We start from the raw sequence: 71,757 nt of genomic DNA, 5'->3' as shown, positions 1-71,757 counted from the left end.
TTGAAAGAAGGTCCAACACAAACATAGGGTATGTCTTTTCCACGGTTCCACACTGGAGAGAATATGCTGTTTGAGTCGTTCCTCTGCACATTAATCCCATAACTATAAGATTAACATACAAAAAAAAAAAAAAAAAAACTCTTCTGTGTCTTTTGTTATTCTTTATTGTGTGACAGTTCTCACAACTTTTAGGGACAGAAGGAGTAATACTAATTTCCAGTATCACTAGCTTTTCAGATCAATGAATATGGATTATATCCAAAGAATGTACCTTGTAAACCATATGTAACCCTGTGTTGTCGGCAACCCACAAAGACTTAAACTCGTTGTCAACAAATGCAAGCTTCTTGCCACATTCTGAAATTGATGGAAAAACACTTGACACCCTGAATATTCCTATTTCTGGATCTGGAGATTGTAGCTTGTAGAAATCTTTCTCAACAACGTTATACTGTCAAGTTTCAATCAACATATAAAAAAAAAAATAATAATAATAATATAAATGTGCAATGACAAACATGAAAACTTGAACAATGCAATTAAAAAAGAAAAGAGAAAGTATATAGAAGGGAGTAGTTGGTACCAACCGCGTTAAGTTTGTCACTATGGCATCGATGATAACCAATACGCTTTACTCCGTTGACGGCATCACCAACAACGAAGGGATTGAAGTGATCGGCCATAGGCCTAGTTCTCCTGGTGATTTCTATGAATGAATCTTTTGGTTGGTTTATATCATAGACCTCGATGTGCCGGTATTGATCTTCTTCCCGTTCATCCTGGTCGTCGAATGTGAAACTTCGACGCACAGAGGCAACAACCACTTTGTTGTCGTCAATAGCTGCCGGAGTCATCGCATTAATATCCTCCAGGGTCACACGAGTTACGGATGTGGGACCTACACGAAGATCGACTCGAAACACCCCCCAACGTTTTTGTATTTTAACCTTCTCAATGTTACGGTGGAAATAGAGGACATTGTCACTACCCCAAGTTGGCCAACCTCCATCGACGACAACCAACTCACGTTTAAAGGGCCGATCTACGTTCATAACAAAAATGCTAGTCTTTAGATCCTCAATCTCGCCATCCCAACCAGCCTTTCTTTGGAAAGAGGCCACTGCTATCCTCTTTCCATCGGGTGACACCGAGGGACTTAAATCAGCTTGCCCTATACAAATAAATTAGAGTTTTAAGTTCACTCATGTATGCACAACTTTGAAAATCAATATTTTACTGCATACGAAGTTACATATAATTCATATCATATCAATATACACGGTCAAACTTAAAATATATTTCAATGAACTAGTTCGATCTTCAATATTTATAATTATATATTAGCAAAAAATATTGAAAAATCTGATATGATAAAATTTTATACAAAGTCAATTGTCATAGGATGTAAGCATTATATAAAATGTTGCAATTATTTAGAAACAGAGTTAATACCTTTGAGAGTGAGGCGTTCAGTCTTTCCATCCTTGAGATTCGTTTTGTATACCGCGGTCCAAGGTTGATGAGGCTCAACGGCGGGTTCCTTAGTAGAGACATAAATTAGATAGTTTCCAGCAATGCAACCACTATCCTCCATGCGGACACCCTTGAATGTGTCATAAACTTCAGCAAAATTATACACTTGTACTTTGGATGGTTTGCTTTTAAAAAGGAGAGCTATATGAAGAGTCTCAAGGTTATGGGTTCGTTCAGACACAAAAATCATTGCCGATAAACGGCCCGAATCTACATCATCCTCAGTGCCTTGGCCGCGCAATAGTGGAGTGACGTTGAAGGATAAGTTTGAGAGCCGATGGTGGAATAACTTGACCGTTGTAATTATAAGAATGTCCATCCGTCATAAGCTCCTCGTCTCGGTTCGACATGGGTGGATATTTGGCTGAGTATATATCCAATGGCACGGGTGGTCGATAGGTTGCGAAGAATGCTATGCTACCTCTCTTCTGTTGCATATTTTCTTCGATCTTCGTTTCTTTCTTCTCTTGCTCATTTTCTCAAGTCTTCTCTTCTTCTTTCTCCTGTTCCACCTTACAATTTACACAATATTCAATGAATAAGTTTGCTAATTAATTGAGGGGTTATTTTCATAAAATTTTATAAGTTGATCTTTTTGAAAAATGATTTATGGATTTAAGGATTTGATTGATTTTTTATAAAGGATTTATGTTTATCTACTGACAAATTTTCCTTAATATGTACCTTTTGGACGTATAGTCCAATAGACTGTACGTAGTTGTTGTGTAGCGTTCCAAACAATCCTACAACACGGCAATTTGATGGCACTTCTTCTGACCGAAATTCAGATAGATATGCCGTGGCTGGTCCGCCTCCATAAGGTCCATAACCATCCTTACACAAATTAGTGTGTATCTTTAACTTCGTTATATCACGATTTTTGTCCCATTCTCCAATCGATCCACTTATTTGTGTTATATACTCACCATCTTTAAATGTAAGCTGTATATTACACGTACACCAATTAAATTAAAAAAAAAAGGAGACATTTTACTTAAACTATGAAAAGTATGGAGTATGTTCAAACTGAAAATAAAAAGTTGAGACCTTGTGTACACAATTTCCGCCTTCACCGCCAAACTTTCGATGAGTCTTTGTTGTGATAAATGTGATTGAATCGACAATGGCGCCAATATTGATGATCATCTCCCTCAAATTTTCACTTGGTTCAAACATTATAGACCATGGTTGCCCTGTCTCATAGCCATAAGGCCCGTACTTCACAACACTTTGGCTCTGTTTCAAATTAGAAAATATACCAAATCACTTATCAATGTTACATAATATGCTAATTGTTGTGTCTAAATTTTCACTACAGGTTCAGATGTCCGCAGGTTGCTAGATTGCAAGTTACATATTGCTACGTGATCACTGATCAGCTACCTAGTTCCAGGTATTGAATGAAGTTAAACAAATATACTTCCAAGAAATATTTTAAGAGAATCCAAGTTTGAACAAAGTCAAAGTTGTTATAAGTTTTCCTACGATTAAGGAAGAGATATATCCCACCAGGAATAAGTCAATTGAAAATGTTAATTATATCTTCACCACAAATCAATCCACATTCGTTGAAGGCCCAATGATGGAAATCTATATACTTTGAGTAGTTGCATACGAATGTCTGTCACTATTAGCCTTTACTTACCACCATCACCATTCACTTCATAAAACACTCTCTCTCTCTCTCTCTCTTTCTCTCTCTCCATGCATATATATATATATCCACATTCGTTGAAGACCAAATCAAAGAGCCAAACTACTTCTCCTATTTTCACGGAGGACACTCCCACTACTCTCCAACTAACCATGGGCAAAGATCAAGTCAAAGGATAATGGATAAGAGCATGAAGAATGTGGCACGAATCTCGAAGGTGAACCTGATAGCTAACTCCTACTTTCAAGGGATCATCAAAGAATCTGTTACAAGACTTAAAAAGGCTCTGCTATTATAAATAGGATGGAAAACCATTGTAAAAACACAAGATACGAGCCCTAGGCATTATATTCCATAGCCATTAGCAATTAGCACCTAATTATAGATTCATTCTTGATCAAAAAACAACATGCATTGTACGTGTACTTAATTCTTAAACTAGTAGATTGTTGGAATCAACGCCACCCGCAATTTTTTCCCTTATTCCTGCGGTTTTCTGCTTGTGTCTCTTCTTCCCTCTCCCCTTTATTCCTTTTTCCTAGGTTATTCATCCTTATTCATTGAACCTACACTATCATTTGCATACTTATTAATCTAGCTGTTGTCCTATAGAACCTGGTCGAATCTAGCAGTCAGATTTTGGCCTAAACACTAATAACGAAAATGAGTAAACTCAATAAAAACGGGAGTCTCTAACTAGTGTTCATGAGCACATCAGGCTAATTAAGCTACGAAAAATCCCACATTAAAGACATTGATACATCATCTCTTGGGTATGTCTATAATTTTGTAGTTTTGTTTAAACTATTTTCTATAGTGTATGCATTTTTTTTAGTATAAATAAGCAACCACACAAATATTGACAAAAAATATATGATTAGCATTCGTATGTGTGCTTAATTTAAATTAAACATAACAATAATCAGAGTAATTTGATTAACAAAGAGAAATCAATGTAATACAGCTAGAATAGCAAGCTCACCATTATTATTCAGAGTGATATGAAGTTCGCTCACGCCAGATAGTTTAGCTCTACAAGATAAGTAAGAAGAAGCCTAAAGGAATTAAAGGGTGTTGACTTTTTGAGTAATTACATTGTCTTTCATGATGTAGCTAGTTGTTTACATGATGAGTTTTTATATAATGGTAATGGACTTTTTGTGAAAAAATACCTTATATACATCAAATTTTGTTAAAAATTACCTAAATAAAAAATGTTGTAAGAAATTACCTTATAAAAACTAAATGTTATAAGTTGCTACCATGTCCTTAATTTAACAATGAAAGAGAAGGGGAATAATGGGTTATAAGGGGGCTATAGAGAAATTGGGTGGAAAAAGAGAAAAATGATTGAAAATGGGTCATTAAACGTCTCTTATTCAATGCAATACTTTTTACAACATTAATTGTTATAAAAGGTAGTTTATTACAACATATATTGTTTAAAAGGTAGAATCTTACAACTTAATAAGGTAATTTTTAACAAAAAGTCCTAATGATAATGAATGAAATTATTTTACAAAGGGAATATTTATATCTACAATTGGGTATATTGTTCATATATCAATTGATCAAATTCGCCTTTTTTTTTGGGGGGGGGGGGTGTCTAATTAATTTTTATACAATTCAATAATTCATATATTTCGTTCTACATAAGGGAATCCCTTTACTCCCAAGTAATAGTAGTTGGTGGGGCTCGAACTTGAAGTTGTGACTTCAAAGTCAAAAGGTGAGTTCTCCACCAAATTTGCTTCATTCCATATACTACGTATTTGTTCATTGATATAACATAGTTTTCCAATGGTATGAGTTCATTGATATAATTGTAAGGAGGACTCTAACCAGACCTCAGCCCTCGTGCATATGTGTCAATTGACGTAATTTTGGACACAGTGACTCTAATATTTTAACATAGTGATATTTTATTATTCATATTGACTAGTTTTTAAAATTTTATTAAAAAAAATTATTCTCTTATGACCATTATAATACTCCCACAATGACCTTTATTTAACAAAATTCTCTTTATTTTAACACGGGAATTTTTTTATTAATAAACAATTATAGCGTCTCTTATATTAGTGGTCAATAATAAATTAATTGTAAATAAGTCTATTTGACTTAGACCGCTTAGTCCTATTATCTTCATTGATTTACAGAGTAAACTTGTAAAGTAATACTTCCGCCGTTTTCTTTTACTTGCAACACACCTTTTAAGCACGCAGTTTTAGGAGATGATTAGTGAGGGTAAACGAGCGATTTTATCAATATAATTTTTACACGAAAATTAGAATAGAGTTAAGTATCATTTGTAAAAATTATAATGAAAAATTTGTCCATTTACATTACATAAACCAGAGCTCAAAACACGTGCCACAAGGCTGTGTTGCAAGTAAAAGAAAACGGAGGAAGTATGACTCACTGTATTAATTCTACAATCCAGAGATTAATTGAAATTATCAACTACTACATACAATAATTTAAATTTTGCTTCTCAAAGCTGATTTTGATATTTTTTCGTTCACTATTTGTCTATTTACACAGTCGGAGTATATGTTATTTTGCATTTTGTTAAATTTACATGAAATCACAAATCAAAGCTGAAATTTCCCAAAAACTTAACTGACTACAAAAATTAATAACACGATTTTGTTGGAGTGCCGCCAAGAAATATTGCCTTAAATTGTACCTTAGATTTTGGAAATGGATAGATACAGTTAAGGTAACTACCTAAGTCCTAAGATGATAGGAACATAGATCATACATGTACGTATCTTGAATAGTGAGAGTGATTGATAGCTCAAGTTGTTAGAGCTCCCCTCATATATTCACGTGATCCTGTTATTTCCGAACAATAAGTTTAGCCCAACCGGTTCCCTTGTTAATGCGAAATTGCTCCACTAATCCGAGATTAGCCATTAACAACCAAACCAATGTGATCAACTCTCCACCCTCCCGTAGTTGTGCAACATGGGCAGTAGGTTTACTCCGGCTAGCAGCGTAACACAACAGCTCTACCCATACCTCAAAAATGACTTTCCATTGTGTCTCCTGGTTTTTCTTGTCGCCGATATCATTCAACTTCTTGGCCAACCTGCACGCGTCAAACAGGACTGATTTACTCCTGTCACCCTTCACCTTAACTGGCTTCTTTTCTGTGTTCACGGCAAGTATCTTATAACAAAGCAGCGAGACCCTATCGCCTTCTACTTTAGACTCTGTCTTCCCTTGTACATTTGGAGTATTCTTAATGCAGCCATAACAACGTTGATAGCAACAGTAGATTAGATCCCATATTCTACAAAATGGCCAACCAAGCAATTTAATAAGACATTTGAGAACTCCCTTAAATTTGGCCAGCTTCGATTTTTCTTTTGTAGGTAATTTCCTACGTATAAATTTCTTGGCTTCATCACATGTGTCCTGAAATCGAACTTGTGCAATTCCTGTTACCGAAGAAGTCATAGAAGGCTTCATGATTAGGAGGTACATCATATAATCTCCTAACATCTTGCTGTACCCCCGGAACTTGCAGCAAGAGCACTCTGATGGGACTGGTTTTGTTCCACACTCGCAGGGGCGATCTCTAATACACAAGTTTGTCGCAATGTGCCATAGGAGAAGGCTCTCATCCTAGTCAACTTTTAAGGTCCATTCATGTAAGATTTTGGCAGATTGCTTAAATTCGGAGAAAAGTAGACCTCCTCTAGCCTCACAAGCTGCCTTGGCACCCTTTGGCGTCTTAGCACAAGTAGCTTTTCTCATCAGCTCCTCGAATATTACATCTCCAAATTCAACTTCAAAATTATTTCTGGAGACGTATAGGAAGTCTTCAGCTACATCCTTGACGCGCTTCAATAGAAGAATTTTGAGTAGTGTGGAATGTTCATTTAGGCAATAGTACAGCAAGTCATACTGCGCGATTTTCTGAGACCACCTACGGGGACTGTGGTCTAACCAGAACTTAAGTAAGGTAGCCGAAAAGGGGGCCTTGCAGCATCGCTTGGCACGTTCCACCACAGAAACTACAGCCCAGTCAGAGAAAGAAATCATAATAATGGCTATCACTTCCATGATAATAGCACCTCCTAACAGTACATAGGTGATGTACAAATCTTCTTTCTCGTAATCATTTGCCTTATTGATGTAGAATAAGACGGCAGAGACAATGACAGAACCAAAGGAAAATAAACGAGTAATTCCATTTGCTTTCATCTGTAATGTATTAAACTTAGTGAAGAACATATCATACATGAAATTGAGCTCTACTTGAATGACCTTAAAGGCTTGCTCCCCGCTTCTTTCAAGGAGGAACTGAAGGCTTTCATCACGATCATTGAAGGTATACATATTATCTGCAATTAGGCCTCTAAATTTCAGATAAAATTCATGTGATTTCTTGACCAACATCAACTCGTCCAAATTTACCTTTGTCTTGTTGTTGTTCAGACTATTATGATAACTATTTTTTGTCCAGTAATCAATACCCAAAAGCAGCATTGGCTTCAGAAGTTTCATCATCATCAGAGCCTTCTTCTAAATTAGAGTTGATTTCAACCGGGATATTAGCAGCTTTCCTAGAAGAGTATTCTTCCATTAAGGCCGCGTAGTTTGGCCCAGCATTAGGCTTGCTAATAAGAGATTCTCGGTAGGTGTCCATACTAGCCATATAAAGAGAAGTCGTTCTCTCAAGATATTTGACACATCCATTGACATACATGATGATTGAAGGTATCAACAACTCATTTCCAGACTTAGTCCGGAATAATGCTCTGTAGAATAAGTATATGGTGCCTGCTGATTGAGTGCCGAGTTGGAGGAGATGTCGGAGCCAAAGCTCATTATCCTCGAGAGCTAGAGCAGTGATTGTATCGGGTCCTCCAAGGTGGACTAATAAGAAAGGTGACCAGAAGACAAGGATATCATTAGTGGTTGTAGAGAACGAGCTACTGGAGATCAAACCAATGGTGTAGAGTGCAATCGCGTCAGCTACCAAGTAGAATATCCCGATGATAAAACTCAATCTTCTTTTACGTTTCCTCCAAGGTGCAAGAAATGTTAAGCAAACCTGGATAAATAAGCTTAATAGGATACAAACTCGGATATTCAAAATTTCCCATAGTTTCTCTGCCTCCTCCACAATGGCCGGTGCCATTAGATCCTCGCTTCACTCTCAAGGACCTAAGGGGACATACACATAAGTACTCAGACTATCCTTATTTTTCATCTTATTCAAGAACTTGTCTCTCATCTCATATAATTTTAGCTGAACTTAATGTTATTTGTTATTAATTAATAACTAAAACTGAATTCTAGCCATAATATTGAAACTAATTATACAGATTAAAATTTATATTAAACTTGTCACTTATCTCATCAATTTTCAGTTATACCTAGCGTGGGCCTAATTCATCCCATGGCATGACATGAGCTCATTTTTGCTAGCAGCTGAAGTGTTTGTGGATCTACTAATTTTTCAAATAATCTAAGGACTTGATTCGACACTACAATTTGCTAAAAGTAAATATTTCTCCTTTATGTACAACAATAATGTAGTAACTGTTGAAGCTAACACTAAGAAAGAGAAAACAATAATATGAAGCAACACATACTCACACACTGTTATTAATATCACACACTGTTATTAATATCACGTACATATGGTTGAATATATAGCTAGAAAGGATAACAATAAGACCTTAAAAATAGGACCCATTAAACCCATGATCTATCATGATCAATAAATCAAGGGCCACTAATACAATCCCACTAACAAACTCTACTAACTGAAATCACGTACTTTGACCCACAAATAATTCTAATAAGAAGATAAATATTAAAATCAACTAATCCTAAAACTTAGCCACTAAGTGTGCCATACATTGACTAACAAACTAACGTTTGAATCAATATCCCAACACCGCATTGCCATATAAAAAATTTACCAAAAAACAAAAAAAGTCAAGGACAATAATAATACGAAGTAGAAATTTAGTAGAAAGTGAACATGATATTAAGAAGCAAATTATTTAGAGAGAAATTGGAAGTAAGTACCTGAACCTGGATGTTTTGCTTCATACGGAATAATTTCTCTTCTAATCCAACAATCAATTAACATTTGGATCCATCAATTTCCTCCGCTTTCTTGCTTAATTAATATAATCGATCGATTGATTGAGCTTTTTTTTACTTGATTATTTGTGTTATGAAAATGTAAGTTATAAAATATATATATTTATGCGATATGAAGTCGTATTTGTCTGAGATTTGAGGAAAATACAACAATTATTGCAAATAGGAAGGTTAAAAAAAAAAGAGAAAAAAAAAAAAGAAGAAGAAGAAGATGAGTTTTCAAATAAAGACTTAACGAGTATAGACTTAAGAAGGCCGTTGTGCAATTCTTCCAATGGTTTTGTAAGTCTACAGAGTATGTAGCATCATCCTCCCACTAGCACTCCAGCTGTATGCCTGTATTGATATTCGATACTAATAATAATCAGTACTCCGTATAATAATAAAGTTAATGACTTGGGTTCTTAAAATAAAAAAAAATAAATAAAAAAAAAAAATATTAATAACTTGGGCCAAGATTAGTCTTCAACATGTTGAGGTTTGTTTCTTGAGAAGTTGAGAATAACGAGATAAGTCTTAAACATTTGCATCTTCTATAAACAACTTAAATATGTCTTGCAAATAATGAGTGTTTAAAAGAATCAAAGCGAATCTTTTTTTTAAAAAAATAAAAAAATTAAGGCGAAGGGGGTGTAAACTGTAAAGAGAAAATGCCTTATAAAATAAAAATAAGATAGTGTAAAAAACAAAGATGGGTGAATGTAAGAGAAACAGATCAATAAACTAAAAGAGAATTTTCCCTAAAAAAAAAAAAAAAAAAAAAAAAAAAAAAAAAAAAAAAAAAAACTAAAAGAGAATTAATATAATGATCATTATGTTTTTTTGTGTTTGAAATGTATGTTTTTTAGATTATACAATATGTTCTTTACATTATACATATGTTCTTTACATTATACATATGTTCTTTAAATGTTAAATTCAACCACTTGAATAACCATGAAAAAAAAACATGTTTTTTAATTTATTATCGTGTTCCTTTTATAACGACTTTATGTTCTTTGTAATGTTATATTATTTGTCAAATAAAAATATGTTCTTTTGTCAAGCACAGGTTTTTTTTTTTTTTTTCAAACACTAGTTTATTCAATCTGCTTTTTTTTTTTTTAATTTTACCGGGTGCACCATGCGCATGCTGCACCCGGTTGCATTGATCAAACACCGGTGAAAACATGTAAATACTATAGGAGCAGTACTGTAGAAAAAATGATTTAGATCCTGACTAATAATGAAAAGTCGTATTCATGATTTAGTCAAACTAACAAAAATTAACAATAATTAACCTTTATACGGCCATTGTCTATACTCGTTAAGCCACATCCTCCTTTCGTTTCTAATAATTTGCCCCGATTGAGTTATTGCGGCATTCAAGACCCATTTTAATACCGTTTTATCTCCATTTTCATTAGTGTAAAAGTTATAAAAATTAGATACTAATAAAATATACAATGAGACGACTCCAATTATTGTCCACATGACTGTACTATCTCTTGTATAGATTAGGAGTATTTTATGGTCAAAATTTTAAAATTTGTCTCACATTGTAGCAATAGGATAAATAAAATTAGAGAAAGAGGGAGTACTACGTACATTCTTATATTCAATACTTCATGTTTTACTATAATATCATTAAATCCAGACTAAATAATCATGAAAAGTGGAATTCATGAGTTTAAACAAGTAGAACTTATTTTATTTTCATATAAATTAAATATATATGGAGTATGTATGCAAAGTGCTAACTTAAACAGGGCAAATTAAACAAATACGTAGTATAAGTAATAATAAGGACATTTCCTATGTCTGTTCTCATAATTTAACCATCATACATCACTTTGATACTTTTATTCTTCTTCCCATCTAGCTACTAATTACAACGAACAAAATAATAATATACTCCGTATATACTTCAGACTTTGTAATGACTAACAATCATCAACTCGAGATACTACCTCCGTTAAATATTAATTACAACTTTGAAATATTTTATATCTCACAAATAATACTCTAAACTAATATTTAACGGAGGTAGTAGTTGAATGATTTAAACATTTCATATTACAGTCAATGATCGGAGACATGGATCAATTCCTCCATACGAGTGATCCATGTCCTAATTAACCGGGCGACTCAGCTAGGCAGTCAGACGCTGTTGGTCAAGTAGCTTCCGCCACCCAAATACCATCTTTGTCACAAGGAAAGAACGAAAGATGGGGACACTGAGTCACCTCCAAGTAAGAAACATGAGGAAATGAGGCTCTAAATTGCCTCCAAGTCAAATGTAGCCTAGTCAAATACTTGAGTTGCAGAGTCTTAACCGTCTTCAACTCATGTTTACCTTGATCAGTTAGATCATTTAGTTTACCACCTATGATGTAGAGTTTCTCCAAATTGTTTGACCTGTTATTATTACACACGAGTAAATTTTCCAGTGCAGTTTGAGGAATAGATTGGACTTCCAATTTTTGCAGTAGATGAGGTAGTCCTTCCTTGTAATTTATTCCTCTCTGCAGTTGACGCGAGCGCGAGCGCAGGACTTTAGTACCCTTCATTTCCTCTCCTAGTGATGCTTTCTTGGTATCAAAACCACTTATTTCGACCCATTCAACTTTTAGCTTTAGAAGCTTGACAAATTTAGGGAAGGCCTTGAGGTCATCCCAATCCGGAAAACTTACATTTCGAGTTCTAATACTAAGCTTGATTAGCGTTGTCCCCAAATGATTTGCCAAGTCCTCGAACTTGCACGAAGAACTACTATCCACATCACCTATCACGAACCCCTCGAGCACTTGGAGCTTTACCAAAGAAGTGATCCCTTTCGGAATTCGATCAATCAGGTAGCACTCTGAAAGATCCAAGTGAGTGAGATTCTTAAGGTTCCGAATATTCTTAGGAAGCTCCTCTAAATTTGAACATGCTTGGAGATCCAATACCCGAAGATTCTTCCCAAGAATGCAAATTTCATTAGCAAGCTTCATGATCCTTGATATTCCTCTAAAACTTATAAATTTTACCTGCTTCAGGTGTTTGAAGGCTTCTTGAAATTCCACATTTTCAAACTCCTCTATATGTTGTTCTGGGTCATTCGACCACCTCCCCAAGTACACTACTTTGAGTATCTTCATCTTTTGGAGCCAATCTCGTGTGATATTTATTTTTGAAACACCGGAGTTCAACAATGTTTCTATAGAAGATTGTGTTTGTTTATCAATAGTTGTACCATCAGAATTAGTCAACTTACCCACCTTTAGATAATCATGAATTTGTTGCTCCAGATAAGAGTTACTTAAGATCAGTCTATATTTATTAGACTTATTTTTTCCTCTCTTGCTAATAACTTGCTCAATAGCTCCCGCTTCAAGGAGCTTCCTCAGCATCTCATCGGCAGCTTCCTCTACACCTATGTCACTATCGACATCGATTAGTCCCTGTCCAACCCACCAGTAAATGAGCTGTCTTTTCTTGATCACCGCGGCTTTGTCAAACAGGGTGAAACAAAATAGGTACCGCAGCAGGTAAGGCTCTAGCTCGGATGATCTTTTTTTTTGGTAGAAAGGTGAACTGCATTAAAAGGTTAACATAGTAGCAACATTACAAATTTTAGGCCTCATTTTAGGCCACCTTACAGTTAACACCACCATTGTCAAGGTGGGTTCAAAAGTGGTGTATTCACACCCAAATATTGTTCTAAGTTGTGATCAGAGATAAGCTTACTGCCAAAAGAAACACTACTGCTATTACATAAGTCCACTCCAACAGCAGGAGGGTGAATAATTACACAAGTCCTGAGCAGAGTGCTATAGTTCCATTCCAGCCTAGTTGATGGTGTTAGATTGAGCATAGCTTGCTTGGCCACCACATCTGCTTCCCTGACCTGACCCCTGGGGCCCTTGAATAGCTTTCCCCTTGATATCTCTCTTAGCTGGGCCCTGCAAAAGGAGTAATGATTCCCCAGATCATCAAAGGCTATGTTGAAATTAGTGATTCCATTGACTGCAGCCTGGGAGTCAGAGATGATTGTTACATCTTCCCACCCTTCAATCAGGATCCATTGGATAGCAGCATGAATAGCCATAGTTTCAGCCATGAGGGCAGAAGATGCCCAAGTACTAGCTGCAATCCCTTTGACCCAGTTCTGTTGCTGATTTCTACAAATGCAAGCAAAGCTTGCAGTATTCCCCTGTCTTTTAAAAGAAGCATCAACTATTATACAAAGGCTAGAGTCCACTTCCACCTGGGCAAAAGCATTTACAGTAGGGTTTGGATTGTGGTTGGATTGATTGGGACCTAGCCAGGCTATCTCAAAGGCCCAAGACTTAGCAGCATGGATATGATTTGCAATAGGGGTTGATTTCTTATTAAACACCCATTCATTCCTCCTAAGCCATAGTCTCCAAGAGATTAATGCAAAGGTTTGGTTCCAAGGAAGCTGAAAAAGGGGATGGTGAGAGGTGACATCCAAATTTGCACAAATCCAGTCATAACCAGAAGAGTGCTGACCTATGGAAGGGGGGGAGACAAGATTCCACATTTCCTGAGCTCTGCTACAGTCTTTAAGAACATGGATAATAGTCTCAGGGATGCCAGGACAGAAGCTGCATGATCCAGAGGTTATAAAGTGCCTAGTATGGAGGTGGTCTGCAGTGGGTAACCTATTCCATAAGCCTAACCAGAGGAAGAATTTGACAGAAGGGGGAATGGCCAAGGCCCAGATTTTAGACAGATCATCCTTATGAGGATGAGGGTGGTTATTTTGCTGAAGCCAAAGGTGAAGATAGGCAGTCTTTGCATCAAAATAATCACCCTTGCCTAAGGCAGAGAAGATCTGATCCTCCCCAAAACAGGGGGGAATCATACTATGGATATGAGAGATGACATGAGGAGGAAGGAAATGCTTTAGAGGGAAGGGGTTGAATTGTCCCTCAGACAGGATGTGGTCAACAGTGAGAGAGTCAGCATGCTCACTCAGAGGCCCCTGGACTAGGCTCCTTAGTTTCCCAAGGCCTGTCCAATTATCATTCCAAAGGGAACAGATATTGCCTTTGCCAATTGCCCATTGAGAGAAAGAAGTTAAGAGCTCCCACCCCTTCCCTATGTCTTGCTAAATATGGGACCCATTGCTAAATTTGGTTGGAGTAGACCTATGGCAATATTTCTCTTTGATTAAGGTGGCAGCCAGGTTATTTGAATTTTGAATTTTCCATCCCAACTTAGCCATGAGGACAGTATTCTGGGTATGAGTCAGCCTAAAACCTAGCCCCCCCAAATCTTTAGGACAGCAAATTTTTGACCAGGCAAGCATAGGGGTTTTCCTCTTTTCAGAGGTAGTACCCCAGAAAAATCTGCTACAAATCTGGTCAATGGCTGAAGCAATTTTTTTGGGAAGCATAATGGTCTGCATAGTATAGGCAGGAATTGCAGCTAGGGAAGACTTGATTAGCACAGCTCTACCAGCCTTGGAAAGATTCTTGGCTTTCCAAGCATTTAGTTTGGAATTCAATTTTTTGATGATATGGCTAAGCTGAGAAGGAGATGGTCTCTTATCAGTGAGAGGGAAACCCAGGTAAATGCCAAGATCATCACTAGCAGCAATGGTGAGAGTGGAGGTGAACAGGTCTTTGATAAAAGGGGAGGCATTTCTTGAAAAATACAACTTACTCTTAGCATTGTTCATGCACTGACCAGACACTTCCCAAAACTTAGAGAGGGTAGATTGCATACTAGCAAGGGTTCCAGGATAAGCCTCTCCAAACAGCAACAGGTCATCAGCAAACATAAGGTGAGAGACAGGGGTGTTATGTTTCCTAAATCTGAAAGGGGTCCAAGTTCCCTCATTGCAAGCTGACTCTATAAGGAAAGAAAGATAATTCATGCAGATAATAAAGATGTAAGGGGATAGGGGGTCCCCCTGCCTAATTCCTCTAGAAGCAGAGAAGTCAGAAGAATTGACACCATTAACCTTAACATGGAAGCTAGGGTTTGAGATGCAATGTATGATCAGCTGAATAGAATCCCTATCAAATCCAGACCTAGATAGACAGAATTGAATAAAATCCCATTCAAGTCTATCATAGGCTTTCTCCAGATCAATTTTGATAGTGAACCAAGCTTTCAGGCCAGACTTCTTTTTCATAGAATGGAGGATCTCAGAAGCAGCAAGGTAGTTGCTGTCACAGCCTCTACCAGGTAAGAAGCTGCTTTGATTAGGGGAGATGATGGAATTGAGGTGGGGCCTAATTCTCTGCACTAAGATCTTGGTTATAATCTTATAAGAGGTGTTACAGAGGCTGATGGGTCTGAACTGCTTGATTGTGTCAGGGTTTTGGACTTTGGGAATTAGAGAGATGGTAGTATTGTTTGTCCCTGAAGGAAGGGACTTGGTAGAAAAACATTGAAGGCAAAAAGCCAGGAGATCTGGCCAGAGAGTGGCCCAATGCTGCTGGAAGAAAAAAGGGTGGAACCCATCAGGTCCAGGGGCCTTGAACTTCCCCATGGAGAAGATTGCTAGGTGAACTTCACCAACAGTGGGAGGCATGGTAATGCTGATATGAGGAGAGGTGGTGGTTTGGGGGTCAGGTAAAATACACCCCTGACTTGAGAAAAGGGAAGAGAAGAAGGAGGAGATGTGGTCAGACAACTGGTGGTCAGGAATGTCCTCCCCCACAGTATTCCTAAGATTTTGGATTTTATTTCTTCTTCTTTCAATTAAAACAGAATTATGGAAAAAACTAGTGTTTCTATCTCCCTCATTCAACCAGGTGACTCTGGACCTAATGGCCCAGAAAGCTTGTTCCTCTTTATAGGCTCTAGAAAGGTCACAACACAAACTAGACTCAAGGTCATACAGAAATTGATTGGTGGGTTCATTTTCTAGGGCTTTCTGGGTACCTTCTATCCTTTTCAAAGTCTGTCTTATAACTTTCCTAAAATTAGGCACATTATCTTTGGTCCAGGTGAGAATAGAAGGGGTTAAAACAGCTAGCTTCTCAGTAAGGGTACCCTGTAGGTTTGACCAGACACTGTCCACAAACAATTTAAACCCAGGATGAAAATACCACAGAGATTCCATTTTAAACAGTTTAGGGACAGGGGTATGGTTATGAATGGGATCAGAGGAAAGGAGAATAGGGCTGTGGTCAGAGCTTTCACGAGGAAGTTGAAGGACGGAGGTCTGAGGGAAAGCTTGAATCCACTCAGTGTTGATCCAAGCTCTGTCTAGCCTTTGCAAAATAGGTCTGATTCTTCTTTTATTTGACCAGGTAAATTTATTACCACAAAAACCAGCATCAACTAGACCACAGGTAGACATGCATTCAACATATTTATTAATTCTTTTCATTTTAACTGGTCTACCTCCCAACTTTTCATTTTGAGCAGTAACCTCATTAAAGTCACCAATTACTAACCAAGGCAAGCTCATAGAAGTACTAATATTAATCAAATCAGACCAAGTATCACAACGAGACTTAAATTTAGTGCTAGCATAGATTGCAGAAATAAAAAAGGAGAAATCCGATACCTTTACCACACCATGGACCGCATGAATGTCCCTGCTTGCAGACTTGAAGTCCACGTAGGCAGAGTTCCAGAGAAGCAGAATACCACCAGACACTCCTTGGGGTTCAGCTAGGAAGTATTTGTCGAAAGGAAGGGGTTTGATTATGTGTTCAGTGAAGGCTTTGGATGCTTTTGTTTCAGAAATGAAGAGGAGATCAGGCTTATGCTCCGCAATGATGTGCTCAGCGTGAGGGATAAAGGTTCCACGCGCAATCCCTCTTGCGTTCCAAGCGACAATGATCATAAGTTCAGGTAAGGGTCCGTCTTGGAGGACTTCCTCCCAAAGTCTGTTGCTGGACAGGGGCCCCAGCTGTAAGAATTTGTTCTGGACTGGGCTGAACAGGTGGTTGTTTGAGGTCTCGAATAGTGCTTCCATCAGAAGGTCCCCTGACTTGACATCCTGGATGCAGGTTGCTTTGATATGAAGTTGTAGCACCTCCCGTTGAATTTGAATTGTGATTACTGAATCCGTTGTGCTTGCCATTGTCAGTTTGAGTGGATGTAAGCTCAATGTAAAGATTTCCCTCAATTGGGGGAGGATTGGAGTGGGATCTGCTAAGAAGGCCAACTGAGGGTGCAAAACCCATGGGAGGTTCTCCCTTTGAGCTACATGCATCCACCATCGCATAAAGACTTCCAAAACGGGACATAGAGCTTTCAGGACATGCAGATCTGGGAGGTGAACAGGATACATGCTTCCTTCTGGTTTGGGAGCCATCATGATCTCTTGGTAGGGTGGATCTACGAATTGGGGGTACAGTATGAAGTGGCGAATTTGGTTGTAGGTGAGTTTGAACCACTTGGAAGGGGTTTTTAGCAGAAAATCCATGCTGTTGACATTCCATTCTGGGAAGTGGGGGATTGGTGGTTCTAGACAGAAGATGTGGTCCGGGGTGGTCCTGGCTACCTCCGTTAGCACAGGGAGAGGTAGAGGGAGCGGAAGGGGTTGGAAAGGTAGAATGTAGCGCGGATTTGGTCGGTTGAATTTGAGAAAACGCTGAAGCAGTCGAGGCGGCATCGCCACTTCCTCCGAATCCGACTCGCTTCCGAACTGGAAGGGACAATCCCCTTCTGAGAATTGGTCTGACCCGTTTGATGATACCATTGTTTTGAAGAGGCGATTTGTGGGATTTTTTAATGGTGAAAAGGCTATGGAAAGTCGCAGGGGTTGCTGCCGTTGCAATATTCAATTGCTCTGGTTGAAGTTGCGAGGTAGGGTTTAGAGAATCTTTGTTGTTGACTTTATTTGCTGATTTTGGATCTTGCACAGCTAATCCAATGGCTGGGGTTTGATTAGAGGAATCAACGGATGGAGATGAAGTAGATCCAACGGATAGGGAGGTCGGATTGGACGATCCAATGGCTGGGGTAATAAGAATATCAGAGGAAATTTGATATTGTTCTGTGGACTTAGGGTTGGAAATTAGAGTTTGACTCGGGTTAACGGGCATGGGTTTAGAATTGGGCTGATTAAACAGTTGGGCTTTTTTTTCTTTTGGGTTGTTTTTTGAATTTTGAACAGTAGAAATTTTTCCGGAAAAAGAAACTTGGCGCTTTTTTGCTGATTTTCCTAAAACAGGGATCCACTCACCCTCCTCCTGAACTTCAACTTCCATATCTGAAACAGGTTTGCTGGGGGGTGGTGGCTGATGTTGCGACGGGGCCATCCCCGCCACCTTCGATTTGGTGGACAATTTTGGACAGGAGGTCTTTTTATGATCAGCTGCGCTGCAGTAAGTGCAGAAAGGCAACTCGTCAAGGTACACAATATTCTGGCGATGGTTCCCAATCCAAATTGAGTGCTTCTTCTCCATTTTCGAATCGAGGAGAATTAACATCTTTACTTCCTGCATCCGGTTAGAATTGAACTGAGACATGTCAATCTTAATAAACTTACCAATGGTGTTCCCAATTTTCTCAAGAACAGAGGAATTGAAGAATTCGACAGGTAATTCAGGTAGGGATATCCAAGATGGAAGAGATTGGATCTTAGCTTCCGATGGTTTGAAACCCGGAGTCCAAGGTTGGACATAAACAAGAGATTTACCCACGAACCACGGTCCACCTCCAATTATAGCGAGTTGCTCTTCCTTTGACCGTAGTTGTAGATTATAGAATCCTTTTCCCAGAGTGAAGAATTTTGCATCAGATTTGAGGTTCCAAGCTTTAGACAAAGATTGGAAGAGAAATTGGAAGGAGAAGGATTTCCCCATGGTTTTGAAAATTACAGAATGAATCCAAGGAGATAGGATCGGGTTCAAGTCCACGTCTTGGAGAGAAAGGACTAGATGGGTTGCTGAATCAACAGGAACAGGGGGTGGAGCAGAGAAATGGGAAAGGACATTGGCTGGGATAGGGTTTTGGGTAGGCTGGATAACAGACTGGAGGTACGATTTGGGGGTTTGGGTAATGGAGTGGCTGGTGGTAGTATCCTTCTGGTGGTATTCAGGCGGCCGGTCTGGTGGAACAGTCACTCTTTGTTTTTCTCTCTCACTTTCTCTCTCTACCTCACTCTCTCTCATCATTACCCTTTAATTTAATTTTAGCTCGGATGATCTAGGTGTCGGCTTTGACTCTGAAGGAGAAATGGAGCAGTTGTCCAACATATCAAGAAGTTCAGATATTTCCTTTGACCAGGAGTAATACTGACCATTATTACCTTTGGTTTTATGGGAATTATTGTTGTAATCATGCTGTGTCATTGAGTTGAATTGGCTATACAATTCATGTTGAAATAATTTAGTTAGCTTGATGCGATGAGCCTCTTGGATGTCAACACCGGAATCAGACAGACACCGGTGCAGGATTTCTACGGCATTCAGCAGATTGTGGTGGGAAGAACTGCCGCCGCCTGTCGTCATTGTATGATCAATTACTGATGGATTATTATGACTTATGAGTGAAAGATGAATTAGAAGAGGGAAGATTTTGAATGTGGGAAAATATTAAACTCTTTGCAAAAATGATGGATTATTATAACTTTTAATTATGGTAGCACTCCGAAAAAATCCCATCACTTTGCAAAAATCCCATCACTTTGCAAAATCAGGTAGCACTCTGAAAGATCCAAGTGAGGTATCTAAAATTTATCTTATTTTATTTTAATGACATTATATTTTCATGAAATCTGCTGTAAATCGAATTTTTGATTGTATTTTAAAGTGATGGGATTTTTTTTTTTTTTTTTTTTTGTAAAAATAAACTTAATGATTGTAACCTGCAAAATGGGTACATGTGCCGATTGTGATTGTCAATTTTTCCTAGTTTACCAAACAAAAACTCCTATGAGAGTTTGTGAGGAAAAATTGGAAAATTTTTCTATAAGACAGTAATTTTTCATCATCGACCAATTAAGTTAAGAAATTTATTATAGCGTGAAATTTGGGATTAGATTAGATCGAGAATCCCTAGATGAAACTATTTAATATATGAATATGGTTGACTTGGTCTAGATCGATGTGCACTGTATTATTTTTATGAGCTACTTGATCTAATGTCATGTGACTCATATCTATAGAGTTGTTAAATTAATCGTTACGCATCTCATTGTGTCCAAAAAAACACTGTCATGGAAACTCTATCAATCTTGTAGGGGTGGCTCCCCCCACGGCCCCGCCAGCATAACTACTAGTCCAATAATGGCCTCTTGGCCCTTTGATGGCCCCCATTGTCTTCCAAGATGATACACAAAGATGATTCATATTTATAATTAGAGAGATTATGAGAGTGAGTGATAGCTTAAGTGGTTAGAGATCCCTCCCAATTCCAAGTAATTATGGGATCGATTTTTATCACTCGTGCTTGTGGCTCTCTAAACACACAAAAAAAATAAAAAATAAAAAATAAAAAAATAGAGAGATTATTATGACTTATTTATGTATTAACAAAGATGATACGCAAAAAAAAAAAAAAAAAAAAAAGAAAAATTAAAATTCTTATGTAACTAGTCATTGCTGGTTCACTTCGTTACTGTTATATGGGTTATCTGTTAGTATTATAAGGGTTACTCGGTCAATGTTATAGGAGTTATTTTGCTTTTTTACAAGCGTCGTATCATGTGACCAATTTCACGTAAAAAATAAAATATAAAAAATATAACGTAGAAACCTTGTTAACACCTAACACATAAACACATTTATTTGCATGATTAGTTTGCCAATTTAGGTTATTTATTTATTTTAGTTTTTTGTGTGAATGTTACTCTGTATTTGGTTTTGGGCTACGCTTGAATATTCAGTTCGGATAGAAATAGTTTGGGCTTGGAGAATTTTGTCCCAAATCTGATTAGTTTCAGCTATATAATACGTATAAGTTTCAACTTGAGGCTTGCTCGTATATACTTTAGATATATGCGAAAAAATAGTACTATTAAACAAATGCTTCACCCAAACTTGCCTAGTCTATAAATTACTATTCCTACTTTGGAACGGACGGGTTATATAATATTGTACCATTTTATATTGCTGAGATGCTGAGATTGTGAGTAACCTTTAAAAAAATGGGGAAAGGTTTGTAAAAAAATTCTAGATTTCTTGTTGAAAATTACACTTTGGTATGTATTTGAAAGATAGATGTTGCTCAATAAATTTTTGTTCACAATGATTCCATTGCTTTTGTTTAAAATGCAGAATTATTTCAATCCAAGAAGGAAAGCAAACATAAAAGGATGTTGGGTTTTGCTAGTTGTCTAGGGAGGCAGCGGCAAAAGGATCTCCGGCTCGAAGATCACTCACTAAACACGCATAAACATGACCAACGTGTAGTAGATCATCAGCAGCAGCAGCAACAGCAACAACAACAACAACAACAACAACAACAACAATCTGAGCAAGCTCGAGTCGAGCAATTGGGCTCTATTATCGTCAGCTCAGACCCACATATTCAAGCTGCTCCTTCAATAGCTACTGAGTATGATATCTCAGGTAATCTTGTTTCTTGTTTGGATTGGATTTGAATCATACTTTGTATTTCTTTGATCAGTACAATGTCATTTTTTTTTTTTTTTTTTGGTCAACTATACGCCTTGATTAAAAAATTGTATACAAGAACTATTTATTTTAATTTTATTTTTACAAGATATATATACATAAGTACAGATTAAGTTAGGCACATAATTGTAAGTGGAATGGTTGATATAATTTATTTTTTTTTCTTAAAAAAAATTGTTTTAAAAAAATTTGTATTATAAAAAGCGTAACATGCAATAAACTCTGAATTATTTTAGCAATAATGAAAGTGAATATTAATAATTGAATGAGGTGTCAGGGAGTCTGGGATACGTTTACCCTCATAGGTTACGAGTACATTTAAAAACATTTTTAGATGTATATTAAAACTACAGTACTACACGTCTACACTCGTCATTCACGAGTCACGACAACATGTGGCCTTGTTGGTTCTTCATAGTTCATACCTTGTCTCAAATTAATTACTTCCGTATATTATTTGAAATTAACTGAATACTCTATTCGTCCCAGAATATCTAGGATGTTACATTACCATTTAAATTTTATTTCGGGTGTTTTTCTTTTACTTGTCTAGCTCGCACATTACCATTTAAATTCACATATATGCCCACTTCGTCCCTCCTAATCACACAATCAAATGGATACCAAAAAGTTGTGCTCTCTCCAGTGGCGGATCTAGAAAAAATATTTAATGGGGTCAAAATACATTTAATTAATTTTAATGGGGTCATTTGATATAAAAAATAACTAATGTTATTGAAAAAAAAAATTAATTTTATTAAGAAAATTTCTTTTTTTTAAACTCAAGTGGGGTCATGGGACCCCACTCAAATGGCTTAAATCCGCCACTGGCTCTCTCGTTATTTTTTTCATTTTTGATGTTGAAACTCATTGTTGTCCACTTGTAAGTGTCCCACATTGGAGAATGAGGAGAGGTGGTTCCATTTTATAAGGTAGAGGAGTAACTCCTATTATTGCCAATTGGTTTTAGTATGGAAGCTCCTAAGCCTAGTTTGTGGACCAAACTCTCCTCCTCCTTGTTCGGGTTGTCCAGACCCATTTCATATTGTTTTCTTAAATAGTTTACAGTATAAATCAATCAGATCTGTAAGATTTACAATAGTTGTTTCATTTGTGAATCAAGCTCAAATCAATAATTTTATACGCAGTATATATTTTGTTATTGTTATAACAAACACTACCAATTCAGTTTATGAGCTTATCTATGATTAAAGATGAACAATTTGAGTTATTTTTGGTGCAAGACATTTTAAGTTCAATTATAAAGTAATTTTAGTTCAGGACATTTCGGGTATCGGGTTTGTTCGGGTCAATTTGGGTATCGGGTTTGTTCGGGTCAATCAATTTCGGGTCGGGTTGGTTCGGGTGTTGGGTTAAGATCGGGTCAATTACATTTTCGGGTCGGTATGGGTCGGATCGGGTCAATTTTGGGTTTCAGGTCATTTTCGGGTCAATGTTTTTGGGTTAATTTTGGGTCATAGGTCGGGTCATCGGGTCTGAGTCAGGATTGCCAGTTCTAACTAACATACAATGAAGTTATCACAAATGTGAAAATCTGTTGCTTTTCATAAATTAGAACATATTTCTACCAAGATCAAAATCATAGAAGATTAGAAACCAACTTTTTTTTTTTTTTTTTGACGGACTCATAGAAACCAACTTGAAAACAAAATGATATACTCCGTACGTATATATGTAATACTTCGTATTAAATTACCAGCAGTCCTTGAAAAACAAGTCATTCACTGGTTTTATATTTTTTATTTTATTTTATTTTATTTTCAAGCACAGATGAACAGAAATCAAGGACAAAATTGATAGATGAGATTGTTGAACTTTTGGAGAAAGATGACGTGTGGAAAGTAGTTCTTCAGGGGGAGCAAGGAGTCGGAAAAACATGGATAGCGAAAGAAGTGATGAAACATGTCGATTTGAAGAAACATTTTGATGTCACAATCTGGGTTCATCTCAATAGAAGGAAGCTAGATCATATCATGCTTTACAAAAGCATTGCGCACCAGTTATCAATTCAGCAACATCATTCTGAGCCCGAGTACTATCATTCTGAGTACCAGTACGAATTAATCATCATCTTGAGAGATATGCTACAGGGCAAAAAGTACCTTCTAATATTAGATGATGAAAATCAAATGACGAGTGAAAAAGAGGTTGCTTCAATGTTGGATGTACTTGGTTGTGGACGCAAGAAAGTTTTAGCAACAAGGCTTCCAAACAATGATATTAATATGATGACGAGTTTTGATGATACAACTTGAGATACTACAAGTACCAACAGACGACAGACTGTTACTATTGAGATAAAGCATTATACTCTGTCAGAACCGAAGGATGATCTGAGCAGAGAACTTGCTGAAGAGAAAAGAAAACAAGTTGGATATTGTTACCGGAGTTGTGAGTTTTTCAAAGATAATATCAGACTCCTTAGATGCTTTTGGCTGAGCAAGGTGTACTTGGAAGAATATGGAACTGTTAATTATAATGTGTTGATATTGTTTTGGATATTAGAAGGGTACTTTGACAGTAATACTTCTTCGCTTGAAAAATCGTATATTCAGGGTCACAATGATTTGATGGACCTTCTGGATTTTGGGTGGCTTGGAGAGCGAGTGGCTGGTGATATTGTGTTGGAAAGAGAAGGATTGAACTTTGCAACTTATCTCTTTCCGTTTTTGAGTGAAAATACTCCGCTCAAGTTTCCTAGCATCTTTCATAAGTTGATGACTAGCAGTGGTAATGTAAAGTGTATGAATGGTAGCATAGCAGCCTTTACACGAAATCTAGAAAAAACACATTGTGATTTCAATCTTATGATTCTCTTACTTGATGGAATTAATGTCTCCAAAGTATGTGAAAATGAGAAATTCAGCAAAAAAATTTGGATATAAGGAACTACAAATCTTGAGGATTTCTAGTGTGGAGCCGAGTCTATCTGTTTTCAGCCAGTGTCCTTCCCTAAGCACGCTCATTTTAAGGGATTGTCACTCTGTGAACAACATTGATAGCCTTGCAGCACTTAGTGGATTAAATGTTCTTGAAGTCTCTGAAACTAGATCTTTAAAGAGAATTTCAAAGGATTTCCTTGCAAACTTTAGTAGTCTTGAAAGCCTAAATCTATCCGGAACTTCAATTGAATCTTTTCCAAGCCCATCATCTAGCTCAGCACTAAGCAAACTACGCTGTCTGATTCTGCAAAGGTGCAGTCATTTGAAATTCTTCCCAGATGTGAATTATTTAGAAGAGCTCGAGGTGCTTGACCTTTCTGGTGCCTGTGCCAAGCTTAACTCGATTGTTGACTCAATTGATAAGAAAGTTTGGTATCTTGAAGGAGTCCCTAAACTTAAGATGTTAGATCTTTCAGGGACATATATCTACGATTTTCCAGGCCTAAAAAAACTCGAGAACTTGACTTTCCTTATGGTCAAAAACTGCCCGAATTTGAATAGAATCAGACCACTAATGACATTGACAAAACTTCAAGTCATTGATGCATCAGGTAGCAAGGAACTGCGTTTTTTCAGGGAGGTGAATCTCCCAAGTTTTGGTGATTGTTTGACAAAACTCGATCTTTCCAACACTACGATTCATAAGCTTCCTCCATTCAGGAATGCTTACAACCTCATTCATCTCTGCTTGAAGAATTGTCATAATCTTCAACAGCTCCCAATCATAGATGGTGCCACAAACCTTCGTGTGCTCGATATCTCATATGCAACTCAATTGGTGAAAATCAATGCTTCCTTTCGAGAGATGAGATCTCTCCAAGAACTCTTTCTTACAAACACCAAAATAGAAACTCTGCCGGACCTAACAGGATTGGCGAGCTTACAGAAGATTGTCTTGAAAGGCTGTAAATCATTGAAGTCACTGCCTGAAATGGATGGGCTCAATAAACTCCAACTTCTAGATCTTCAAGGATGCTGCATCGATTTGGAAACAATGTTAGATGGAAAGTTTAATGATGTTAAAGTCTTAGGGCCTACACTACAAAAACCGGTCATTTAACGTCGATGTAGGAACAGTTTGATGCACCCAAGAGGCATGTTAGAAGGAGCAGACTGAGATAACACGAACAAATAAGGCTCTGACCAAAGGCAGGAGGATGACTTGGATATGGTTGGTGGCGGTGCTATACCTAAAACCTTTGTGTGTAGGGTTCGTTATGGTTAGTATGCAAACTTGATACAACTCGAATATTAATGTAATAAATATATTTCCTTTTTTTTTTTTTATTTCACAATTTGTGTTTTCACGATTTTGAATTTGATGTATTCCTTTTATAATTAATATCTTTTATTATACTTTAATAAAAGTTTATATATGAAAGTTGATCGCGACGAATTTAACTGCATTTCACATGGTTGTGTTTTACTTACGAATAAATCACAAAACATTGATAAAGGCTTGTGTGAATTGTCTAAAAGTCTAAATGTTGCAATTAAAAAAAAATGAAGGTGTCTGAAATATAATATGAAATTAGTATATATCGTAAATGAAGGTTCAGGTTAGGTGCTAATAAGAAATCAATTGTTTTATAGGGGACAATTTTTTTTTTTCTTAAAAGGAGTATTTTTCAGCCACTAATAAATATGTCGTTAAAAAATTAAATGATTACTTTTTTTTTTTTTTTTTGGAAAAAGCCTTACGTTTTTAATGACGGCTTGAAACAGTCGGTGTCAACAAAACTATTAATGGTTTGAAGGTCGTCGTTAGTTGCAACGATTAGCTAGTAGTCATTATTTAATTTTGTCGACAATGACAGACTGAACGTGTTAAAACATTAAGGCTTATTATAATTTATTAACAACATAAAATCCAAATTTAAATCTTAAAATAGTATATTAAAGGAAAAATTGAAACCAATAATCCCACCTTTGGCTCATCTACTCAAACAATCCCACTTTTGCGTATTCTGATAATAATCTCACCTTTGTACCCCATATTCTCAAAACAAGCCTTTTTACTTATAACCGGTTTAACAAGTTGATTTTTTATTTTTTATTTTTCTTTTAATCTCTCTCTTCCTTCCTCACCACTTTCCACCTAGCAATCACCTCCATAACCACCATAACTCCATAACCACCACCCCCATTAAATAACCAAACTTCTCTCACGCTCACCCCCACCATCAACTTAATCGATTTCCTCGATCACAGAATTACTTGGACGCTTAAATCGCATTCTCGTGTACTGTTCGTGAAAAATTAGGGGTTTGATTGAAGGAAATTGGGGTTTCTTTTGTTGAAATTGACAGTCATGAAGAGCTTTCTCATCCTCACCGTCTTCGCAAGCTTGTTGGAAGGAGATATTTACTTCTTGAGATTTTTTTTTTGTTAATTTAGCAACAATTTTGAACATGTTTATATATAAATTGATATATATGATCGATCTGGTTTATTTACTGCCTTGTCGGAGTTATTTTTGTTGTCCTCATTTTGATTGATTTCTTTGGTGTATTAGCAGTTAGATTGTGATAATGGTGTGCATTGTGCTCTAAAGTTTGAGAATTACTGTAAAATGAACATCACCTGGTTTTAATGGGATTGTTAACTTAGGGAAGGGGCGGGGTTTTTTGTTCGGCGAGGTAAGGGGTGGGTGTTGCTGTTCAATTGAGGAGGGGGGAGGTGGGTAGGAAGAGGGAAGGGGGAAGGAGAAGGAATCGGGGAAGAAGGAAGGAGGGAGGTGGCTGCCATGTTCGGCAGGGGAGGAAATCAAGGAAGAGGTGGATCCGATAGGGGAGGGCGGCTGATTCTGACTTCAACTAGTCCGGCAGGGGGAAGGGAGCTTCGGGGAAGGAAGGGATTTTTTTTTTCCTCAAACCAGTTGCTAATTCCTCAAACCGGTAAAAGGCTCATTTTGAGAATATGAGATATAAAGGTGGGATTATTTCCAAAATAGGCAAATGTAGGATTATTTTGAGAAGATGAGCCAAAGGTGGCATTATTGGTTTCAGATTTTCCTATATGAAATAAAACTAACAACTCAGAACTTACAAACTGAAATATATAAGTCCCTTATTTTAAAGGAAAATTTGCGAGAAGGGTCCTTTTTAGTTACCTTTTTTTTTTCCTTTTTCCCTCTTTTTCCCTCGATTTCACTCTTTCCCCCCTTATGAAGGGGTAATTTCAGACCTAAAGTAATCACAAATCTTGAATTCTTATCTTTGAAATTACTTTGTGATTACTTTAGGTTTGAAATTAGGGTTTCATTAGGGGGGAAATTGAGGGGAAAAGAGGGAAAAGAAAAAAAAAAGGTAACTAAAGTTGTCACGTGCCCGTGCTATGCAGGTGACTTTATTTGGCCAGAAAAATTCTAGTCAACGTTGGATCGGAGTTTAGTCAACGGACCCTCCCTACAATCCAAATGGGATATAAGGACCTTTTGTGCCATCTTTTTTATAAAAGAGTCTTCCTCACAAGGTCGACCACTTAAAAGCAATTAGTGGTTCGTGGAGGCGGATGTGCCATGCGCATGGTACATCCATTCCCCCAAAAAAAAAAAATGCGGAAAGAACATTGTATAGAGATGTAAAAAACATTTAGCTAAAATGAAAAGAACATTTATTTAAAGTGAAAAGAACATGTTATAGAATTGTAAAGATTAAAGAACATATATCTAAAGTGAAAAGAACATATGAACGTGATAATTTATGAGCGCCTATATTAAAAGAACACGAAAAATATAATAAAAGAACATAAGAGATATAAAAAAAGATCATAGAGCTATTAATAACAATGAACATAACACTATCTTATAAAGAACATCATCTTCAACCTTTGTCACATTATTCTCAAATCTAACATCTAGATTCATTAAATTTCAAAAAGAAAAATAAACAATGAATTTTCTGATTCCAAATTATCTAATTCAAATCTAAAATAACATAAATAATGAAAAATAAATAAAAAATTTCATTCAAAATTACCTTCGATCTTTGATTAACAAATCCACATATTCACCTTCATTAACAATCACTCCATTAACAAAACAATGTTCAAAAGCACCGCGAAACTCGATCTAAATGCTCAGCCATCGTCTTCTATCAGTAGAATATCTTTTTCTCTATAAAATTTCTATTTCTCTCTCTCTAAGATTTATATTCCTCTCTCTATAGAATTCAAACAAGTGAAATTAAAATATGAAGAAATATACAAATTTCTTAATTGAGATTGGAAAATAATAACCAAAACTCTTCAATTATGGAACAAATAATTCATTTAAAGATTGAAAAACTAAATGTTCTTTAAAAATACTATATTATGTTCTTTCTATTTTTTTTTTATTTTTTTTATTTTTGGACGAATAAAAATAATATTCATTAAATTATATTATTATATATATAAAAAACATAAAGTTGGATGTTTTTTATACAAAATGGTTATATGTTCTTTACAAAACAATTGTATGTTCATTACAAAACAACCATATGTGATGTTTTTTAAAAATTAGCTATATGTTCTTTATAAAACAACTATATATTCTTTACTGAACAATTATATGTTCATTCCGCCTTTTTTTAAAGAAAACCGGATGCACGGAACATGGTGCATCCGCTTCTATGGAAAAATTTCACTTAAAAGGACCTTGCTCATAAATTTTCCTATTTTAAATGAACCAATAATCAAAATCCAAATCATAAATGAAATAACAATTTATAAATGGCAACTGAATAATCACACATCACCATTCATTTTCAAATAATTGCATTCTAAAACACAATACAGTAGGTTCTTAATTAAAGTTACCAGTTTACCACAATACAATCCAATGTACGTTTCACTAATTTTGAGCAGTAGTTTCAACACTAAACTTTAGCTGACTGAATCGCTTAAATAACACTCCTTACATAGTAATTCTTTGAACTATAACAACCATCGAGCCACGCGATTCATGCACGGATATTAATTCTTCCATCACATTACAAGTACATTCGGATATATACCTGCTTCATTGTCGATTTCATTGGGATCTTCCTGAATGACTTGATCAAGATATTTGTCCATAGCTTTAGTAGAAAACATGCGTAACTTTTCCGTTTTTCCTCTTGTTGTGAAACGTTGGAGAGAATGAGAAAGCTCTGCAGAAAAAGCAAATGAACGACCTAGTGTTGCAAAAAAATCCGGTGTTCCGGATAACCGTAAGAACTGATGCATTTCTTCTTTCAGCACCTTAACCTTTGGGTGCGACTTATCTAATCCATTCCAGTCATTCCAAAGATCAACGTCCATTGTCGCATCTTTAACATATCTAATAGTGTCAAGCAAACCATAATAATTCGATCTTGGTGTGTGAATGATGGCATTAGCAAATTTTCTAGCAGTGTCTAGGCGTGCCTGCTCGATTAAAACCTCAGGGCTCTCATCTACAAGATGACTCGCGGAAATAATTACTGGACTGGCGGCGGTATACAATATCTCTATCAGTCTTCTCCGTCTAGGAAGTGAGCAAAATTTTCATTATCACTCTATATAACTTGCTAGAATTTAAATCTATTCACCTCAACTTTATTGGAATAAAATTATTTTTACCAATTAAAATTGATTTTGGCTATTAACAAAGACAACATCAATAATTCCAACTATAACAACGTTTTATTTTAATCCCAACTATTATTTAACCTAATTAAAATAATCCCACCCATTAATTAAGATAGCCTTCTTAAAATAGTCATAGTTTTAACTTTTAAGTTTACCTCTTAAACATATAGGGCGATGTGTCAACTTCCAATATGTTACCACCCTTTTATTATTATTATTATTATTATTATTATTATTATTATCTCAAAAACAAAAGCCATACAACCTACAATAAATTAGTAGGAAGCCGAGATACAATCTGGGCCCCCACTCCTCTAGCTATTGCAAATCCTAAATTAAAAAAAAAAAAAAAAAAATCCCTTGTTATCTTTAGTAATCAACAATTATTGTTACTAAGCAAACGGTGACATTAGATAAACATTTATATTAAGCAAATGTCATACATGCCCCCATTAATTTCTCTCTTATCCTTTAATCAAATAGAGAGGAAAGGGTCCCGTGAGAAAAAAAAAAAATGGAGAGAGAAAGAGAGGAAAGGGTTTGATTGCTTTGTTTAGAAATGGGGGATTGCTTATTATAAACTTATTAAGGCTTTGATCTCTTTCTCTGATAATATAGAAGAAGGGGGTGGGTGGGGTGTTAGGTTTATCAATTGGTCAAAAGTTCAAAACCTTAATACCATAAGTTGGATATGTTACATGAATCAAAAGTAATTTTAAAAATATGTTAAAAATACCTATGGGTTACAAAAACTTCATCCTCCATTCCTTACGGTCTAATGCCGCCTCATCCTCATGTAAATCTGTTTATATGTGGGGAGAATCGGATTAGGAGGGAAAAGAGCAGCAAAACTGCAATAAAGGATATTAATGTTAATCTACCTATAATTAACCATGATTAAGTATGATTAGTCTTATAATTGTGTTATATTATCATTAATTACAGTCACCATTTGCTTAGTAATTATAATTATTGATTACCAAAGATAATACTCGTACAATTTTTTACATTTTACCAAAGAGAAAAAAGAAAAAATAGTGTTACCAAAGAGAATTTTCCCATAATGTTTTATATGAGTAATAAAATTAATTATATATATTAGTTAATCACTAATAATGGTTTTTTTTTTTTGGCTAATGATCGTTCATAGGGAATATTATAGGTGTGCATATAAAGAAGAGCAGGATTGCCAGGCAACCAAACAAGTCCAAATGATATCAGATATTCCATCGAAATTTAGGATCATTTACTTTGCTCACCATACATGCCAACCTCTTCTCAATAACAGCTATATCATCACTAAATATCATATGTTGGATCCTGTTGAACAAGATTTAACCAATAACATATGCTTTGAGTTTAAAAAACCCGCCCCTTCCCCTAAAGAAGACCTTAATAATCTTGTTATCCTTAATTCGTCGTCTTTTTCCAATAATCCTGTCCTAGATCCTTTATCAACACATGAAGGTTGTAATACTAGTCCTTCATTGTCTACAATGGCGGTTTATCCTCCTATGACATCCCTTGATATAACGACGGTGAAGGGGTCATCACTAGCTAATGAAATTGCCTCTTTGAACCTTCAAGACAAGGTGTTGTATTCACCAAGAGTATTCATGAACCCAAGTTACTTGGCTAGTTCGAATTTGGAGACCACAGATGACTACAACAATGTGATGATTGTGGATGATTCTTTCGATATGGATAATTCTTTGCTGGACCTTCCACTTTGGGGTTGAGTCGAAGATATGCAAACAAATTAAGCCAAGTGAAGTGTATGAAATGTATGTATAAGCAGAAAAGGAGATGGTTCATTTTATTTTAAAAAATATGTAGTCATTTAATTATGTGTTTTTCTTGTTGGTGTATCTAAAATTCTAAACAAATTAAAGTTTGTTACAATCAATTTGAAGTAAGGGAGATTATAGTTTGTTGAAGGTACTTTGATTTCGGATTAATTGATTTTTAAAATATTTTACCGAGTCAGCTAAGAAATCATTACATGACCCTTAAGTATTAAAAAAACATTAGAGATACATAAGTACACATTAGTATATAATTATACATGTATATAGTTTGCTTCATTACTTGATACAAAGTACAATTTACATCCATTTGATTGTTTTATTCTTATTAGTTACTTGCAGAGGATAAAACTTAAGTACTAGTAGTAATAAGATATAGGCCATGTTTGGTAATTGGCTTTTTAATGGCTTTTTGGTTGGCTTTTGGCTTTTGGCTTTTTTAGGTGGTCAAACAGCCAAAAAATGTGTTTGGTAATTGGCTTTTTAGTCAGCGAAAAAGCTGGCTTTTAAGCCAAAATGAAAAAGCTGCTTTGAGTAGCTTTTTTGTTGGCTTTTGGCTTGTTGGCCCACAAATTATCTAATAAACAGCCAACAACCAACAATTAATTTACCAAACACTTTTATAAACAGCCAATTTCAAAAGCCATTATAAACAGCCAAATATTCCAGCTGGTCAAACAAGCCAAGTGAACCAGCCAACAGCCAACCGCCAACAGCCATTTGCCAAACAAGGCCATAGCACGTATTAGTTACTACACACCATTGGTAGCCATCTAAAACATATTGTAATCTTTAGTGGCCATTAGATTTACTAGTAGTTACTTGTACATTATTTTCAGCTTTTGGTGGGTTTTTTGGACCATGTTGTCCACCATGATTATTTACATTCACATCATTCTTCTCTGCCTCGGCAGCATTCTTAATCGGAGGGTGAGGGTTGTTATATCCACCACGACCGTTGAGACTTACATCACCCTCCGTGTCGTGAGGTGGCCGGTGCTCTCCACCACGTCCACAACAACCTCCACCGTAACCATCAGTCTTCTGTAGTGATTCTTCTATTGGTGGCCAATGGCCGCCACCTCCACCTTTGCCACCCCAACCTCCTCCACCTTTGCCACCCCAGCCACCACCGCCGTATCCACCATGGCCACCCCAACCACCACCATAACCATCGGTCTTATGAAGAGAATCTTCTTTTGGTGGCCAATGATCGTGACCTCCTCCTTTGCCACCCCAACCACCACCGCCATATCCACCATGGCCACCCCAACCACCACCATAACCGTCGGTTTTATGAAGAGATTCTTCATTTGGTGGCCAATGGCCGTGACCTCCACCTTTGCCACCCCAACCACCACCGTCGTATCCTCCATGGCCACCCCAACCACCACCATAACCATCGGTCTTATGAAGAGATTCTTCTTTTGGTGGCCAATGACCGCGACCTCCACCTTTGCCACCCCAACCACCACCATAACCATCAGTTTTATGAAGAGATTCTTCTACCGGTGGCCAATGGCCACCATGTCCACCACCTTTGCCTCCCCAACCACCTCCTCCACCATGTCCATAACCATCAGTCTTGTAAAGCGATTCTTCTTGTGGAGGCTTGTTATATCCTCCACGTCCATCAAGGCAAACGACGACCTTTTCTGCCTCTACAAAATCGATCCAACAACAACATATAGAGAATTGACGTAATATGTAAATATTATTTTTTTTGGAAAAAAAAAAAAAAAAAAAAAAAACCATAACTTGTACATGTTAAAGGACATTTATGCATGATAAATTTATTGCTAAAAAATTAATTTAATTATCCATCAAATGTGTTTGGCTAGACGATAGCTAAATTAATACTTATAATAGCTACTACTATATTTTCTACGAGTTGGAGGTGTTTGGGTTAGAGTTGAAGGTGAATTGACGAAACTAAACATGATTGTTAACTCCGCTTCCTTTGAATACGGGGTCAGGATTACGGGAATGTAGTGGGATATTTGTTCTTACCAATTTGCCCCTCATTAACATGGTTAAAAAGATCGCAACACCCCTATATTAACAAGTTTTGTTGATATCTGTTATCAACTTGTATTTTCTCATTTTCTACCCTACGCTTGTATATTTCTTGGAAAAAAAAAACTAATATAGATTAGTACAATTATAGAAATTTATCTAGAAATATTTTCTAGCTATACTTACATTAATTTGTTTGATTCACTTGTTTACCGTTTTACCGTCAAATGAGGAAAAAAAACATTTAGATCACATTATACAAATCAAATTGAAAATATAAATAAATTGTTTTCCTCTTTTTTTTTTTGCATGTTCATGGTAAACAACAAAATTATGTGAGAAAAAGTAGTTGATGCTTTTAAATTTTTATAATGATATTTAAATATATTGTTAAAAGCTCCAAAAATACACACCAGCTATTTAAAAAAAAAATGCAAATTGGTAGTGTATGTATTGATGGTGAATACTATGAAGTACTTTGTATATAGAAAAAGAAACTTACGTGTTTGGTCACTTGCTATGTCACGAGCCGAGACAAGAAGAACAAAGGTGGCCAAGAGTAGGCCAAGCATGCATAAGTGTTGTTTAGAGTACGCCATTATTATGTATTGTAAGATTATGTAACTAGCTACTGCAGTCCTGCCTATACTTGTTGAGCCAAGGATCACTTATTTATAGGTCATATTTTGAGAGAAAAAGAAGATATTCCATTATTTTTTAAAAGTGGTCCAATTTGTTCAGTATATTTATCCACACGAAACTTTGACTAATAATATCATTAATTATTATTTATTAATAAGTATAAACTATGAAAAATTGGTTTTTGAAACTATTTATTGAGAAGATTTTATCAAGTTTACTTTTTTTTTTTTTTTTTTTTTTTTGGTGCTTAGAGAGCTACAGGGTGGGGTGAGAATCGATCCCAAAATCTCCTAAAATCGAGATAGAAGCTCTTATCACTAGAGTTATCCCTCACTCTCTTATCAAGTACTTATATGACTATATTTAATTTGATGCTTATGTGCTTCTAATTAATCGTGCGAAAATATTAGTCTAAGTGATGCATGTATATATATAATACTCCGTACAAAAGACAAAGTAAATGCCCCAATCATGTGGGTTATTTGTTGTTAATGTGTTGTTTCAAAACATCAAGTCTTTAATATTTGTACTTATTTATAATTAAAAATATTACTTGTACGTATTGATTAAAAATCCATATTGATAAATAAAAAAATAAAATAAGAAGTATTTATTTTAAAAATTAAGGGAGTATTTAGAAGGGAGGAGCTCGTTAAAAGTTTATCAAACCTATTTAGCAAAATATTCAATTATTAATATGGAAATATTCATGATGTTGGATTGTTGTCAAAAGGGATTGGATAAGGTTTGAAGATACAAATTGATGGAACGTCGGTTGATATCTTCTTGTTGTTATTAAAGGAAGTAATATTATAAAGCAACAATTATTTATAGTAGTACGGACCAAAATATTAAAGTACAATAGGTCAATAGTAGTAATAGTGGACGGCTAATTTGTCGAATTCTATTCGGCTCGAGCAACCCTTGTTTTACTCCTCGCATCGATTGAGAGAATTTTTTTTTTTTTTTTTTTTTGATGCAAAGGAGGGAAAAAACCCGAAAACAAAAAATAATTACACCACCAACCGTGGCAAGGCCACTCCTACCATATCCTCCCAAAGAAGGCTTTTTATTTTGATCGGAGGAGCATCGAAATAAACTACCCTCTCTTCAAGGATAACTCCCATATTAGCGAGTTTATCCGCTACCCTATTACCCTCCCTAAAACAAATGAATAATTTTAAAATAAGGACCAAAAGAGCTAATAAAATTACGACAGAAATTGATAATGTGCACGCATTCGCTCCTTTGCTGAGTTGGATTAGTGATGGCTTCAACACAAGCTTTGTTATCCATTTGAACAATCAGCTTTCTTACGCCTCTTTGTTTAGCTAGCTTCAGGCCCTGTTCTAGTGCCAGGAACTCTGCTCTGTATGCTGTGCAAATCCCATAGTTAGCAGCAAAACCTGCAATGAATCTGCCCTCCTCATCTCGAATTAAACCCCCACCTCCAGCCATGCCAGGAACTCCCTTTGTTGCCCCGTCTGTGTTTAGTACCCACCAGCCAGTAGAAGGAGCTATCCATCGAATTTGAACTTCTTTTTTCTGAACAATCTGCTGAATAATGCTAGACAGATTGTTTCTTGGTCTAGATAGCACATCCCAAATTTCATCCACCTGATTTCGAATGAAGTAGCCAGTATCAAGAGGAATTTCTTCTCTTCTATCAAAAACTTCTTTGTTTCTCCATCTCCAAATCCACCATAAGGTGGTAGCAAAGCAAGTGGGCCATTTGTCTGAATATACTGGACCATTGGCTTCTAAGTTTCTAACAATCCAGGAAGTCAGATCACCTGTGAAGAAAGATGTGTGAAGAGTTGGACCTTCCACTTTGTTCCACACATTCTTAGCAGCTGGACAGTCTCTGAATAAATGCAGCTCTGATTCATCTTCATTGAGGTTGCATCTTGTGCATCTAGGGTCTTCTGTCAAGTTCCTCTTAAGCCGATTTGCATTGCATACTAGATTCATCTTCATTGAGGTTGCATCTTGTGCATCTTGTGTGTGTGTGTCATTCCCTAATGTTATCTTTGTGTCATTCTTTTCATGTTTGTTTGACACATGCATACTAGATACTACTCTGGATCTCCGACGATTTTAAGTTCAACTAAGTCAAATCTTGTTGAAATGTGCCGCCTTGAAGCAGTATGTTGTTTCGACTTTCGAGTGATCTAGCAGCCAACATAGGAGTCTCACTTTCTATCATTGATATTATTTCCGTTTCTTATTATTTCCATCAAATACATATTTTATGTCTCATAAATAATACCCTTTATTATAAATAAAAGAAAATAGAAATAGTTTCTAGAATTATCATTTTTAACCCTGAATTATCCTGAAACTGTTCGCTACTAAATTGATACAGCAAAAGCCAAATCGATTAAAACCTAACGTCATCAAAAACCAACTCGGCCCAAAAGTCCAACTGACAACATATTTATTGAACTTTTTATGATCCATATCTAATTTCGAAGTGAACCTTAACAATGCAACAACCTGACCCAAACTTATAATATTGATTATAGTCTAACCTACCTATTGATGACCCGACCCGTTTTAATCTAAGGAAAATCCATTTAACTTGGACCATTCCAACCCACGACCCAATTTACCTGAGCAAATAAGAATTTGTTACCCATTTGACCCAAACCATTTCAACTAGACGCGTTATGTCAATTTTTTTATTTTTATTTTTATTTTTTTATTTTTTATTTTTTTATAACATGCATGTGATCCGTGTAATTGAATTATTTGTGACCCGTGACTTGGTTCAACTAATATATTTACAAACTCGTCAACCGATTTAATAACAACCTATTACTAATTTAATCGATATAATTTCGTATATTTAACTTTGAACTGAACCTTAATTACAACTCAACCCAAAACTAAACAAACCGATTATAGTCTAATTTATTGATGACCCGACCCGTTTCAATCCAAGGAAAATCCTTTCAACTTGGAGTGTTTCAACCCGCGACTCATTGTACCCTAGCAATTAACAATCCGTGACTCATTTGACCAAAATCATTTCAGCTAGTGACCTGTTATGCCTAAATTGCTTGCAATAAGTGATCATATCAGTTTAACCTGAATTATTTACAACCCATGACCTATTTCAACTGATCTATTTGCAACTCATAGTGACTCAGCTCGTTGAATGATTTATTTACAACCTAAGAAGGATAGATAAGTATATTCCGTACAAGTTCTACTCCATAGAGTATTACATTTCCTCAATATATATCGGAAGAGTTAAGGTAAAATACAGTCCCTGAACTTTGGTATTTGTAGCATTTTAGTCCCTCAACTTTTAATTGAGGCAAAATGGTCCCTCAACCACCAACGACTCACTTTTCAGGTACAAATTAGCTAACTAAGCATAGTTTCGGGACCTTAGTGCACATGTGACAATAAATTTAATGATTTTAAAAGCAAAGTTTGGGACCTTTCAGCTGATGAGTTGACATTTATTAAATTAGAAATGAAAGTTTAGGGACCTATAGGGGTGAGGTGGCTAATGCAATTACTATAGGCCAAAGTTTAGGGACCTATAAGTACACATGGCTCTCCCATACAAGAGTGATTATAAGTTTTAACCCATAAGTGTAATTTAGTTCATCAATTAATTTAATTTGATTTCAACAAAATAATCAAATTAATTTTAGTAAAAATTGTTAACTTTATAAAAATTATATAAGTGAGAGATATTTTAAGTGTGAAATTCATGGTCACAATTTACTTTCTCTCACTAAAATATGTTAAGAAATCTCGCTAAAATCTTGCTATAATACGAAATTTGTTTGTGAAAGAAAAATTCCTTCTTAGTTCTTACTCTTTCATTTAAATAATACATTTAGTTAACTAGTAACCTACTAGGGCAATTATTATTTTCTCCTAGAAATTAACACAAGAAAAAACAAAAAAAAGAAACCCTAAAAATTGTCACACAAAATAACCAAAAATATTGAAAATCATTTAGAACATAAACATATAGAATAATAATAATAAAAAATTAAAAAAAAAAACTTGAAAGTTGAAAGTTGATACACAAAACCCAAAAAAATTGAAACCCTTTTAGAAAGCAAACGAATGAAAATAAATTGTCAATTTGAAAGAAAAGTGGGATGGTATTATTTTTTATTCTAGTTTTCAATATTTTCATATTTCTATTTATTTGTATATTACAGAGTTTGGATTTTGTCTTACTCACACACCTTGAAAGCAAAAACATTAAATTTTTTGATTTTATTATTTTTATTTAATTTTTTTTTTGAAACAAATTTTTTTTTTAATTTTTTTTTGGTGTGTGAAATATATTAGGGGTAAAGACTTAGGATTTGAGGATGTGTGGTTAATGAGTTTAGTTGATTGAGATACAATCCGTATTATAAAAAATTTGATTACGAAAATAAGGGTAAGAAGAAAAGTTATTATAATATAAAATATATCATGATTATCAAATTTTATTAGCAATTTTTAATTCTTGCCAACTCACTTTATAAATAAAAAAATAAAAAATAAATAAAAAAAAACCACTTTATAAATCCCTAACCTTTAGTTCATATTCAATTTAATTAATTGACTTGTGATCTAACACGTCCCTAAACTTTTGCTTGAAAAAAAATAAAAATAAATGACACGTCATATTAAATGGTCCCTAAACTTTGCTTAGTTGGCTTGAAAGTCCCTTAACTTTGCCGACTAAGCTTTTCCCACCACCAGAAAGGGTGAGGCTTGGGTAGTTGATGGACCATTTTGCCTCATTTAAAAGTTGAAGAACTAAAATGCTATAAATATCATAGTTTAGGGCTTGTATTTTACCTTAACTTTATATCGGAATATAGCAGTTTGCCACATACACTTCTCTCTTTTGGTCTTTTTAAAATAGAAAACACATATTACCATATATGTTATGGGACCATATTATACATATCATACTCACCTTGGACAACTGAAATTTTCTACATAACCCTGATGAAGGTAAAAATAAAAAGGAAAAAAAAAAAAAAAAAACTCCCTTTATTTTTTTGTAAATGACACACTAGCTTTCGTAGGACTAAATACAATTTTCATCAATAATTTTTAATTTACACTTGTATATTCAAATAAGATATAAAATCATAATAAGATTTTTTTTAAAAAAAAAAAAAAAAAAAATCATAAAAATAAGATAAAAATCCATAAAAAAAAAAAACATAAAAAAAGATAAAAATCCATCAAAAAAAAAAAAAAAAAAAAAAAAAACTCAATTGAATATAAAGAGTTTTATATGAACCAATAAATCAAACAGTTATATATCGAAGTATTAATAGATTGTACCCCATCAAAATTTATTGAACCTTTAATATTTGTTTAGTTATACCGAAGCTTATTTTAATATCTAATTAGAATTTACTTACGAAGAACAATTAATTATTAAAACTTTTTTCGATCACTTTGAGCGACCAACTTTTTTTCATTTGCTTAATTCTTTTTAAAAATTAAGTCTAATTAAGAGACTGTGCTCAAATTTATCCAGCATGTTATGCTTCATATATTAGTTGACATCTGATTACATGTTAAATGATGCAACGACATAAAGAAAACCATAGACATACATACTTCACTTATTCTAGCTTAGCTACCAGCTAGAATTTCACATTCTGTTTACCTTATTCTAAGCTACTTTCTACTTGCTTAGGATACAAGTCGAAAATATTACGCAGAAATTACAATGATAGCATTGCATGTTGGATATATATTCTAGTAGCCCTGGATTCACTTGTAGTTCTTATGCGTTTTCCTCTACCTCGACAACCTCTTTAGCTGGAGGACGAGGCTTGTTATATCCTCCACGCCCATTAACACTTACAAGTCTTTCTTGAACAGGAGGATGAGGTTTGTTGTATCCTCCTCGTCCATCAAGACTAAAATCGTGTTCTGCTAGTATTGGTGGATGAGGCTTGTTATAACCTCCACGCCCATTAACACTTTCTTCAACAGGAGGATGAGGCTTGTTGTATCCTCCTCGTCCATCAAGACTTACAGTACTTTCTTCGACGGGTGGATGAGGCTTGTTATATCCACCACGTCCATTGAGGCCAACGACATTTCCTGCTTCTACGTAATTAAACAACCCAAGAAAGTATGAAAAGAATAATTTGTCAAGGGCATATATGAATGAAAATAATGTATACAACTAATTAACAGGAAAAAAAAAAAAAAAAAAAATCTAGCTATAGTTTTAACATTATTAACCCTTTTGACTATTTTGACAAGAGTGGAAAATAATATTGAAAAGAAAAAAAAAGACGAACAGAGTATATATATAAATACTATAAAAACACACTACACTATGTCACTACATGTTATCATGTACCATTAAGAAAAAAACTTTACGTGTTTTTCCATTCGATATGTCATGAGCCGAGGCAACAAAAGAACAAAGTAAAAAAGTGGCAAAGAGTACGCTAAGCAAGGGAAGGGGATTTGAGTATGCCATTTTATGGTTATTTAGCTACGTACTGAATCCTGTCAATTCCTTGGAGCCAAAGATCAATTATTTATAGGCCAAAAATGCCATTTAAAAAATTAATATTTTTGAAATTTTTGTAAAATAAAAAATATATAATGGTATCAATTTTTGCCAAACTATAATATGATCAGGTTTGCAGACATAAAATTGATGTACGTCGGTTAATTATTAGCTTATTTGCAACTATTGCAAACTAAATAAAAGCAATTGTTAAATAAAATAGTAAAAATTGACGGCTAATTTGTCTAAATTAAATTATCAACCTCCAGCAACCCTTGTTGTACGTTTACTTTGCACCGATTGATGAGAAATGTGGCTGTGTTTGTATCATCCTTTTTTTTTTTTTTTTTTTTTTCTTGAAGGACTCTACTGGTCAATATTAGTAAATTAAACTTTTCATAACTTTTCTCTTTCTCTTATACGATCTTACACTCCCTTTGTACACTTTCGAGTCTCCATACGCTTCGAAGTTCAAGAGAGCTATCAATGATAGTGTAATATGCATGGGTTGGTTTCAAATCGAGTCTAATTAGATAATGTAAGGGTCGTCGTACTGAATACAATAATAAAGTGTACGTGCTCGTGTCACTTTAATTTTTATTGTCCGATAATTTTTTGAATCAGATTAGTTTTTTATAGCTCTTGAGTTTAAGATGAAATTGTAGGCATGTAAACTTTGTTTCATTTGACTCAGAGTAGATTTATCTTTTTCCTCAAAAAAGTAGATTTATCATTTATACACATTACAATCAGATAAGTTCAAATAAAATAAGTTCGTAAATAAAGTTGAGTAAAAGAAGTTTCGATAATGGTTAACTAGGGTTATCCGGATTCAAACATGTCAAACTTGGTAACATTCTAATGCATTATTTTGACTTTAAATACATATAATAATTAAACATTTTTAAAAATTATTAAAAACAAATATTATGAATTTTTTTTATTATACCTTTTAAAAAACATATTTCACAATAAAATATTACTAATAGATAATTAAAATGTTATAGCCAAAACTAATTTATAAATACTTAAATAGTAAAATAAGTTCAACATATCAATTATTATAGTACGAAAAATATATGTGAGGTTTAATTAAATCAAATCAAGATTTTTTTTAGTGTTCTATTCGGTTCACTCTTTGGCCTAATTCGGATTTGGAGCTCACTCCTAAATGATTAGAATTCAGTACCCTCATTGTTGCGGGAGATCGAACACGCAGTCCTCGTGCAAATTAAATCAAGATAGATAGTGTAACCCATTCAAAATAACAAAAAACTATTGAATTCTTGACCTTGTTTTTTACTTTTAGTTTCCAAGAAAAAAACCTAGGCCTATTCCAATTTAAGCTCAACCCATATATTCATATAAAAGCCAGCCCAAATAAAATTTAAAGATCCAAAATTAGCCCAAAAAGCAAATACTTCGTAATGATTTGTGAACAATACGACGAAGCTTCGAACTAGAGGACATTGATCGTAGATCACCAGGTTAGCACTTTCTCTCTCCTCCTCAATTCCTCAACGCTTTCCTGCTTAATCCTATCTTCAATCAATTGTATCATCGATTAATCCTGACTCCCAATTCTCTAATTTTGCAGAAATCAAAATCTAGCTTCAAATCGATTTGGGGTTTTCGAGTATTTTTCTGGGGTTTAATTTGATTGTATCCTCTCTATTCGATCGAAATCAGAGCGAAAGAGAGGATTTTAGTGCAGAAAAGAAATGGGGTTCCTTGTTACATCCCTAATTTTCTTGGTGATTGGAGTTATTGCTTCTCTTTGTACCAGAATTTGCTTCAATCGTGGTCCATCTACTAATCTGTAATTTCTCTCTCTCTCTCCTATTTTTGGATCTTTGAATCTGAATTTGCTCGATTTTAGCTCTACATTGTTGTTTGATGATTATATGTTGTTGATGTTTTTATGTTTTGTTGATTGACTTGTTGAAATTGGGATTTGGGCTTAATTTTAAGTAATTTGGGGTTGATTAGAACTGATTTTTATGCTTATTAGAGTGTTCAAATGATTGGATACATCGAAGAGTTTTGTGTTGAAATTATTGTTTGAAAACTTTGATTTATATGAAAAGAAATAAATGGTTGATATGTTGTTGAAATGGATTGCGTTTACTGGAGGGTTTGAGTTGATGGAGTAAACGAAAGGGAGTGATCTTCAGCCGGTGTATAATCGTATAAGATATTGCAAGCCTTGGTTGGTGTTAAGGTTGTAGACTGTAAACGAAAGGGAGTGATCTTCAGCCGGTGTATAATCGTATAAGATAGTGTAAGCCTTGATTAAAGTTGTGGTTGTAGCACAAGGCCAGATAACGTGCCACATTATGTGCATAGTTTAAGCACAAGGAATCAAGGATAATGTACCCACTTCATAGGATAGGCGGGGTTGAGAGGATTCTGTTCTAGGTACCGCCTTGTAAGGTGAGAAAAACATAAAAGTCTTACTAAATGAAAAGGAAATATGAGGAAGGTATCTCCTTTTTCTACCAGTGGAAAGTCTACCTTGTGTTGGAGTGTACTACAATATTCAAGGCGAAGAGCAATGCTATGCTACAATCTGCTATGATTGGCAGGGTCTATAGAAGTCCCCTTATACATAAATATTTCCTTAGAGTTGTAACTATCCAAACTTGTAAAAGTTTGTTTCTTAGGAAAATAAAGAGGAAAACTGGTATACAAGAATCTGAAATTGCAGTAAGCCGGTGAGTTTATTTGGTTCTTCTAATGTGTGAATTGGCCAAATTGGTCTACTAGTACAAAGCTAAATCTGCATCAATTTTTACTAGCAGTCGTGCCAATCTCTTCTAACATTTCATAAATTCCGGACTTGTTTTGGTACCATGATCAAAATAAAATGATAGAGCTAGTGAGTCAATAGGTTAGAGATTTATTTTTTGAAAGCTGAGAGTCCTTGTTGGATTATGATGGAGGGCTTACATATTGCAGTTGACTTTCATGTCATTGCCATGTTTTGTCACAACTTGTAGTTAAACAGGTGCCAAACACTCTTTATGTATCATGTGATTCTTTTCTTCCTTTTTTTCGCAATAAAAAGGAAAGAGACGAACTTTTGACCGTCAATTCCTACTTTCCTAGCCCATCGCCATGCCAGTTGAGGGATATTATGATATTGGTCAGTGCACTAGGCAATTCATATTCACTTATTTTTGTGACGAAAGCTGCTAGTATGCATCCTTCCCAAAATTAAAGAAAGTGTATTAATTTGTTCTACATTTCAAGGGCAAGGATCTGTGTGTAAAATTGATTACGCTTCTAATGGGTGCCTATGTGGTATCTACCTAATTGTTGAAGATATCCCTTAGCTTTTTTTTTTTTTATATATATATCTCAATGTACCCAATTATTTTACTTGTTAATGTTATTAATTTAGTGACTAAAGTATTTTCTTAATTGCAGGTTCCACTTAACTTTGGTTATTACAGCAACAGTTTGCTGCTGGATGATGTAAGTCTATTATTACCTTCCTTAAATCTTTATTGATTAAGTGAAACAAAAATAGTGTAATAGCTAAGTAACTATGTAAAAGCATAAAATGTTGTGCCGTGCATGTAATAATACATTTGCCTTTTGCTCTATCTTATGCAAAGTACTTTTATTCAATCCTATAATTAGGTTGGAAATTTGAAACAAATGCATTAGAGACTGTAAATCACTTGTAGACCTCCATCTTTCTCATGTTATTTGGAGATGAAATTTTCATTTTAGGAGAGATGGGTTGTTGTTCTCTAGACTTACAGATAGAAGGACCATAAACTGTCTTCTCATGTCACTACTTCAAATCTCTTTATGTTCCGTTGGAGAACGACTATAGCTGCTTTGTTTCTTTATTGAATAGTTGGGATAGACAAAGCCAGGACTATGCCTGGAAAGGCTTTAACTCAATGAGATAATCTGCAGTAGTGGGGTTTTGTATGGCTAATTTTTGGTTTCTGGGAAAGTAGAGAAGGAAAGAAACACTGAAAGGTAAAATAGTGATTCAAAATTTCATGACAAATATGTTTCCCTCCTTCCTGGTGTAAGCACTATGGAGTGATGCCAGATTTCCAGGTTTGGTGCATAGCTTCGTTGATAATGGGTGACTACTATTATATTTACAGTCAATTGCTGACTTCTCGCAAAAAACTTTACTTCCGTGGGAATAGGAAATACTTTTCTGATGAAGTGCATGCTGCGAAAAGCATGTTCAACTATCTCCACTTACATTGAGAAAGATGATTAGTCTAGTTTGCTGAGTAATCTTATCCAATAGTCTGAGAGGTGTCTCTGCTACTGGGTATTTTCCTTTGCAGACCCGTCCTTGGATCAGATTCTCACTAAATTGTGTTGCTAGTTGTAACAATTATTTATTAATTATTAGGCATTGTGAGCCTCTATTGAATAAACCAACTCTACTACTAGAGAGAATGATCGATTATGATTACTGTCTTTACTGGCTAGAATGCAGTTTGAACAAATTAGTGTCATGGGAATTAGGCAGGAATAATGGTTGATCTCGCTTAATAATCATTTCTGTTGATCTCTATCATAATCTGCATACCGTGCACGACAATGTATTAGCTCTATTGTGCATTGAAAGCTTGGAATGACTGTTGACTGTGCTTGTGGTTTCATTTTTATCTCTGCCTTTCTCACTATTTTTCTACTCTGTTAATCTCAACCATGCTAAATAATTGTTGTTCATATCCTTATTTGTGTAGGTGGGCTATTGTATATCTTGCGCAGATGAAGCCCCTCATTAACCCTATACTGAATGAAGCAGAGTAAATCGGGTGTGTGGCGAAAATTAGAAAGAGTGCTTCTCTAGATACCAAATGTTACCATTTTGCAGATTTTCAGAGGAACTGAGAACGATGCCATGGCAGCGATTTCTCATGTGGATTTGTATGTAATTCTATTATTGCAGAGAATAAAAATATTCCTTCTTTTTTGGCTTTGAATATCCCCTTGTATTTTTAAGCAATCTATTTGTTTGAATTGATGAATCTTCTTTGTGGATGAAATAAAATCAGTTGGTGGAACACAACTATAGGCACGAAAAATAGTTGTTGGTGTGCCTCATTAGATATTGTTTGGCTCAAATGTCAATTTCTTGATTCATGATTTATTTGACTGTCAATCAAAAATCAGTTAATTTGTGTTTAAATAATATTTTTAAAAAATAAAAAAAAAACAGTTAATTTGGGTGAGAATGTTAATTTAGCCGATATTTATGTATTTCAATTACTTCGTATACTAGTATTACTAATTGCTTGTGCTATTAGTTCTCAAAAAAAAAAAAAAATAAATAAATAAAAAATAATAAAAATAAAAATAAAAAAAAAAAAAATTGCTTGTGCTATCAAGTCAGAATTCAAATAGCACAATAAATAATAAACCATAGAATTTCCAATTTATTACTCCCATAAACAGAGTTTTAAGCCTATGTATCTTCCTGGCAATGTGAAGATAAGTTGAAGAGCTAGCCAACTACTCTATCAACATCCTATCACGAGTATCCGTTCAAAAAAAAACATCATATCACGAGTATAACATATTAATTACTTTACTTTAGTCAAAAGATTACACTCATAGTCAGTTGACACTCCAAAAATTGAAAAGAGCACAGCATTGTTTTACAATTATAAGAGGAAATATTCTTACTGAAATTAGTCCCAATTCTTAACACACAATTTCTAATTGCTTCTCAGAATGTCATCTTGCATATATAATTGGTAAGTGACTAGAGTTTATAAAACTCTATAGTTGTTAATGACATAACATACATTAACCGCCATTTCTACTTCTTGAAAATTTGCTCTATCTCTGATTTAGAAATATGCATTATCACCTTTTTTTTCTGGCCAATGATAAAAAAGAAGCAAAACATATGAAATAACCCAATTATACTTATAGAATCTTATATCATTAAATTAGGAAGACACCTTTTTAATTTCATAAATGCAAATTTTAAAATTAATAGAAAAATGGTATAAGTTAGGCAGAGATCAAATATGTGTAATTGTTTAAATGAGATCGAAATATACTATAGTATTTAAAAAAAAAAAAAAAAAAAAAAAAAAAAAAAAAAAAAAAAAAAAAAAAAACTTCTCCAAGATTCTTTTTATATTACCGGCAATTCTTTTATGATGAAAAATGAAAGATGATTCCCTAAATAATGATAATTATCAGAGTGGAATTTCCAAAAATGTGTTTGGATCCAAAATAAAAACAATTGAATTTGATATCATTTCCCACTCAAATGCCAATGAGATAAAAAGGGAGAAAATAACAAAGATTAATTAAAAAAAAAACTCTAAAACCCTAAAACATTTGTCTCCTCTCACACTCTTCCCCAATTTCCCCCATCACTCACTTCCTTCCATTCCAGGATAATAATTCCTATAAAAGCCCTTTATTTTTGTTTTTTTTCTCACTTCTCTTTCTTCACTCTCAATTTTTGCATCAAAGCAAAAAAATGGCAACTCTTGGATTTACAAATGCCAATGATTTAATATACTCCCATCCAATTTCAACCCAATTTTCTCATACCAAAAAAAGTTTCAATTTTAATTCCAAAAATTTCTTCTTTCCCAAGAATTCAAAAACAAGAAAAAATAATGGGCGAAATTATGCAGGTTTTTCTACTTGTTCATTTACTCCAATGGAAACTGCTAAGATTAAGGTTGTGGGTGTTGGTGGCGGTGGCAATAATGCTGTTAATCGCATGATTGGTAATGGTTTGCAGGTATATTTTCTTCCAAGTTTCAATTTTAATTTATTAAAATCCAATTTTGGGTGATTATTATTGTGGTTTTGGATGTTTTTTAATACAATTGGAGAACATTTCTATAATTCCAATGTCAAAGTGGACTTTTGGGTAATTGTAAATGAAAATTGTGGGTAATTTCTATGCTGAATTTATGTTAGCCTCAAACTTTGTTGAATTTACATTTTTTGTGATTTGTGATTAAACTCTTTAATCCACTGTAGAATTGTGATTGAACTCTTTAATCCACTGTTGAATTGAGCATTTGGGTATTTATGAATGAAGCTTATTTCTTGTACTTGTTATTAAAACTACTGTTTTCGAGCCCTTTTTTTTTTTTTTTTTTTTTTTGCCGAGATTGTGATGCCTTCTGCTTGTTGAATGGTGTTGAAATGGATACTTGGACTATATTATTGCATTTTTGCTCTTTGGTATCTAATTTGTAAAATTGCTAACTGTAGTTGTCTAAGGTCTGCTAATGTGTCTGTTAGCGAAACGAAGGCCTCTGTAGTATAATTTGATTTGGATTTATATTGATGTAGGTGAGTTTGTATCTTAGCTACATACTGGCTGTTTTGGAGTTTTGGTTTGTTGATAAACAAATGAAATGGAACAATTTTTTAATCAAAATCCATAAGTAGCATAATTTGGAATCCATTCAAGTTGAATTCTGAAAGCATCAACAAAAGTCTTTTAGTGAAAATGTATGCTTGCCATAATTTCATGCCTCTTACTATGTTCTTAGCTATTGTATCTTCGCAACTAATAGATGTAAGCTTTTAGATCTTCGCTATTCACCATGTCCACTAGTGGGTTCGTAAAGATTATCATAAAAGTTGTTTTCCACTTTCTTTGTGGTTGCTTGCTGATATGATGATTTGAATGAGTTTGAATTTCCCTAAAATAGCACTTCACATACTCATTTTGTCCTGCTAGATGTTTGGCTTTTTGGAATGTGTTCTTGACGAGAGCTCATTTGTTATGTCTGTTATTAGAGTTGTTGCAGTCTTCCAAACATTCCAATTATTCTTGTTGAATAATGTTTGTTGTTAGCAAACAATACTTGCCTAATTGGATCTAATTAATTTAAGTTCTTGTTGGCTTTCCTTACAATTTTTTTGATTAATATTTGACCACAAATAGTTATTAACTCTCTCATAATGGGATTTATCTGCAACTGACTATCCTACCCATGCCTAGATGACCACTTGTGGCTAGGGGTGTTCATAAATCGGTCCGGACCGAAAAAATGGACCGGATCGGTCCGGTCTTCAGGTCTTGAAATTCATTTTTCCGGTCTTTGGTCCGGTCCGGTCCAAAACCCTATAAAAACCGGTCTTGGACTGGACTGATTTTTTTAGTAAAATTATGCGTGAAACCTTAAATAATGGTTAAAATTATCCCTAATAAACTTAAAAAACTCTAACTTTATAAGTTTTTTTGTACTAAACATACAAAAAATGACGTTAAAATATAGTTCTTCCTTTACTTTTTTCGTGTTTTCCATAACTTTTATCAAAAGTTTAGTATTCTTTTTTAAAAAATTCTTAAATCGGTCCAAAGCGGTCCGGTCTGGGTTTTGGACCGATTCATTCGGTCCGGTCCAGGTTTGGTCCTAGCTTAATCGATCCGGTCTTCGATTCTTAAAATTCTATTTTTCGGTCTTCGGTCCAATCCTGGTCGGTCCCGGTCCGGTCCAGTCTTGGACCGATGAACAGCCCTACTTGTGGCCATTTTTAGAACTTTTGTGCTAGGCAGTGGGAAAACTACTCTAGATTTGTTACAGATTTATTGCTATGTTAAAAGTTGCCAAATGATGAGACTTCCTGCACGCAATATGATACATGTATGCCTTTGTTGTCAGGGTGTTGATTTCTATGCCATAAACACAGATGCTCAGGCGTTATTGCAATCAGCTGCTGAGCACCCAATTCAAATTGGAGAGCTTTTGACACGTGGATTAGGTCTGGCATTTTTTACGTTGTTATAATGTACCTTATATCTTGTTTATTAAGTTAGATATTCGTTATATAATCACGTATTAGCTTGCTCTATCCCTAAATGAGCATCTTTATTAATATGCATATAATGACCAATTTTTGCCACCTTAATTATTATCCTCAATTTATTATGTCTTTATATTGATTGTACGGAGTAATAAGTAGTAGTGATGTAGGTACTGGTGGGAATCCATCACTTGGGGAGCAGGCCGCTCAAGAATCAAAAGAAGCTATTGCCACTGCACTTGCAGGATCAGACCTCGTGTTTGTAACAGCAGGAATGGGTGGGGGCACTGGATCAGGTGCTGCTCCGGTCATCGCTCAAATAGCCAAGGATGCAGGCTACCTCACTGTGGGTGTGGTCACTTATCCTTTCAGCTTTGAGGGTCGCAAAAGGTCATTGCAGGCAGGTGCCCCTGTAGCTTCCTTTAAATAATGCTGAAAAAGTACATGCCTTGTTCAAAATTGTTGTTTGTTGCTTCCATTTGATGAATGAAAATTGTCCATCTTGTCTTGTTTTCCAAAAATGATTATAATTTCGTTTTTCCTATGTGTGCCTGTTCAAAAGATTCTGTCCTGATCTTTTTATCGAATATCATATTGAGTATTTTGTAAATTGTGAAATTCAGGTTATTGGCATTACTTCATCTTTTCATTTCTAATCTCATCAGGCACTGGAAGCTATTGAAAAGCTGCAAAATAATGTTGATACCCTCATTGTGATACCAAATGACCGTCTCTTGGACATTGCCGATGAACAAACTCCTCTTCAGGATGCTTTTCAGCTGGCTGATGATGTTCTTCGCCAGGGTGTTCAAGGAATTTCAGACATAATTACGGTATGTCAATTGATATATAATTTTCTGACTGTTCCATTGATTAGACTTGCATAAAAGTAAATGTGAACTGTTGAAGATGTCAGTGTCTGACATTACTGTAACTAGCAACAACATTATGGCTAATTCGGCGACATTATGGCTTAGAGTGTTTCTAGGAAGTTATAACATGTATGAGACCATTATGTCTTCTTAAAGACATTTAACTGCGATTAATGTGGCATATGGCAAGCTGTTAATGGCCACAAATAACATATTGGTGGTGGTGCAGAGCTTAGATATTTGAGGGGCATGTACAAACTAGCAGAAATGAGAGTGGTTTTAGGCAAATTCCTGTTGCATCATACCATATATAAGCTATTCTTATCTTGTAGAGTTTGAAATTCTTCTTTCTTGCTCCTTAGATTCCAGGACTTGTAAACGTGGACTTTGCTGACGTCAAGGCAGTCATGAAGGATTCTGGAACGGCAATGCTTGGGGTGGGTGTTTCCTCTAGTAAAAACCGTGCTGAAGAAGCAGCTGAGCAAGCAACTTTGGCACCTCTTATTGGGTCATCCATACAATCTGCAACTGGTGTTGTATACAATATAACCGGAGGAAAGGATATAACATTACAGGAAGTTAACAGAGTATCACAGGTACAGTTATAGATTTCCGTCTGTCCCTTCATCTGAGTAAACTTTGTTCAAAAATCTCCAGTAAACAACAGGCGAAAGAAATAAACTCAGAAAAACAAGCTATGTAGCTGTATAAACCACTAATTCATTTGCCAACAAAATATGAACTACTTACTAGACCGATTGCTTCCAAAACTGCTACAAAATAAGTCGGAATTGAACAAAGTGCAAATGAAACTGTTGAACTAGTTGATTTCCAAGATTCAGTTGGTAAATTTTTTCAGCATGCTAGACTGACAGACTGTACTAATATTATAAATTCGACATATTTCAGGTAGTTACAAGTTTAGCAGATCCATCAGCAAACATAATATTTGGGGCTGTTGTGGATGATCGCTACAATGGAGAGATTCATGTGACCATCATTGCTACAGGCTTCTCCCAGTCATTTCAAAAGACACTACTAACAGATCCCAAAGCTTCAAGGCTTTTCGATAAAGTAACCCAGGAAAGCAAAGGATCTACTGGTCTTACCAATTCATCCCCACTCTCTCCAAACTCCGTACCACCACGACAACCTCCAAGAAAGCTGTTCTTCTAGAGTCTGAAACATAACTCCTTTCGCCATGCCATTGTTTGATCTCTTGTCATGGGTTTGTAATGATCTTGGGAAAAAAAAAAAATTGAATGTTATATCTTTGCTTAATCCTACCTCGTATCTTCCTTCACGTCTTTTTTTTTTTTGTTTAACTAGGATTGCTTGATTCTTTGATGTTTCCTACATACATGCTTCAGTATGAAACATGCTAATGTAAATCTTTTCAATTCCATGGCTGAAAGCCTGAATGTATGGATGGTAAACTCTAGTAGAGCTCAAATTTGACCTGATTTAATTTTTTTTGTTACGATGTTTATAAATGGTTTGTCAAAAGGTTGTATTATAGATTATGACATCTTTCGAAGGGAACACTTTGTGTATCAAAATTTATAATCGTACAAAAAAAAAAAAAAAAAAAAAAAAATACAACGCATTCGGGTAAGTTGTTTCTTGATTGCTAAAGCGGTTGATTACTTAATTGAAGGAGATGGGTGTGGGGAAGAGTTGAGAGGGCTAGAGAAAGAACGGGCGAAGGAGATCGATATAGTAGACCATGGAGCTGTGGAGGAACACGGTGTCGTCTTGATCTGAGATTTGCTCCATCCTTTTTGAAAGTGTTGCTGGAGATTAATTGGTAGTTATTGATGTGAATCCCTTAAAGTTTTAACTATGGAAGGTGGTTCATTATTGTTCATCTTTAGAAAATATTCTTTATATTATGGAGTTTGAATTATGATACTATTATTACTGTATTAATTTTTGGATTGTTATTGGGTTTTCTTTGTGTGAATTTAGCTTGAATTAGGATTCTAGTAATTTTACTAGATTTTAAGTCCATACATTACCGCATATTCATTAGATATATATACTACTAGATTAGGTCCCGTCATGCACGGTTCACTAAATTTAATCAATAAAAGAAAAAAAGGTTGTATTAAAAAATGAAAAATGTTATACATAGCCCTTAGGGCTATAAGCATTAAATTTACACTTGATAATCGTAAAAAGTTAAGAAATCATAAAAATATAAACACTAATTACACTGATTTATGCGTGTTTTTGTCATGAATTTCTAATTTTATATAATTTTCAAAAGTGTATTTAATGCTTATATATAGTCCTTAGGGCTACATATAACATTACCCTTAAAAAATAGCATAGATAAAATACATTTATAACATATTTATTATCTTCTTATTTTGCGTATACTATACAATGAAATGAAGCATGAAATATAACGAAAGAGTCAGTTAGACAAATGAGTACTCCGTATATTAAAACTATATCTACATGTTAGACCATATAAGTGTTTTAGAAATTTAATGATAAATTAGTATAAAATTTTCTTTTTCTTAATCAAATAGGTATTTAAAATTGTGTATTACACTTAATGGGCAGGAATGATAACCCCATTTTGATACTTAATCAATTTTTTCCCTAAATTTAGATACTATATGAAAGTATTGGAGATACAAATACAAAAAACTTAATCAAATTATCTTACATGATTACATGTATATATAAAGTATTTATAATGTTATGCTATATATGTTGCTAAACTCCCTTCATATTTTTATTAGGTTATTCGTATTAGAATTAGGCAAGAAACCAATTAAAGTATTAAAAAAAAATCAAAATTCCCATTTAATAATAATTTGTGTAGTACAAATCTATTATTTAATAGATTCATCATTTTAAATTACATTAATCAATTGAATGAAAAAAAATTATGATGTATTAAAGATTTGTCATAAAGAGTAATATTTATGGAAAACAGAGTAATAACTTAAAGGAATATATTCACTATAAATATAAAATATTTGAAAAAAAAAAAAAGGGAAAGGTTTTTTTGGAGGGAAAAAACTACACCAGAAATTGACAAATGTCATTCCTAATGTCTGTTTTAGTATGATGTTATTATTGATTGACACGTTTCTTTAATCATGTTTACCCATACTCAAATTAAACCATTAATATCTTTAATTACTTATAAGCAAAAATTATAAAAAGTTATAATTTGAAAATATGTATCATGACGAATCTAATAAATTTCTTAGAAAACGGAGGTAATATATTAGATTCCTATAACTAGTTTAGATCGAGTTAAAGATAATATTTTAGATCGATCCTTTGTGAAGTGTTAGTGTTATTAGGGTTTTTGTATGAATTAGGCTTGAATTCAGATTCGCTTACTTTTTATATGCGCATAATCTTATAGTGTTATCCGGCTATCATACTCAAAATTCAGACTTCGTTGTAAGATCATGAAGAGAAAAACTCTTGAAAGCTTACCTTTTTCCATGGTTACACTTCCTATGGACATTATAGAAACAAACATACTCCCTAGATTACCTGTTAAGTCTCTTTTTCGCTTCAAATGCGTTTCCAAATCAATTTTAGCTTTAATTTCCTCCCCGGAATTTGTCGATCTCCATCTTCGACATTCTCTAGCTTTCGATGAAGGCAAACGCTACCTCTTTATGTCCGGGAATGATGGTTTCCTTAACTCCTTAAACCTTAATGCCCCTGAACTCCCCCAAGTGAAGTTTTCGCTTTCCCGGGTTTTTAACTGGAGGAAGGGCAATATTTTCGTGGTTGGATCATGCAACGGTTTGGTAAGTCTTATATTGGGACACTTTAAACACATCATATTGCTCAACCCGTTTACTAGATTTCTCAAAGAAATACCCTCTCGTCGTATCAAGAAAAATAGAGATGATAATTTGTGTTTAGGGTTTGGGTTTGATGAAGTTTGTCGAGATTATAAGATCATTAGTGTTATGAGATCATCTATCGTCGATGGTGTACCAAAAAACAATGTTATGGTTTATAGTGTGAAGGGCGATACATGGAAACATGTCGAAAGTAATGCATATAGTCCCTCTATATCGAGGGAGTGGATGGGAACTAGGTGTGTCGTGGTAAACAACCATTTACTGCATTGGATCTCCCAAGACCTTTCTTTGGATCCTTGTTATCGGATTGACTGCTTTGATCTCTGGACGGAGCAATGGACTCGAGTGCCATTGCCTAGGAAGTACGGTACTAGGGGTGCCAGTCTAGATTTGGAGATTCTTGATGGATGTTTGTGTTTGTTGGTTGAATGGGGGGGTCACTTTTCCGACGATATATGGATCATGAAAGAATACGGAGTGAAACATCTTGGGTGAAATCATGTTGCATTTCGAGCTTTCGTAATCATTGGGCAATTAGTTGGATTACTCCTATTGCTATTTGTAATCTAAAATTGATGTTATTCTCCAAAAATCACTCAAGGTTATATTGGTATAACATTAGAGATAAATCCTATACCGAGGTTCAACTTCATGGAGGCACTCCTAAATTGTTGTTACAAGCTCATGTATGCGTAAAAAGCCTTGTTGCCATTCCCGGAAGTAGACAAATCTACGCAGCAAGCAACTAAACCAGTCACATATGATCCTGATGCCAAATCCCAGCAGCAAACAACTAAAGATAACACATTAGTATGTACGCACTTTCAGTTGACTTAATGTTATTAACTTAATCTTTATTAGAAACAAGATTATGGCTTTTATCATTTACAGTGTTTTCCTCCTTCCGATATCGTATGATGTTATCAAGCATAAATGCATATTAGACCATTTTAATTTTCAAATAAGGGGACTGTAGACTAGGATTGTTTTTGTGATTTTGACATTTGAAATAATATGCATTGAATGACTAATATCAATTAATTTACACTATTAGAATACAATCTTCGAAGTATCCTGTGGAGCAACTACAAAAATAAGGATAATTCAGGAGCTGGAGTGAAAGAAAACATGCTAATACCAAAATGTTCAAAGAGGGAGGATAACAAACGACCACCGTCTGTCTCTTCCTTCCAGGCCAGAGCAAGGGCTGATGCCTTTTTAGCGTGAACATCTGTTTTCTCTCTTCTATCACTGCTTCCTGAGACATTTTCATTTTGCAATTGCTGGCTAATTGCTGAAAGGCCAGCATCAGATCCCCCAACGGCTGCAGCAAATCCTCCAGCAATCCCTTGTATGTTGGCTTGCATGGAGTTCACTGGCATCACTCCCATTGCACCATTGGTTGATAATTTCTTCAGTGGTGGCTGTTGTAGCAGGTTGTCCGCGCTAGCTTTTCGCTTGCCTGGAAAAGTAACAAAAAGATTAAGGCAGAACCCAGAGATTAACACAATCCAAAGGAAGAGGTGCAATCTTCTCCCAAGGATTTTAAGACTTCATACATTCTAAAAAAAATAGGAAAGAACCCAAAAAGAAATCAAACTCTTACTAGGTAGCATGGTCACAATCTTCTTATTGGACTTCAAGATAGGTCTTGCCAATGGAAGTGGTAAGCTTGGAAAGTTCTTCAACTGATCATGCATGCATTTGCCAGACGCAAACTGGAACATGTAATATTGTGTCAGTTCAAAACAAATTGAAGAACATAACAATACTAGATATTTGGAACTAAAAGCTCGCCAATAAGGCCCCATAGACCGCCCAAGCTTCTTGCCTTCTAATCTCATTCTTCTGCCCTTCTAGTTGCATTTCTGGCCCCAGAAGCTGCATATATGGCTCTAGGTTTGGAAGTATCAGCAGACGAACCTAAAGTCATATGACATTGATCAAGCTCTCATTGAAAAAAAAAAAAAAAAAAAAAAAAAAAAAAAAATCCTCTCATTCTGCTTCTATTTCATAGAATTACCACTAAAATTGATAATTGGTGTACAAAAATAAAAGATGTATAGCACTATAGATTGATAAAAGTATTAGTGTTACTTTTATTTTCTTTTAACTATTTGCTTATGAAACATACCACACTAGGTCCAAGGGCAGCAAGCCCTTGAATAGCACCATAATATTGAGGTAATGCTTTTTTTGGGTCCAAAAAAGCATGGAGCAGTGTCCTGGTGACTCGAGGCTGGAGGTTGTGATACACATGCCCAAATCTGTAGAACCAAAAGCAAAGAAGAGACAAATATCAGATAACAAAAGGGCAGCCAAGAGCACAGCAATATAACAGTATGTGATTTGAAAACCTACTGCAGATTGCATTGTTTGTTCACCTAAGTAAAAATACAGTTATAAACCTTAACTGCATAGCCACAATATAAATAGCATAGTATCTACATTATTTTTCTTTAGGATCATTCATCCTGTAACGCAAACCATACCTTTGACATACTCGGGCAACCAGGTTTGCGCTAAGGTTTCTCAGCTCCCAATGATTGTCAGAATATCTGTTCCCTAGTCTCTTCGCTAACAAACAGGTAATGATAGAAGGCATAAGCTGGTGCACCTACAAAAAGGCCATGATCACAACTTCAGATGCAATGAAAAGAAAACATTCAGATGATTATAAAGTCAGCAAGTCTCAGACAACAACTACGTTGACCATAAAACCAGATCTTTATAATTGGTATACAAAGTACAAAAATGGGATTTACACTGGAAAACAGAATACAAGATGGGATAATATTCAAGTCGAAAAAATGCCAGACAATTTCATTTCAGGCCAAGAACATGTACCGAAAATAAGTAATCACCAACTAGCTGTGTTAGTTAAGGTCTTGGGGGTGGTACTACCAGTGCCTAAGGCCTATAAATGAATTTTGTCTACTTCATCTCATTGTGGTTCTCTTAAAGTAAACAAATGCCAGTTATAGCACCTTAGTTTGAGACATAAGAAACTTAAAAAAACTTATCAAAGCCAATAGATTCAGCAACTGGAACATGATAGCAAATGAAAGGAACAAGTAAGCTGATGCTCAACCACAGCAGTTTAAAGTAGAGTTGGACTTACATATGGCTCTACATGTATATGAGGGTTCTGAAGAAGGCTCCAAACAAGACGCATCAATCCAGTTAAGAGACTTAATTTATTCAGATTCCGAGAAACCTGTAGTCATTCGACTCAATTCAGATTGTCAATTACCTAAAAAAATAGAAAATGTATGATGCAAATTAAATCAAGGATTGTAGACAAAAGAGCATCACAAATTACCTCATCACCAATGAAGCATGCAAAGTAAGGTACCAAAGGATGAAGTCCAGAACCAGTTGCCAAGCTCCGCAAAGCTTCTTTGAAGAGAACTGTATCAGACTTGCATGTAGTAAGCTCAATAACTTTGTCAAAATAAAGCTACATTCAGAATGAAAGAAAGGCTTGGGTCAATGTTAGGAAATTCATAAATCAGTGAAAGTTTAGGGTAAAATCCGGTGAATTTATAAACCTGAAGCTCTCTAGATAAGACATGTTTGACTGGTAATTTAATGTCGATAGGAATTCCTTCTTCTTTAAACTCTAATTTATTTCCATCAGATGAAGCTGCAAGAGCTGTAAACATAGATCAGCATTAGGATTTTGCATCAATGACTCATATATTAATTTATAGGCATATGTTCCAAAATCAAATCACTAAACACCATGCGATATCAAGGTTTGATACCTTCAACTGGAGGATTCTCAGGAATGGCAGGCTGTACGCCTTCAATAGCCAGCCAGTGCACTGAAAGAGAGGTATCAAGGGGTGCTCTAGGCACGGGTACTTCAGTTACCTATGTCGATTAGGAATATTATGGGTATAAAATAGGATGAGAACTGAAATTGATTAAAATTAGAATTAGTAAGATCTTACATTTTTCAAATCTAGATTGATGTCATTAACATAAAACAAATCCTTCTGTCCAGCAGCTCTCTTGAAACGCAAAGGATCATTGGAGGCAAAACCATAGATCGGCTGATGCACAGACAACAAGAATCAATATAAGTCAATGAATCAGCTTAAGCACACAAAAATCAGAATAACCGATAACATCAACACCTATGATTGTAAACAGGCTCCCACTTCGGGTTACGGGTAGCATAGAGGAGACCATGTATGCACAGCCATACCTAATCAAAGAAGGCTATATGGGTTGTTTCCAAAAGCCCCTTGATTCAAAATGCTATAACTGTTTCCTACTTCATAGTAATAAGCACAAAAGAGTTATCTTTGGCTCCGTTGGAATGAAGTAAAAAAATAATTATCCAATAGCCAAACCACACATATGTTTGAAAGAAACAAGCTTCATTATGCCATCAAAGTACCTTTTAGCTCAATAGAACTAAAAAGTGTAGTCTTACTCTTACCTCTACATTTCTCAAGTTGAGAGCAGCATCAACATCATCTGCTGTTAAAATTGTGCGCTTAGAGTGTCGCATGCATTTGATTGCCTCCTATAAAATTAGAAATCTTAATTCAGTTTCTTTTAAGCATACATTCCATCGCATTGTGTGAGAAAAAAAAAAATCATAAGTTTCAAATAAGAAGACATGAAGCTATCCAATGAGTCATTTTCAGCAAGATCATAATTCACAGGGCATCTAGTTACTTAAATTGACTAAATTAGCAATAATCACCCAAAATTTTGGTATTATATAAAAATTATCCAAATATAATTCAAAGAATGGAGTGAGTATAAATAGAAATTCCTATTATTATTACACATAAAATTGATACCTTTGCGGCTAAATAACTAACACGATCCCATTAGATCATTTGCAACACCAAACTGATCAATTGAGTAGACAAGCTTTCTTGATCATCTCTTTGACAACCATCACTCCAATCCAACCGAAAACACCAAATAAGACTCAAATCAATCTCCATTACATTGTAGTAGACAGTCATATCTCAGCCCATCTATCCGATTTGACATCCTAATCTCAAATGAGACCTCAATTTGAACCACTGAATGAACCAACAACAAAACCCCAAATAAAAGCTCCTCAAATTCAACTCATTCACACAGTATAACCCACAATACACCCTCACAAGCTAAACATTGCTGACATTGGAGATCAACTAGCTTAGTTGTTTAAAATCTTGGCGTAAAATCCAAGACCTCGGATCTAATCTCGTGCCTAAAAATAAACATTGCTCACAAACTATTCATAGAACTTCCTAAATTTTCTTCAAAATCAACAGTAATCCAAAATTCCCAAAAGGGTTTAATTTGCATACAATTTAATACTAAAATACAACGCAAACAAAATTAAATTAAGGGTTTAATTAATAATTACCTGCATAATTTCTCGAACGCGATATTCAACATCAGGGGCAAGAGCAAGAGCAACATCTGGGGATAAATTATTGATGCCAATGCTTTGAGCTATCACCTCAATCGTCTCCTTTTGAATTACGCTCATCCCTTATTTTAATCAATCGAAAGAAACAATTTTTGGGTGATTGTACAGAAATTAAAGGGAAAAAAATTAATGGGTATAATCAATTTTGGATTAATTTACTTGTATCACAAAACCCCACTTCAAATTTGCCCCAAAAACCTCAATTTTCTTTCTTTTTTGGCTGGGTTTTTCAGCAATTGAGGAGAGAGAAAGATAGAAATTAATTATGCAGGATTTTTCGAATTTAAGTTCGTAAGCATAAGTAAAGATTGAAGCTTGACTTGTTAGCGGGAATTAACAAGATTTTGGGTGTAAAAGAAGACGAAGAAGTTATACAGAGTAATTTATACCAGCCTACCGGGGATTGAACTCTTTTGAACTTTTAAAGTGTTGTAAATCTTGTAATGTTAATTAAGGTTTATTTTTGTCACATAATTAGAAAAAACAATGTTGGGTTAATTTTGTAATACTCCATATTTTATTTTGTACTTATACAGTTGTACTTGCTCAGTTGCTCTTGCTCTTAAGTAAATTGACATGAACTTATTAAGTAAAGCTAAAAACATCATCATAATGGTTTTCACTTTTCAACGACACATTGTAACTCATTAGATCATGTCATTGGATGTATTGAGTATATTATTGTACTACTCCTATGTTATTGTGCGTCTTAGTCTTTAATGTTACTCCATAATTTGGTTGTATAGTTAAGGTTTGTCAACGGTTATAGTTGGGTTATTTAATGTTAATTTGATTGTGAAGACAAGTTCATGTCAATGGTTGTAATTGGGTCATAATTCATGTCAATAAGTATAAATTTGCTAATTACTAATATATGTGATTTGTTATGAAGTACATGTACTTCAATTGGTCGTCTTTCCCTTGCCTAATAAATATTGGGAGCCTCGGGCTCCTTCTGACCTAGCAAGTAGCAATGCCACGAGTCTGTAAATCACCAATTATTGTCCTTGTACAATAGTGTTAAACATGTTTCTCTATTAGTATAACTACATCATATGTAGCCTTGTCCTCAAAGACCATAGTATCACACCAAGCCAAAATATAAGACCTAAAACTAACTACTCAAGTAACAAGCACCTCTTTTGTTGCGAGTGCTTGCTAGGCGGCCATATGGTGTATACATTGCATACACAACAAACCTCACTACACACAATGGCATGAAATCATCTCACTTAGTCGCTTATGAATCCGTATTACGAACAAACATTCACTATTAAATGGCACGGTTTTAGTTAGAGGTATCAAAAGCACACCCAATCCGACCCGACCCGATCCGAAACCGATCCAAAAAATATCCGATTCAGATTTGGACTCGCGTGGACATAACAATTTAATATGACTTAACTTTAAAAATTTACCCGACCCACCCGACCATATCAGACCCGATCCAATCATCCGAATTGACACCCCTACTTTTAGTAGACTACAAATTGGTACCTTCGTGTACTAGCCCTTCAAGGTTGAGAATGAGCATTGTGTTGTGGCCGTTGGTGGTTCTATCATGCCATTAGTTGTATAGCACATGTTGGCTCTCTACTGATTTCATGTCCTGCCTTAGATCTTTCTTCCAATAGGTAAAGACCATAAGAATCTAGTGATCCTAATTCGTGTTATCATTACCTGACCAAGGAAAGGCAACACTCATATTGGCTCTCTGCTGTAGCCTCTCGCGTCAAATTGCATGACTAAAAATAGATTATTGACATTTTCTTACTCAGAAACTGAATCACCTTAGTCCACTATTAATGGGAACTTGAATGTAATATTTTCTCCCCACTTATCTTGTTTTGATCAAAAATCCCTTGCATTCTTGTAAGCTTTTCGAACACTCATATTGCTTTAATCGTGTAGTTTAAGCATCGCATACAGCAGGGCAAACCAATCCATGACTTGACTTCACAAGAAGCAGGCAACAAAAAGGAAAAACAAAAAGAAGAAAATAGAAGAATTCACACAACATTACATTTATACACACACACTTAATACATACTATCATAAATACTTTATCAACACAAAGATAGCAAGGATTAAAACTATAATCCCAGCAACTGACAGCAGTAGGCACAAGCAGGAACAACTACCCTTGGTTTTCTTGTTCAGAATTGCAAGACTCCTCGATATACGCTGTTTCCGTGATAACAAACCATCACAACAATACAGAGGTTCACTGGAGTTAGTAGCTAGCAATGAAACCAAATAATTTAAAACATTCATAGAAGACTGCCATCATGTTCATTGCAAAATTAAAGAGATATAGTCATGAAAACTAACACCTCTTCCTTTCTTATCCAAAACACTTAAATCTAGCTTTTAATTACTCCATGCATCCAAAATAAAGTCACATTTACTACTTTTGGATGCCTAGAGCAAATTGTAAGTGTTTTTAGTGTAGTAATAGTTTGTCATTGGCTTTCACAAAATATCTTAAGATTAAATCTGCCGATTATATACCTATAATAAAGGGTCTTTAGAAAATTTGAGGCAGGTTTATTTACAAGGGATTGAGATAATGTTACAACGTTCCAAACCAAAGGAGCATTAAGTAATCCAATTTGCCATTAAAAAAAAATTGGCAGAATGAGCCCGAGACAGTGAGATGTAACATGGGGTTTCTCAACATTGCTATAAGATACAGATACAAACTCTTGTGTCTCCGTGAATAAAATGGATTGGGCAAGAATAATGCTATAAAGGGAATACTAATGTAGTCTCAGTTAACACACAATGGTGACCCAGCAAACTACAAGTAACCTAATGAGCTGTAAGTCCTGTCCACAAGAATTAATTTCACACTTGAAAAATTTTGTCTAAACAAATGAATAAAAAACAGACATTATCTAAATATAAGAAAGTTTCCACCGTATATCATTAATCTGTATGTAAGACAAGGTAAACTGTACTAAGAGTTCAGACACATAAATAATTATACCAATGCACTATGGCACATGAAATGGATCTAATCTATAGAAAATCACAGTAGCTAAGCTGGAAAGAGAACCGAAAGCTTACAACAATTGGTTAGGAGAAACAATTCTAAGTTTACAGTGTTCAGAACAAGCATATTATGGATGTCCTACATGGGGGGGCAGAAGATATCAAAAATGTGTCAATGAATGACCAAGGACAAACACTGCCTGAACCCTTAAACACAACTCGGTAGCACCACATTAGTTTGATGCTAAACATCGTTCAAATCAGAAAAGGGAACAGGAATTTAAATTATGGGGAGATCACTACCTGCATTCGAGAGCCTGTAAATTCAACATGTTGATCCAGGTTATCCTGCCAGGATGACAATCACATAAATAATCAAATTATGCTAGCATTAGTACATACTCCATAGTCCATAGTTGAACACTTGGAGTTCGAGAAACATTAAATAGGGGTTCTACAACAATCTAACTCAAAGGTAGAAACTGTACAATGAGTCTTGTGTGTAGCTCAAGTTCTTCATTCACAGCGAGTGCAATATGTTTTGTACTCATAACAGTCTCCTCCAACTGTTCAAGCCCTTCATCTTGCTCTGTCCAAATGCAAATTCAACATAAAAATTAAAATAAATAAATAATACACAGTAACAAAACTTGTCCCGGGAACCAATGGAAGCAGGAAAAAAAATAACTAAAACAAGTTCCCAGTTGAACAAGATTAAGCAACTCACCCTTCATGATTTGCCTTTGAAGACTAACAATGCCTTGATTATCCATCTCAGAAGCTCTAGTCACGGCATCAACAGACTTTGTCTCCGGCCCAAGTAAGCTGTCTCTGTTGGCAAAATTTGACATGTTCAAAGTGGTTGCCATTTGATTCGTCTTCGTTCTCAAGTTTGAAAGCATGTCCTTGCGGCGATTCAACTCTTTCTCTGTTCTGCAATGTCACAAGAAAGCACAATCTCCATGAGAAAATCTCTTGAATATCAATGTGTAAAGCAGAACCCAGTCACCCACCATGCAATTTGTCATACTTTAAAATACAATAGCTCCACCTACAGGGACCATAGGCGCTGAGAGGCACGAATCAAATGATTCCAGCATTTATATCATAATGCCTCTCACTGTCAGGTCTGTCACGGGGGAAAACAGCACATTACAGGAGGAATGCACCAAGCCACCAACAAACCTCATTCGTGACTCAAATTTACAAGGTCCTAAGCCATATGTCCACATCTATTGACTGAAGATCTGCATGGTATTAATTTTGTTCCTCACAAACTCTCTCAACTGTTGTTTATATCGGCTAAATCACACTTCCTGTCAGACCCTACTCCCGATTAAAACATAGCCACAAGACTTACAGGAGCCAGAAAGCCATTCTCCCACCACCAATAACACTATATTGTATGACATCTGAAGAAGCCAATATCTTAAAAGGAGAGATGTCAGCTTAAGTTCGAGCTCAATGAGAGTTAACAACACAAAAGGATACAATAAAATACAAGTTGATAGCTAATAAGTGGTAACAGAGATTGATAGAAGGTAAGGGAAAAAGAGCATTATCATATATTAGTATACTGGGGGGGGGGGGGGGGGGGGGCAAGGGCTTCACCAAAACAGTATATTTTCATCCCTTCAGATAAAACCTACAAGTTAAGATGAAATATTCCATAACAAAAGCTAATCTCTATCTCCTACAGCAAAAAAGGACAATAAATCCATAACTTATCAACTTGAAAATGACAGAGACTCTAGATGAACCGAGACAAATCAAATACAGAGAAAAAAAAGGACATTAAATGAGCCACATGCCACATATGTTAGACGTATTAATTTAAGCTTTAAAATAAGTTGATCATAAAGATCCTGAGATAAAGACTCACATAGTCTTCTTACTAGGAAGCTTAGATAACAGGGATTCTAAACTATCAAGTCTAGTCCCAAGGATTGTGATCTTTCGCCGTACAGATGAAAAATGACGCTGTGAATCTGGTCCAGAACCTGACATTGCTGTTTTCTCTGATATCATGCCATTAATATCATCAGCTAATTTGGTCGCTTCATTGTACTCCTTCATCCAAGAGTCCCCGGATGTCGAAGCCATCAAACCTTATAAGAAAACAAAAGTCTATTGAGTATATTGTAATAAGAATGGCATTAGCTACTCTTCCAACAAAACAGCCTCAACACCCCCCCCCCCCCCCCCCACACACACACCACAAAACACAAGACAGAAACGGGAAAACCAACTTAAACATTTTGAGTAATTAATAAAAAGTTCCTCAAAAAATAAAATGCAAGTTAAAAATTGTGTCCTACTCCAAGACAAGGATATATGCATTCATAAACAAAATAATTTCATGACCAACGAAGTGAAATAATATTCTTAACAAAATAACATCAAATTTTGCCGAAATTCCCTCCAGAAAAATGTTATCAACCTATAGATAAAACTAATCTAAACAACAACAACAACAACGCCTTAGTCCCAAAATGGTTTGGGGTCGGTTAACATCGACAAGAAACTCCCGGTTGATCACCTTAATATAAAGGGGGATTATATGGAGTGGCAATTTCTTAATAAAAATGGAATAATTTATCATACTGTCTACATAAAGTTCATGTTATATTTGTACAGCTGTAATTAAGTATACAATCGTGAAATCTTGATATATTTCAGGATGCCCACCAACTTAGACAGTTTTTAATTATGCAATATTATGACAAATAAAATAATTTTTTTTAAAAAAATCAAATCATCATGAATTCAACTTTACAATCCTACCCATAAATCCATAATCCAAAAAGAGTTTTCCAGCAGTACTAATCAATAATTCAAATCAACCCAGAAAAAATAAAATGATCATAATACAATGAAAAAAATGGCAATAAAATAAAAATGAAATCTTGAACAATGCAAGTTGAAATTGAGCTAACATAATCGAACTTATAGAAGCTAAATTGATACAAAACAATCAAATTACGACAATCAAATGTAAAAATGAACTGGGATCAAACAAAAACAACAGAGTAACAACAGAATTAACAAAATTAAAAAGTTGGAATTTTAAAAAAGGGGTTTACCTTCTTATAGATTGAATTTGGGGAATTGAGTGATTAATTGAAGAGAGAAAAAGGTGGAGACAGCGTCTTCAAAGAAGAAGATGAAAATGATGATGAAAGAAGTTTGGAGGAGAGAGAAGGGCTGGTGGGGTGAAGGGGAAAGCGAGGCACGTCGTGACTCGCCACCGCTTTGAGCACAGTTTTCTTTAATTTAGTCTAATCATATGAGTTTAGTGGCTTGCGCTGCTTAAAACGACGTCGTTTTATAGGCTTTTTTTTCAATTTATTTAAAAAAAATGGAAAAATTGGTCACATAAGGTCAACGGATGTTGTCAAAGCTTAGATTTTTTTTTTTTTTGGACAAGCAAACACACACAAAAACTAAAAACCTACAAAGCAATTGTCAACAGCGAGCCTGAACAGCCAACCAGTGAGCCGGGGCAATCCACTAACGACGAACCTTGTGAAGTTTGTAGACAGAGAACCGCAAGAGAGAAAGTCGAATATCATGAAGCAACCAGAGGCAAGAAATATCACCGTCACCACGATCCTGCAAAAGAGAAAAAAGATTCGAACAGTTGGAGTAGATAAGAAGACGACAAAAGGTTTGATGACCAACGGCCCGAAGAGCCCACAAACACGCCTGTAACTCAGACTGAAGGGCCAAAGAGGACAGAGTGACAAACTCTCGAGCAACCACCCAACACAAAATCTGAAAAAACTTCCCTAAAATCCAACATGCTCAAGATTCCGAGCACTCCAAGCCCCCACTACAACAAAAAAAACCCTATCGAGTCGCCTGTAAATGACCTAACAGCCACCGACACGATAGCTTCCAACTTTAGCAGTCGCCTCTGAGGCGACTCAATAGCTTTTATATAAGTCGCCCATTAGTTGTTAGGTGACGCTATATGTTAAGCTATTATGTCGCTTGTGATGAAAGAGGCGACTCCATATGTTAATCTATGGTGTCGCTTGTGTTGAAAGAGGCGACACGTAAAAAATCAACATTTTTTCCAACTATTTTTATTAGCTCATGTAAGGTCAATGTTTATGCTTCTTAGCATGTTTGATCTTTGGTTCTTTGCCTGGAAAGTTGAAGTTCTTGTCATTGTGCCAAAGTTACTTTTTATATATATGTTATATTGTAACTATTTTAAATACATTGTAAGAATCAACCTATTGAGTCGCGTCTTACGTATTAGGAGACTTATTAGGTAGTGATCATATAATAAAGCACCTAACAAGTCGGACTTTTACAGTTGCTTGTATATAAGGTGCGATTTGTAAACATATCGAGTCACCTCATACTTATTAGATGACTTGATAAGTTGGGGTTAAAATCAACAAAGCACCTAGCAAGTCACCTAATATACATGAGGTGACTTGATAGGTTTACAAGTCACACCATATTTAAATGTGACTCTATAACTGTAGACACCCATTTGTGTCTCCCCAAAACCAAACCCAGTGATGAATACCTTTTGCGTCGAATGATAATCGAATAAAGTGAAAGTGTGGAAGGTCCGGTGTTGCGGTTGGTTTTTTTTTCTTTCTTTCTGTTTTCGAAAAACAACTCTATTTTATGAAAACAACCAATCCAGTTTAGCTTGGTCCACGACAAGAGTCCAATAATAGTGTAGTTGGATGGGGCTTGCAAAGAGCTTTCCAACGATATATTATAAGCCCAATTCCGATGAATAATGAGGAAGTTATGGCCAAAATACTAAACTGGGCCCGATTTGATCTTTACATGTGGGTCGATGATCTAGGTGAGGGCCCAGTGTTAATTATTATTCCTAAAGTTATTAGAATTAATTATAGTCTTCTAGAATTCTCTAGAAGGTTCTCTTTAATCCTAATAGAATTAGAATTAATAATTATATTTTGATAAGTTTTACTTGGAATAAAATATTATTTTATGAAAAAGACGATTTCAGTTTTCATACGGACTTTACAAGTCAATTTTGATTGATAAGTGGACTCCGAGTTTGAAAGCGCGTAGGAATCCAGGATGTCGCCAAACGATAGGCCTGTCGCTACGCGACAAGCCTTGTCGCCAAGCGACAGACCCTGTCGCCAAGCGACAAAGTCGGTTTTGCGGCGACAGAGTGGAGTTTTATTCCTTATCAAATTCTACCTATTTTCGGACTGTTTTCTTATAAATAGGGTCCTGAACCTCCGTTTTTATTCATCTACAATTCATCAATCATCTATTCTCTCTATGCTCTCATCTCTCTAACTTTTAACAAAATTCCGCATACACGAGATCTAGAAACACCTAGCCAAGTTCGAAGTTGCCTTCGCTCTAGACGTGAAAGGTTATAATTTCTGAGGGTTTGGTCCCTAATCTCTCTTTCAATTACTTAATTTGATTGTTTGATTTTATATTTTCCTTGAAGTTACTAACGCGTATTTTGTTATTAGAAAGAGGTACGAGGCATCAAAGTATGTAATCTTATTGCTCTATTCTTGTAGAAAGCATGTTTATTATTTATTAATTCCTAGCATCATGCTTAGGATGTTATTATTGCTTTCTAGTATCATGTTTAGGATGCTTTTTACTCTTTTCTAATATCATGTTAGTACCATGCTAGGGCTAAAGCTTTGATCTTTATTAGTGACATGCTAGGGTTTGTTATTAATCTTGTTAGTATCATGCCTAGGATCTTGCTATTAATATTATGCTTTAACATGATTAGGATAATTATGATTATTATGATTATAATTTTTATTATTATTATGTTGCTTGATGTTTATTTATTGTTATTGCTTGATCACGCCTTTTATGCATGTTTAAAGGGAATTGGTACTTGTAATCACGCTTAATAAGATAATTAATAATCTTGTTTAGGGCTAATATGGTTATAATTCAAGTGAGTTTTGCTTGTGCATTAAATTCAACCAACATAGATAAACAGGTTTAGGGTAAACCTATTGATTGCATGTTAGTCAGAAAAGCGCACATGAATACGAGAAGAATAAAGTAGAGGCCTATTATTAGGGCAAGTTCAATCTCTTTTAGGTTGGATTTGTACCCTCATCCCCGAACCCTATTTGGTTCAAGACCTTTTGGAGTTGACGATCTCATGGATCGTTAAGGGGTGTAATCTTCACCTTGTGAACGGTTTACAAGTTCCTAAAACTTGTTGGCGACTCTTTTGCTCTAGCTTCCTTCCCTTTGGACGCCACCATGCTTAAGTGTATGATCACAGTGGGGTTCAAGTTTGGGGTTAATGGCTTGAAATATTCCCTACAATAACCCGACTTATTCGGTGGCTTAAATTAAACTTTAAAAGGTTTGACTCATTAACCTATCGAGTTGCCTTATACATATCAGGCGACTCATTAGGTGAGAGTCATAGCTAACAAAACTCACCTATTGAGTCGCCTAATATGTATAAGGTGACTCGACAAGTTTTTGAGTTGCACCTTATGTACATGTGACTTTAAAAATCTAATTTAAACCACCAAATAAGTTGGGTTTTAGAGTCGCATGCATATATGGGGCGACTTGTTAGCCTATCAAGTTGCCTCATATATATTAGGCGACTCGTTAGGTGCTTTGTTGATTTTAACCCCAACTTAACAAGTCGCCTAATAAGTATGAGGCGACTCGATAGGTTTATAAGTCGCACCTTTTGTACAGGTGACTCTAAAAGTCTGACTTATAAAGGGTTTTTTTTGTAGTAGTGCCCATAAAAAAGAAGGTAGATGTCAAAGGCAGAGGAGGAGTCACCCTACAGATAGCAAGATTTAGAAGATGCCGAAGTAGGGGGAGAAGGTTTCCCTAACGAGCGGACGAGGGACTTAACCTTTGCACCAAAACACTCTTAGAGATCCAACCCTGCACTAAATGGAAAATCGCACCAGGAGATAACACTGCCTGTCTAAAAATCTTGTGGTTACATGACTGCCCAACAAAAGGAGAAAAAGGAGACCAAATCGTCCGAATTCCGAGAGAAACGAAACTCAGAGACCGTGTCTATGAACCAATCAGTAAAAGGTTTCTCATGCAAAAGAAGAGGAGAGAATGCAATCGGAGCACAAGCCCAAAGATGAGAAGTGAAAGAACAATCACGGAATAGGTGGTCTGACGAGCACACAAGTTGTTGGATCTATCGGAATCCCCCGAAGCTGCAGATTCCCAAAGAGAGGCAGAGCATTGTGAAGTAATTTCCAACAATAACACTAAAGTTTTGGCAGAAGCGACAACCCTCAGAATTGCTTCCACCAAGAAGCCGAAAATTTACCCGAGATCCCAGAAGACACATGAGGCAAAGCTTAGATGCTAAATTTAAGAGTATGATGCATATTGCATAATATAGAATTCATATGATATACAAATGATATAATTTAATCTAAAAGAATGTTCAATTCAATATAATATAACATGGATCAATAATTATGTTCAATTCAATATAAAATAACATGTTTCAAACAAAAAGTATATATAGAAGCTGATTTAGGAATGCTTTTCAAACAATATACTACATCTTTTTTTGCTTGGGAAAATTGCTACTTAAGATAGATATTATTGGTTAATGCAAGTAAAACTTGTATATCAAGTAGCAATTTAATTGGAATGAAAACATAACCGGTCTCTTAAAGAATCAACCTTTTGATCTCTTAATTTAATTAAATTTATGTGTTACCAAGTTTTATTCTCCATTTGGTCAATACTCAATAGTTCAAGTAAAGAATCAACCTTTTGATCTCTTAATTTAATTAAAAATTATTGAGTTTTAGGTGATAATGCTACTTAATGCAATAGTTTTACCTAATAAAATCATGACCTTGAATGTCAATCTTAGTAAAGATGGCACTAGCTAGACAAACATAAGGCAGAACATAACCAAGCTTGGAAAAAGCATGGTATGAAACATTAGTATTATGCGTGATGAGTTGTGCATTGACTTAATTTGGGCAAGAAATATTAATAGACCATCTCAATAAAAAGTTTAAATAATGTTGAGACCTAATAATAGGTTTTATACTCTATCATACATTCTCATGTGACAGAGTCCCACCACCTTATCAAATGATTAATATTCCACATTGGAATTGGAAAGGTCTTTTTGTGACGTTGACGTCAGTTTGATATCAAATGAAAGGACCAATTCAATCAAAATGTTAAGTGGAGTAGATTATATACTATATCAAGAAGTATAACAAGACACAACATGGCCGAACATGAAAAAAGCAAATGTTATGTCTCTATTGAAAAAACACAAGTAAGCCACACACAGAATAGCATGTCCTAACTTGAAATGACAAAGCACACTAATATTGTGAAATTGGACAGGCATGGAACATTTGGTTGATTTATTTATTTATTTTTTTAATTTTCTT

General features: G+C 35.1%; 7 protein-coding genes across 7 annotated transcripts; 3 read left to right on the top strand and 4 right to left on the bottom strand.

The window, feature by feature from the left end:
• Positions 1–6,820: 6,820 nt before the first annotated feature.
• On the bottom strand, positions 6,821–8,342 carry LOC145575775 (uncharacterized). Its single transcript, XM_081633584.1, has 2 exons — positions 7,675–8,342; positions 6,821–7,556 (listed from the first exon to the last, which is right to left on the bottom strand). Exons 1-2 carry the CDS (start codon positions 8,340–8,342, stop codon positions 6,821–6,823), a joined length of 1,404 nt encoding a protein of 467 aa, XP_081489710.1.
• Positions 8,343–21,371: 13,029 nt separating this feature from the next.
• LOC145575774 (putative disease resistance protein At4g19050) lies at positions 21,372–25,884 on the top strand. The gene is made up of 6 exons (XM_081633583.1): positions 21,372–21,381; positions 21,502–21,665; positions 22,215–22,264; positions 23,648–24,117; positions 24,202–24,725; positions 24,826–25,884. The coding sequence occupies exons 1-6, from the start codon at positions 21,372–21,374 to the stop codon at positions 25,882–25,884; spliced, it is 2,277 nt and encodes a 758-aa protein (XP_081489709.1).
• A 7,129-nt stretch (positions 25,885–33,013) lies between these two features.
• Positions 33,014–34,865, bottom strand: LOC145575773 (uncharacterized). The gene is made up of 2 exons (XM_081633581.1): positions 34,740–34,865; positions 33,014–33,882 (listed from the first exon to the last, which is right to left on the bottom strand). The coding sequence occupies exons 1-2, from the start codon at positions 34,834–34,836 to the stop codon at positions 33,014–33,016; spliced, it is 966 nt and encodes a 321-aa protein (XP_081489707.1). The 5' UTR covers positions 34,837–34,865.
• A 12,875-nt stretch (positions 34,866–47,740) lies between these two features.
• On the top strand, positions 47,741–52,493 carry LOC145574976 (cell division protein FtsZ homolog 1, chloroplastic-like). The gene is made up of 6 exons (XM_081632877.1): positions 47,741–48,153; positions 50,039–50,138; positions 50,351–50,580; positions 50,846–51,013; positions 51,415–51,648; positions 51,962–52,493. Exons 1-6 carry the CDS (start codon positions 47,884–47,886, stop codon positions 52,226–52,228), a joined length of 1,269 nt encoding a protein of 422 aa, XP_081489003.1. The 5' UTR covers positions 47,741–47,883; the 3' UTR covers positions 52,229–52,493.
• Positions 52,494–54,489: 1,996 nt separating this feature from the next.
• LOC145575772 (F-box protein CPR1-like) lies at positions 54,490–55,395 on the top strand. Its single transcript, XM_081633580.1, has one exon. It carries the CDS (start codon positions 54,490–54,492, stop codon positions 55,393–55,395), a length of 906 nt encoding a protein of 301 aa, XP_081489706.1.
• Positions 55,396–55,883: 488 nt separating this feature from the next.
• On the bottom strand, positions 55,884–60,734 carry LOC145576943 (transcription initiation factor TFIID subunit 6-like). Its single transcript, XM_081634643.1, has 12 exons — positions 60,284–60,734; positions 59,351–59,437; positions 58,857–58,958; positions 58,668–58,776; positions 58,452–58,555; positions 58,223–58,360; positions 58,022–58,117; positions 57,393–57,517; positions 57,035–57,167; positions 56,698–56,823; positions 56,507–56,618; positions 55,884–56,362 (listed from the first exon to the last, which is right to left on the bottom strand). Exons 1-12 carry the CDS (start codon positions 60,407–60,409, stop codon positions 55,986–55,988), a joined length of 1,635 nt encoding a protein of 544 aa, XP_081490769.1. The 5' UTR covers positions 60,410–60,734; the 3' UTR covers positions 55,884–55,985.
• Positions 60,735–62,216: 1,482 nt separating this feature from the next.
• Positions 62,217–66,582, bottom strand: LOC145576942 (syntaxin-52-like). The gene is made up of 6 exons (XM_081634641.1): positions 66,427–66,582; positions 65,226–65,451; positions 64,071–64,276; positions 63,832–63,932; positions 63,647–63,691; positions 62,217–62,533 (listed from the first exon to the last, which is right to left on the bottom strand). The coding sequence occupies exons 2-6, from the start codon at positions 65,444–65,446 to the stop codon at positions 62,402–62,404; spliced, it is 705 nt and encodes a 234-aa protein (XP_081490767.1). The 5' UTR covers positions 65,447–65,451; positions 66,427–66,582; the 3' UTR covers positions 62,217–62,401.
• Positions 66,583–71,757: the final 5,175 nt, after the last annotated feature.

The sequence above is a fragment of the Chenopodium album genome, chromosome 13 (genome assembly GCF_948465745.1).
Source record: "Chenopodium album chromosome 13, dcCheAlbu1.1, whole genome shotgun sequence".
Lineage (NCBI taxonomy): Eukaryota > Viridiplantae > Streptophyta > Magnoliopsida > Caryophyllales > Amaranthaceae > Chenopodium > Chenopodium album.
The sequence above is the reverse complement of the archived record's forward strand: the minus strand, read 5'-3'. Positions and strand labels throughout refer to the sequence as shown.

Bases quoted from the DNA above. Each gene is read 5' to 3' on its own strand.
- LOC145576942 (XM_081634641.1), bottom strand. From the start codon at position 65,446: ATGGCTTCGACATCCGGGGACTCTTGGATGAAGGAGTACAATGAAGCG. The intron at 64,277-65,225 runs GTGAGTCTTTAT...GTGACATTGCAG, and splicing joins CTTCCTAGTAAGAAGACTAT to AACAGAGAAAGAGTTGAATC. The intron at 63,933-64,070 runs GTGAGTTGCTTA...GCATTTGGACAG, and splicing joins TCAAAGGCAAATCATGAAGG to AGCAAGATGAAGGGCTTGAA.
- LOC145574976 (XM_081632877.1), top strand. From the start codon at position 47,884: ATGGCAACTCTTGGATTTACAAATGCCAATGATTTAATATACTCCCAT. The intron at 48,154-50,038 runs GTATATTTTCTT...CTTTGTTGTCAG, and splicing joins TGATTGGTAATGGTTTGCAG to GGTGTTGATTTCTATGCCAT. The intron at 51,014-51,414 runs GTATGTCAATTG...CTTGCTCCTTAG, and splicing joins GAATTTCAGACATAATTACG to ATTCCAGGACTTGTAAACGT.
- LOC145576943 (XM_081634643.1), bottom strand. From the start codon at position 60,409: ATGAGCGTAATTCAAAAGGAGACGATTGAGGTGATAGCTCAAAGCATT. The intron at 59,438-60,283 runs GTAATTATTAAT...CTAATTTTATAG, and splicing joins GCGTTCGAGAAATTATGCAG to GAGGCAATCAAATGCATGCG. The intron at 57,168-57,392 runs GTATGGTTTGCG...TTGGTTCTACAG, and splicing joins GTTGCCCGAGTATGTCAAAG to ATTTGGGCATGTGTATCACA.
- LOC145575772 (XM_081633580.1), top strand. From the start codon at position 54,490: ATGAAGAGAAAAACTCTTGAAAGCTTACCTTTTTCCATGGTTACACTT.
- LOC145575775 (XM_081633584.1), bottom strand. From the start codon at position 8,342: ATGGCACCGGCCATTGTGGAGGAGGCAGAGAAACTATGGGAAATTTTG. The intron at 7,557-7,674 runs GTATTGATTACT...TCTGAAATTTAG, and splicing joins GAAGCCAATGCTGCTTTTGG to AGGCCTAATTGCAGATAATA.
- LOC145575773 (XM_081633581.1), bottom strand. From the start codon at position 34,836: ATGGCGTACTCTAAACAACACTTATGCATGCTTGGCCTACTCTTGGCC. The intron at 33,883-34,739 runs GTAAGTTTCTTT...TCGATTTTGTAG, and splicing joins CATAGCAAGTGACCAAACAC to AGGCAGAAAAGGTCGTCGTT.
- LOC145575774 (XM_081633583.1), top strand. The intron at 24,118-24,201 runs GTTTTGATGATA...ATACTCTGTCAG, and splicing joins TGATATTAATATGATGACGA to AACCGAAGGATGATCTGAGC. The intron at 24,726-24,825 runs GTATGTGAAAAT...GTTTTCAGCCAG, and splicing joins ATGGAATTAATGTCTCCAAA to TGTCCTTCCCTAAGCACGCT.